This window comes from Molossus molossus, unplaced genomic scaffold (genome assembly GCF_014108415.1).
Source record: "Molossus molossus isolate mMolMol1 unplaced genomic scaffold, mMolMol1.p scaffold_m16_p_22, whole genome shotgun sequence".
Classification (NCBI taxonomy): domain Eukaryota; kingdom Metazoa; phylum Chordata; class Mammalia; order Chiroptera; family Molossidae; genus Molossus; species Molossus molossus.
The window spans coordinates 25,373,558-25,434,505 of record NW_023425358.1 but is presented as its reverse complement, the minus strand read 5'-3'; the positions used below and the strand labels follow the sequence as shown (position 1 = coordinate 25,434,505).

The window sequence follows — 60,948 nt, the reverse complement described above, 5'->3', positions numbered from 1 at the left end:
GTTTGGTGGGAGGGGTTGCCCCGGAGAAAATAGCAAAGAGCTGTGACTATGGCTTTTGCATCTATGTGGCGGGGACAGTGCGGGAGCGCAGAAGTGGGCTGGGAGCGAAGCTACTGGCCCCCCAGGTCGGGAGCACAGCAGGGTCCTGGATCGATGTTGCTAGTGGGAGGATCAGGGACTCGGGTCCTCAGGAATCCTTTGGTTCGGTGTCTCAGCTTCAGCGAGCAGCGTCCGTATGAAAGTGAAGAGCAGCCCCTTCAAGGACTCCCGAGAGAAGCTGCCACTTGGGGACTGTGATCATGGGGGGTCCGATGGTCTGGGAAGGTAGCGGGGGTCTCTTCTGGGTTTGGTTCCACACGATTGGGAGCACCTTTGCTCTCTCACCTGGATTGCGAAGGACGCATGGGGGGGGGGGTCCGAAGGCAGTGTTAGATCAGTATGTTGGACCCCACAGAGGAGCGGTGTGTTCTGGGACTCTGGTTTTTACTCAGACCCTGCCCGTGGCATGCTGCTGTCCTTGTGTTAGTTGGTGCCTGAAGAATCCTGGAGGTGGGATCAGGGATCCCAAGGTCGCCTCCTGGATCCAGTGGGGGGAGGAAAAGGGCAGAATTCCGACCTTAGGCAGTTTCTCAGGAGCCGTGTGACCCGGGGGTGGGCTCATGATGCCAGTGACCCCACCTGGTGCCGCCGATTACCTCCTGTGAGCACCGCCCACCCAGAATGCCAGAAACTTAATGCTCCAGAGACACTTCGGGGCAACCTTGCTTCCAACCTAAGTGGCCTGACGAACCTGGTGCCGCTGCTTCTCGGGTGGCGAGCAGGGGCGACGAGGACTCAGCCCAGGAGGGCAGAGCAACTGGGGCTACTTTTCTGCGACAGTCCCTTTAGCTCTTGCGTTGAGGTCCTCAGCACCCGTGTGAGGCGCCCACGTCTCCGGGACACCCATGAGCCCTCCCTTCCCCAAGGGGAACCAGAGTGGGGGGGCAGGGATGTGGGAGACAGAGGAGTGTCCCTGTGGCTGGAAGCCCCCCATCAGTGGCCTCCTCCGTCTGTAAAGGGGGCTGTGAGCAGGTGGGCTGGGCCTGGACATCTCTTCCTCTGAGGCCCTTGGTCATGCAGGAAACTCATTAAAGGCCAACAGCAGCCAAGGGGACTGCCCCCATTCTAAAGAGAGGTCAGATGGGCGGGGGTCCCCGGGGTCTCGAGTCCTCTCCTTAGCGGACGCATCATCTGGGGTAGTAGTCGTGGGGCACGCCCGTGAGGTTCCGCCCCTTCAGGGCCGCGTCCACCAGCTTGATGTAGGCGGAGATGGTCTTCTGCATGTCGGCCGTGTAGGGGTCGTACTCCAGCTTGCGGAGCCCTGAGCGCTTGAAGTTGCCGTCCTTCTGGCTCTCCACGCACAGCAGCCGGTCCTCCCTGACGGCCACGCCCAGCAGGCGGACCATCCGGCCCAGCTGCACGAACAGGTCCTGCTTCAGGTCCTCAAAGTGCACCACCAGCACCTTCTTGCCAAACTTGAGCCAGTCCAGCGTGTGAGTGGCCCACCACGGGGCGTAGTTCCTCACGAACTCGGGCCACTCTGCGGAGAGAGGAGGGGGGGCTGAGTCAGGGGGGAGGGGCTCCCAGGACGCGGTCAGAGGGCAGTGGCCTGGGTCACACCCACCACCACCACCACTCACTCCCTTCAGACCCATCTCCACACTCCCCTGACTTCTCCCGCCTCCGTGCCGCCCTGCTGCTGCAATATTCCCAGCTCCTCCTTCTCTTTGGGGATAACATGCTGAGTGTCTGTTACATGCCAGGCCCAGACTCATATATAAATGTATGTTATTCTATTCTTATCTTTTAACACATTGTTGACTGGCAATTTTATGCAGAAGTTATCTCATGGCACTGGCTATTTTTTGGTAATTGAGTATGAAAGTGAAACCATCTAAATAAACTAAATGAAATGTGTTTAATACATACTTATGTTCAGATATAATATAGCAAACATTATCATAGCCATTAATTCACTTATTCTCATAACTCAATGATGCAGACACTGTCATTTTTTTTTTTTTTTTTCATTTCAGAGAAGAGGAAACAGAAGCACAGAGAGGTTAAGTAACTGCTCAAGGTCACACAGCTAATAACCGGCAGAGTCAGGATTTGAACCCAAACAGTCTGGCTCCAAAGTCTGGGCTTTTCACTACCAAGTTATCCTGTGTAGTGACAGTTGTTCTGGGTAGTAAGTTATCCTGTGTGGTCAGAGCATCTGCTCACAGGACAGTCACAGGGCTGTTGTTCACAGCAAGTGCTGCCCTGTCCCCAGATTGGCTATCGCTGCTACTGCGATTATTCTGGTCTCAGGGACTATGTTATCTTTCCTGACTCCCCAGGCTCAGGCAGGTGCCTTGTCTGGGCTTCCCAGTCCCCTCTGTACCCTCCATGTGCATCATCTGTCTCCTCCACATGGTGGGCAGGGCATAGTTAAGTCAGATTATTACATTATCTTTACACTTTCTTACTCTGCCTTTCCTTACTTTCTATTAAAGAATCAGGTGCTGTTTCTTTTTGCTATTTGTCTGTTATCTTGCTCTGGTAAAATGACAGGATGGACTGTCACCAAAATTGGGAAGGTATGTTTGGGATAATCTGACTTGAAAGTCAGGCTACAACAGAACGTGGGAAATTCCTTGGGGAGCCTTGGAGAGGACCTCAAAAAGCCAGCCAGCCAGCCCTGGGGCTGCTGGAACTAGATAGAAGCCGTTACTTACAGAGGGGAGCCAGGGAGGGTGCTGGGGACAGAGGAAGGGATTCCAGCCTCCCATCGAAGCCCTGAAGCCAGACCCACTGCTTTTCACAGGGACAACGCCATGCACATCCTCCAGAGGGAAATGTTTATTGAACAAGCATCAGTGAATCTCCCAGGCCCGGCTGGGGGGCCCAGCTGGTTCTGAACCAAATCCTCATTCCTTGCTGGGTGGTGGATACCCATGATCTCAACTAATGCTAACGACAACCCTGAAAAGAAAGGACTCCTATTCACTTATCACCATTGAGGACACTGAGCTCAGAGAGGTGAAATGACTCGCCCAAGGTCACACAGCCAGGAAGCACCATCCGGACAAGGCCTGCCTGATTCCAAGTTTTGAACTTTCTCAGGCTCCAGCAGCCTCACCCCCACTTCCTCCCACTGCCTCACACCCAGCGGGGGCTCAATAAATAGCTGTTGAACAAAATTGAAATTCCCAGTTGCCAAGTTGCAGTGTGATAAAGGACTCCTTTTCTTTCCAGAAGACATCAGACTCTGGAGGGGCTCCTGCTCCCCCAGAATCCCCGCCGGAATACCACAAAGGCCTGGGAAATATCGACGCTGGTGATAAGGATATTTTTTTAATTCTAAAAATAGATTATTTACAACATATCTGGCTAATTGGGCCTATACTGTTATAATGGGTTGAGACCAGATGTATCTGGTGATTAAAGAAAATTTAGCATGGGCATAGTCTGTTTTCCTTTTTTTCCCCTTTTTAAAAAGAGTTTCCCCACTCCTGAGTCACCTCCTAGCACCCCTGGTGAATTAGGACAACTGCTGCTCCCATGGCAGAAGCTGGGTGGATGGGGATGGCCCTCGGTCACCCAGTGACACACAGACCCAGGTTTCTAGGCTTGGCCACTCTGACCATCACGAGCAGTTGCTGGAAGAGGGCCGCAGGGTGGTCCTCAAAGAAAAGGAAGGGGCATTCTGCATGGAGGTTGGGGTGCCCAGCTGGTATACACCTAGCCTTGGATGCAGGGGGGATGGGGATGACATGGCGTCCTTGTTGACAGCAAACCTCCCTGGGATGGGAACCTACATTCCTAAGCACCTACTGTGTGTCTGGGCGATTCCCAGGCATTATCTCATGCTGTGCCCATCAGGAGCCCGAAGAGTAGGAATTATTAGCCTCATTTCACACACAGGGAAAAGGAGGCTCAGAGGCATGAAGCCCCCTGTCCCAGGCCACACAGTGTGTACCCAAGGCAGGATTCGAACCACGTCTACCCGAGACTGAGCCTGGCTCCTGCGCCCCTAACAAACCCTTTGAGAGCTCCTGGTCTGAACAGCTCAGGCATGCTTCTCTCCAGATGTTGTCTAAACACGTGGTCAGACTGCCTGTGTTCAAAACCCAGCTCCTTCCACATTAGCTGTGTGACCTTGGGGATACTAATCAATCTCCTTGAGTCTCAGTTTACCCATCTGCAAAATGGTGACTGTGCTAGACCTGGGTCCTAGATGCTGTGCAGATGAAATGGAATGAGATTCGCCAACGCCCTGGCACAGGGCCTGGGGTATCGGAGATGCTCAATAAACGTTGGCTCCTGTTACGATTATTTGTATGTTGGTCCCCTGCATCTCTGGGGTGCCTCATGAGCCCCATCATTTTGGTCAGAGCACCCCCAACTCCCCGCCCCCAGGGCACAGACCTCTCACTAGAAGCTCCTCGTTATTTCACTGGAATGAAGAATACAAATCAAAAACAAAAGTTTTGATTAGCTCAGGATTTCCGGTAAGTGATTGCTGCCTGCAAATGGGTGATAAAGGCGCGCTGAGCCGGCACCACAGGTAACCGGCCCGGTTCCTTCCCTGCAGCTGCCGCACGTGGCGGGGCGGGGCCGGGGCTGGCCGCTTGGCTCCGCCTTCCTGTCGATGGGAGGAACTGGGGCCGGATTAACAGCTCAACGGTATTTAATTCCCCACAGAATCATTAAACACGGTCTCCGTTTCATTAAACAGATGCAGGACAATTCACCTTGTGGGATCATTTCACATAAAACTTTGCTTTGGACCCGCTCCAGGGACACTGTAAAATTAACGTTACGGAACCAGCGGGGGAGGGGTGCTGCCTTCCAGGGACCTCCACCCAGCCACGACGGGGAGGGGACACAGCCAGGGCGGGGTGGACACGCTCAGCAGCTGGGTGACCTCTGCTCTGAGGGCGGCGACGCTCACGTTCTGGGCCGAGGGCGCCGAAAGCAGAGATCCTCAAACTTTCGCATGAAGCTTCTGGTTAAAATGCAGATTCTGACTCAGGAAGCCTGGGCAGGGGGCGGGGCTGGGGCGGGGCTGGGGTGGGGGCTGTGATTTGTTTTCCTAAAAATCTCCCAGGTGAAGTCGGTGTCACTGGCCCCAGGGAACGGCCAGGACTGGAAGCAATGGTTCTGCCCCCAGCGTGAGCGCGTGGGGACACCTGGAGGGCTCCTACCACGGGGCCCTTCTCAGAGTTCTGATTCAGCAGGTCTGGGGTAGGGCCTGAGAGTCTGCATTTCTGACCAGTTCCCAAGTGACGCTGACGTGGCTGGTGCTGGGCCTGGAAGCAAGGGTCTCAAGCCCCGGTGCCAGATGCTCGCAAAGAGCCGAGGAAAGACCTGGGTGGGCTGTGGGCTTGGGCCCTCTGGGGAAGGCTCTCACCACCGCTCTTGAGGACTTGGGTCAGGCTTGGGAGGCGACACTGGGAGAAGGTCGCCCACCAGTTCCAGACTAATGTGGGGACCCCAGACCCCCAACATGAGATGTGTGTGCTGGAGCCCGCCCCCTTGAAGCCTCTCAGCTCAGCCAGTCCTGAGCATCTCTTCTCCTTGGGTTTAAAGAGGCAAGGTGACTCCCGGGAATTAAAATTGTCTGAACCCGAGACAAGGGCTAGGCCAGGAGAGGAGGACCTCTGAATGCACCAGAAGGCCAGCGACACCCCAGCTAAGAGAGTCCGGTAGCTAACGCCTGGTTGGGATCTCAGCTCAGGCTACACCAGGGGCCTCAGCCACAGGGCTTACTCCTTCTCGGGAAGGTGTTCTCACCTGTGAAACAGAACTTTACGACGATATGGCCACCTTTCTTACCTCCTCGCTGATCAGATGATTTAAATAAGATAATGAAGGCTAAGTGTCTGCTCCCCCCTGAGTTTCTCAAGAGAGCCCTCCCTTTCCACTTGGGGCAGCAGGATGCCTGGGAGGTGGAGAGATGGGTTCCAATCCAGCCATCATGTGCCCGAGTGACCTTGGTAGATCTCTGACTCTCTGGGACTCAGTTTCCCCACTTATAGAGGAAGCATCAGTGGTTGTCAGTCCTGCCAGTACACTGGAAGCAGCAGGGAGCTTTGAAAAGTGCCGATGCCAGGCTCTGCTCCGGTAAAGGCCCAGGCAGGGCCTGAGCACTGGCCCCTTCCCACCCTCCTCTGGGGGTTCCGGGCTGAGGGCCCCTGGGATCAGTGATCTCTCGGGTCCTTTCCAGCTCAGCAGGCAGAGTGTCTGTTCCCGGGACAGGCTCCTGCCATTTACATCTGCAGACTTCTCAGCCTGGCCCTGACCAGGGCCCACTTTCGATTGTTCCACAAATAAATAATTCAGAGGCCTCATTACTCCTGGGAATGAGAACAAATGTCACCACCTGTCCAGGTTTTCGCCCCCTCGCTGAGAGGGAGGACAGATGGGTGAACAGAAACCCAGGGCACAGTTGGTGGGGCAGGCCCGAGGGTTTTAATCAATGACATCAACACGGAGGGTGTGATTGGTGGACTGCGGAGGGTGTGATTGGTGGACTGCCCGTCAACAACATCCTGCCAGGCTCCCGTCCTCTCCGGGGAGGGACCAGAGCTTTGGAGCAGCTGGGAGCCAGGGGGAGGGTGGGGTGGAGAAGGAAACACCCCCACTCACCCAGACTTGAGGCTGAAACAGTGGTTCCTGGATGAACTGGGGGGTGGGGAGGCTACAGGGGCTCTAAACTGGGTGATTCCCATCCATACATATTTCATTTAAGCCATTACCAGGGATTAGCAGTGGTTGGTTAAGAGCATGGGATCTGGAGGAAGACTCCAGATCTAAACCCCAGTTCCCCTGACTTCGTGAAAAAGTTCCTTCGCCTCCCTGAACTTGGCTTGGCCCATTTATAAAATGGGTTAACTGTGGGGGGTTAAAATACTCATTGATGTAATTCTCTTTACTGGGATGGAGGTTTGGGTAATATTCGACCTGGGCTTTTGAGACCCCGTCAGGTTAAGGGTACTCAAGCTGGCAGGAGCTGGGTCAGACTTCAAAGTTCTCAGCACTCCCTGGCTGCCACCCACCCCGCACTGAGACATCCATCCACAGAGCAGCTGCCTGCTAAGAAGCATCAGAGTGGAATCCCAAACCCAGCTCACCTTAATGAAGTTTGGTGGGTAGGGGTCAATGCTGTCACTTCCCAGTTGTGACCAGGGGGCAGATCATTTAACCTGTCTGGACCTCCCATCCCAGAGTTGCCGGGCTTGTTCATTAAAGTGATCTCAGGACCGCGTAGGTAACCTCGGGGCCACTCAGCCGCGGACTGTGGTCTGCACTCAGGTCCCCTGAGTCCCACGAAAGGGCTCTTGAACCTCCTTCTCCAATCAAGTCATATTGAGGATCTCCACGTCCATAATGCATCATGGATCACAGCGGCTGAGTGGCTTACAGGGTTAGATTTTTACAGCTGCCCAGATGGGATGATCTAAGTTCAGGGAGGTAGAGAAGCTTTATCCAGGAAGTGATGGAGCTGGGATGTGACCCTGGGGTGTGTGTGTGTGTGTGTGTGGGGGGGGGGGGTTGTGCTCCACAACCCACGTCCTTAACCACTGTGCAGTCGTATCAGCCTGATTCACAGAGGGTGATGCGGGGGGACGTGGTGGGTGTGGGAAGAGCACCTCCTCCTTTATAAGCCGAGGAACTGGGGTCTCACATGTGCACCATCAAGGATGCGCTCCCCGCCCAGCCGGTGTGGCTCAGTGGTTGAGCATCATCCCATGCACCAAGTGGTCACCGGTTGGATTCCAGGTCAGGGCACATGCCCGGGTTGTGGGCCCCAGTAGGGGGGCGTGCAGGAGGCGGCCAATAGAGGTCCCTCTCTCATTGTTTCTCTCTCTGATTCCTGGCAGGAGACAGCACTGGTCCAGTGCACTGCCCTCTGCACCCCAGGGCCGCTCCCCTCCCCCCACCCCCTCCCCCAACCCCAGCAGTACCTTTGCCCTTCCAGTGCGCGTGCGCAGCGAAGCCGATGTGGCCGCCGTACTTGCGGTTGAACTCTGCCATGAGGGCCTTGTAGGGGTTCCGGATGAGCAGGATGGCCGCATCGAAGGCCTCAATCTCCTTCTGGCCGCTCTCGTGTGTCTTGATGCAGATGGTCCTCCCGCTGCGCCAGTGGTCCCGCTCACCTTTAAACCCTTCCCATGGGGGGGGGGGTGCAGGGCAGGTGAGCTGGGGAGGCAAGAAGTCCGCCCCGCCCCTTACCGGGCCCCTGGACATTCACTTCATTGACTCTATTTATTGAGCACCTACTATGTGCCAGGCACTGTGGTGGGGACAAGGGATACAATGATTTGCAAAAAGATGCATGGATTTTACTGTTTTATTTATTTTTGCTGTAGATAGTATTTCTCTCCCCCACACCATCTGCCCAGTTCTTAATCTGGGCCACAGGAACCTGATCATTGGCAGGAGGGTGAGCCAGTGAAGAGTTTGATGGGTGTAAAGTCAGCAACTCTTTAACAACGAGCTACCCCTTCTTTGGGGTCTTTACGGACTATTTTAGGGGAAATAGGACGGTTTAGGACCTAACCTGTAGCAGCCCAGCGCCCCTGGCGGCGCTTTCTGGCGTGGAATTGGTGGGGAACAGACAGCTTTTGGCCGATGGTAGCAACTGCTGGGCCGTGGACTTGGGCTGGAAGGAAGGGAGGCCGTGGCAGCCTGTCTCTGAGGCCAGGCTACTCAAACAGTGACGCGGATGAATGTAAAGTCACGGCCACGGCCACGGCCACAAGAGAGGAATACTCATGCACAGGTGCCACGAGAGGGGCCTGACAGCGACGCGCTGGAGGAGTCCTCCTGGGAGGGACCCACATCCCAGCCCGCTGTGTTGGGCATGACCACAGGACTGGCCTTGGCCGATGGGGCGAGGGTGGAAGTGGGTCTCTGCCAAAGTGTCAAGGTGCATCACGTGTTCTGTTCACTCTGTGTGCTTCTGCCATCACCGTGAGAAGGACCTCACTGTGAGAGGACATGTCTAGTAACTTGTTCAAGGTCACACAGCCAAGAAGTGGCCGTCATCTGGTTCGCAGACACATGGAGACTCAGAACCCCTCCCAGGCAAAGCTCCTGTTTCCCTGGTGCCCCCCACCCCATGCCATGCCTGGGAGAGGGCTTCACGCCCCAAGGGCATTTCGTCCAAGGTTTCCAGCAAGAAACCCAAGCATTTCTTGCCTGTGTGGTGAAGTAATGAATGTGGGCCCCGAAAGTGGGAGACACGAGGGTGCAATCCCTGATCGGCCCCCTGAAAAAGATCTGTGTGACTTCGGGCGAGTAACTTCTCCTCTCCAAGCCTCAGTTTTCATATCGTGGAAGTGGTGTCAATACCTTGCCTGCCAGGGTTACTGTGCGGGGATAAATAAAACGGAGCACCTGGCACAGCTCTGGGCACCGAGTAGGTGGCCCAGAGAACATCCATGCCAATGAAGCCACCTGAAATGCCTGGCACACGGTTGGTGCTCCACAGATGCCCGTTGGGAAACAGCCTGGGAAGCATGTTAGGACACAGTCACTGCTCAGTAAACATCCGTGAACGGAGTGAAAATAAACCAGCCACATGACAGATGTCATTGACTTAGATGTAGACAGGACACCTGACAAATCGTAGTGGGACTCAATCAATGTCCCCAAAGTGAACCTAGTTATTGGACCTCTGTGTACAGCAGGTCAATGATGTTTGTGGAGAGATACCTGCGCATAAGGAGCGTCTGCAGTGATTTAAATGGAGAAAAGGTGCCAGGCGCATGGTGGGTACTGATAACTGTCCATTATTGAACAGATGCAGGTGCGGTCCCCGGGACACGGTGCTCTGGAAATGTTTGTGGAATACACGGGAAGAGAAGGTACCAAGCACAGAGCAGGTCTGGATAAACATGCTCGGGCGAGCTGAGCAGGCACGGCGGGTGCTCATTCCCATGCCCTCCCCGTGCGCCCGGGCAGCCTCCTCACCTTTGTTGTAGAGAGAACCATCGAAGTAGTAGCTGCCGGTGTAGAAGCCGGTGGCCAGCTCGATGAGGTGGCGAGCCCACGTGTTGCCGGCCCCCGGGAAGCTGGCCAGAGCGATGAGCTGCTTGGACTTGGCTGGGAGGAACCTTCTGTCCATGCAGCGGTTGTCTGCAAAGGGCAGGGCGCGGGCAGGGGTCAGTGGAAGGGGCAGGGACAGGGACAGATGAAGCCTGGGTGTGAGTCCCCCCCCTTCTGCTTCCCAGCCGTTCCACCCAGTGCACATGATGGAACCTCTTCTGGGCCTTAGTTTCCCCATCTGTAAAAAGGGGGAAATGGGTCCTCCCTTACAGGGTTGATGTGTGGGGGTTTCATCTAGAAATTTTATAAAGGGCTTGACCTCAGGCAAGTCCCTTAAATATTCTGTTTCCTTACCTATAAAGTGGGCACAATGACTGTTCCCACCTAATAGGAGGGCTGAGGGGTTCAGTGAGAAGATGCAGGACTCTACGCTGAGTCTGGCCCAGAGAAAGTCCCAGAGAAACCCCAGGTGCCACCACTGCTACCTGCCCCGTAAGCCTGGCAGCCCCCAGAGATGGAAGAGAAGTTGACCAGTGAGTGGGGTTCCTCTAGCGAGGGAAGGAGAGAAATGGAAAGGTGACTGAGACAGAGGAGAAGACACATTTATAGATACATTTACAGAATCCTAGACTTGGAAGGGCCCTTGGAAGTCGACAATTTACAGAGAGAGAAACTGAGGCCCAGAGAGGGCAAGCGACTTGCTCGGGATCAGGCAGAGGGTGTGTTGGAGACCCAGGTCTCCTCCCAGCCCGGATGTTTACCTACTCAGTGTCACTGTCTCCATTTCAAGAAAAAAAACAAAAACCACCAAGGGGGTCCTCAGTATGAGGGATAGAAACACCCTTCGCCTGGGGCCCTCCCCTGGCGGCCCATCCAGGGTCACCAGCCCTGCCCTCTGCCCTGCCCCGTAGGGGCTGTGTGATGGGGCGCCTGCGGAGGGAGCCGCCGAAGCAAGTCGGGGTCTGCTGGAGGCCCGCTCACCTTGCACCTGCGTCTGGTACACGATGAAGTAGCTGGGCGTCCCGCAGCTCTCAAACTCCTCCGCACTGCACTTCTGGGCACAGAGCTGTTCGTCTTCCCTCTCGTGGAGGGGGAATCGCGTGGTGGGGAAGCCACAGTGGCAGGCAGTGCCCGCGAGGGCTGCCAGCGGGTACTCCTGGGTGGAGTGGGAGAGGAGGAGGAGGAGAGCCGCTCAGTCCCTGGACGGCCGGACTCTGAACGTACATGCTTCATATTCGTATCCCCGGCTCCACCCCTCCCGCAACGTGAGGGGCCCCACACTTCATTAGTGAACCCAACTTTGACCAGGTGGCCCCCTCTGTGTACCTCCTGCACTACTATATTCTTCCAGCTTTATTGAGGTGTCCCCAACCGACAAAAATAGCGTGTCTTTCAGATGTACAACGTGATGTCTTGGTATATGCATACGTGGTGAATGAATCATCACAGTCAAGCTCATTAGCATACCCACCACCGTACACGGTGCCCATGTTCTTTGTCTTCTCCCTGTACTATATGTAATTGTTTGTTTCCTTGAAGCCAACTCACCTTTGGGGACTTAAGTTTCCAAGGAAACTTGGTATCGCTCCCCCAAGTACTACTGGCGGGCAAGGACGGCTCCCCGTGTCCCTGCTACACACGTGACCCCAGACACACAACCGCGCAGCTGAACTCTCACTAGTGCTCTGCCTGCCAACACTGAGCCTGTCCGCTCCGTTTTCCCTGAACAGGGGAGATGACTTGAGGGTAGAGAGCTGTTAACGACATGTCAGCACCCAGAGGGGCTGTCTCCGGAGGCCTTGAAAGGAAACTGAAGGAGAAATGCCTTTCTCACGGTGTGCAAGCCACGCGGTCCATGCCCGGCCGGCAGACGGAAGCCCCGCGGGGGAAGGCTGTCGGGATCCGCTGTCAGCCCGAGAGGACGCGGCCCTGCGGACCCGTCTTTGTGGGCAGTGTGGCTGCTAACTGCTCGGTTTGTTCTATGGCACAGTGAAGCGGGAGCAGGGTGGCCCTGGGATTCGCAGGGCAGGGGACTGTCCTTTGTCCCCTCTGCTTCTGTGTGAGACCTACAGCTGAATTTCCTCCGGAAGCCGGTGCGGGGAGAATCTGGTAACAAACCACGGTGGCACCTACAAGGCGGGGCCGGTGAGTTCTGCCGGAGTAGGTTTGGCTTCTTTCCTAGCAGATATTAAATATGAAGTGTAGCTCCCAGCTGCGGAGCGGGGGGTCAGCGTGAGCCTCGAGGATGTCTCCGAACTGCCGAGACACACTGGAGCCTCGTGTGACACTGTGAACCTCAGACCCTCCACCCTTGGCACTGCAGCTCTGTCCCCTGCCCCCTCCGTCCCCTCGGCTTCTCTGTTGGCCCCTAAGAAGATAAGAGAGAGCTGCAAGGAGGAGCTTTGCAGAGGGGCCTTCCTGTCCGCCCACAGCCCCTCCAGTCCTGCGCAGTTTAACCGCTTGACACTTTGTTGCACTGGTTTGCCCTGTGACCTCACTGTGTCACGTGTGTTTGTCTCCCTCCCCCTCCAGCTGATCTATAGCCCTGGAGGACCCTCAGGGGCTGAGGAATGTCCGTCTGAAGGGCATGCCGTGGCAGGTCGTGGGGGGAATTCCTGCCCAAGAGAGAGAGAGCTGGACCAAATGATGGTCAAAGCTTTCATCTTGGGAACCTCACCCCGACCTTTCAGGGCCTCTTAGGAGTAGAGCAAGCACTTGGGAAATGCTTGGTGACTTGATGGCCCCTGGCTGCCCTTGAATGGCTCTGGGAAGCCTCTCTGTGCGTCTCTGGGGTTGCTCAGCAATTAAGAGCAGAGATTTGGCATCAGCCCCAGGGCTCAGTCCCAGCTCTGCCACTTGCTTGTGCAGTGAGCTTGGGCAGTGACTTCCCCTGTCTGAGCCTGGGTGTCTGCCATCTGTGAAATGGGGGTGAACATTCCCGACCCCTAGCCTTGTTGTGAGAGGTGACCTGTGCCACCCGGGGGTTGGGGGGCAGAGGGCTGAACGGAGAACCTGCCGAGTAAGCAGAGGCCTCTATGATGCTGCAGCCTCTCATCTTCCTGAGGGGGCTTCACGGGGGAGGAGCCTCTGACAGCAAGAGCGGAGCAGGAGCACTCAGAGCAGGTGGGGCATTCAGGACTTAGGGTGTGGGCAGAGCAGCCAGGGGGAGCCGCGGGCAGACCCCCAGCAATGCCAGCATCCTCAGACAGAGACCAGAGCTGTTGACTTTGCATCCCCAGCACGGAGCATGGGCCTTTTCTAAAGTAGCTTCTCATTAAATATTAGCTGAGTGAATGAATGAAATGGCAATCATGTGGTAGGGGAGGGGCGTTCTCCTTTGGACCCTCGTGTACTTAGCTCCTCTCTCTCTCTCTTAAAAAAATGCTTTCATTGACTTCAGAGAGAGGAAGGGAGAAGGAGAGAGAGAAACATCGATATGAAAGAGAAGTATCAATTGGCTGCTTCCCATGTACATCCTGACCAGGGATTGAACCTGTAACCTGGGTATATGCCCTGACCAGGAATTGAACTGGCGACCCCTTGGTGTACAGGATGATGCTCAACAAACTGAGCCATACCGGCCAGGGCACTTAGTTCATCTTGAGAAAAGAATGGAGCCCCTCAGACATCACCGCCAGTGATGTGCCTAGCTCCGTGCTGGGAGTCAGGGGTGGGGCACAGAACATTTAAGGCACAGCCCCTACTCTTGTGGAGTTCACTGTCTGGCTAGGGAGGAGGACCACACAGTCAGCCTTCAAGGGTCTCGGGCTGAGAAAGCACCCACAGATCATCCAGTCCACTGTAATCCAGTGCTCCAAGTTCTGGACACCATGCCTGCCCTGCTCAGCTTGTACACCTCCAGTGATGGAGAACTCACTCCGTCCCAAGGTGGGACTGTTCTTGCCTCTACTTTGCAATCTTCTACTCATGCTTTTAGGCCCAGTTCAAATGTCACCTTCACTCCTGAGCATTTCTCGCTATGGGAACAAACTCACTTCCTCAGAGGGAGAGAAACTGACCCTGTGCGACTCCGACCCGCCGGATCTCCATGGAACGGGCCCACCCTCCCCACGTCACGGATCACAGTCATGACCCCCTCTCCAGCCAAGCATCCCGTTCCTCCAGCCCTTCCACACGGGCCCTCCTGGAGCCCCGTCTCACCTTCTCTGTGCACAGGTCCACGCACTTGTCCACGGACATGTTTGGCATGGCGGCCGTCACGGGCAAGGCCAGGGAGAGGTTGTCGGGCCTGCGGAAGCAGCCTCGGAAGACCGCGCTGCCATCTGGAGAGCCGGGAGGAAAAGGAGCCGTCAGATCTAGGCCGGGAGAGCCTCCTTTTGGTGGAAGCACTTTTAAAGGAAAGCCCAGAGAAGGCGAGAGCCTGGCCCAAGATCACACAGAGAAGCAAAGGGAGACTAACGAGCTAGGTGACTCAGTGTGCTCCTCAACCCTGGCATCTGTCAGCTGTCCAGGCCAGAGATGTTCTTTTTCTTTTTAAAGATAATTTTTTTTTCTTTATTGATTTTAGAGAGAGAGGAAGGCAGAGAAAGAGAGATAGAAACGTCAATGAGAGAGAACATCGATTGGCCGCCTCCTGCATGCCCCCCACTGGGGATCGGGCCCACAACCTGGGTATGTGCCCTGACCGGGAATCGAACGGGTGACCTCTTGGTGCATGGGTCGACGCTCAACCACTGAGCCACACTGGCCGGGCCACTGAGATGTTGTTGCTTGGCCACACTATCCCCTTTTCTTTGTCAGCATTGCTGTGTCTTACTTCCTCATTCTCAACGATGGCAAGTCCCCGTTCAGGGAGATGGGAGATGCCAGGGAGGGTTTACATCATCTCATCAGGAGAGGCTGGCCATGGGAGGATGGACGGAAGCAAAGGGCCCAGGCCTGCCCGCCCCTCCTCCCAGCCCCAGGGTAGCCCTCTCTTTCCATCATCCACTTTAGGGGGACTTTAGGGGGAAACCCTGGGCCTCGGGAGTCTCTGCCCACCCGTGCTGAGCACCTGCCAGCTACAAAGGACTGATATATGGGAGGGACTCCCTTTATAATAACCCAATTTGGAAATATCCCAACTAGTTGACTTTAAGGAGACTTCCTTCACAGTAGTGGGTGGGCCTCATCTAATCAGGTGAAGGCCTTACGGGCAACACTGAGGTTTCTCAGAGAAGGATTTCTGCCTTGAGACTGCAGCATCCACTCCTGCCTGCCTTGCCAGCCTGCCGGTCGGCCCCACCGCTTCCACTTGGCAGTTTCCACAACCGTGTGAGCCAACTCCGTAGGTAAATACAAACGTCCCTCTCATCTTTCCCTCTGTCGTCTGTCTGTCTACCCATCTATCTAATCTCCTTCTGGTTCTGCTTCTCTGGAGAATGCTTGACTGATAAGAGTAGGATTATAGGCAATTTTTATTCCCATCTTGTAAAATGCCCCATTTTTTTCTACAGTGAATACGTATTTTTTAATGTAATAAAAGCAAAGTAAAAAAAAAAAGGCCCTATCAAATGTATGGGAAGGCTCATGAGGCCCGCTTGAAATTGGGGTGAGCTGTTCTCGAATTTGAGTTGGACGTACCTTTCGAGAAGCACGGCTTTCACACGAAACAAGGGGCGCCGGTGGACAGCGAGTCAGAGCCAGGAGCACACGCGGTGCGTGTATCGAGCACCTACTATGTGCGGTCCACTCTGCCGAGGACTTGACCCCCATCCCCTCATGGACCTTGAAAACTCTGCGAGGTCCACAGTCAGCTCTGGCTTTACCACGAGAGAAGCTGAGGACCCGCCATCGGCAAAACACTCACTGAGGGTTATTTCAGAAACAAAACGTCCACCCTTGGGGACAAGTGAAGCAAGTCGCAAAACCATATACCTCTCTCGACAACTGTGGGCGCACGTGTGTGTGCGCGTGTGAAATGTGCAGAGTACAGGATAAGGAATGACTCCCCTGGGCAGGAAGATGGTGGGAGGGGGTGCTTAGGAATGATCATTTTCACTTTCAGCTGTCAAAGGCACCCTAGTGATCATTTGTACCACCTGGCGCCTAGTAGCCTGGAGTTGTTCATTGTGGAGGCCAATCTAGCAAAGACATCTGGAATTTGGTTAAACGGTTCCTTTCCAGAACAAGCCGCGGGCTTGTTCAGCGCTATCTCCTCCACTGCCCACCCCCCCCACGTCTGGCTCCGGGCGGCTGAGAGGCAGCGGCCGTGGAGCTGGTGGCTGGAGCGGTCAGGGTGCTGCAGACTCCCCGTGTGGTCCCCCAGGCCTCAGTTTCCCCACATATAAATGGCAGGGAGTGGGGGGCTAGACCATGAAGTGAGCCTCTTCTGTACAGGATAGCTTCCACTTTCCCCCAAATGAATCCTCACACACTGAACGCTGCTTGTGCCCCACGGGGGACATGGGACAGTCTCCTGTCCCATGGCCTGGGTGCTCAGAGGGAGGCCCTGTGTGTCCACCAGTCACCCGAGGAAGACGGAACATGCTCAAGAAGGAGCCGTGCAGAGTGAGCACGGGGAGGAAGCCAGTGCAAGCGAACCTTCACTGGACAGAAAAGCTCAGCAAGATGCCGGCGCTGGTCAGCGATGAGACGCTGCCCGGCCCTCGGGAGACCAGCGGCCGCAGACACGAGCTCTGGCCCCTACTTGGCTTCTCTCCCTCCCATGCAGCATCTGTACCTCCAGATGTCCACACTGGCAGCTCCACCCTTCCTCACCCTTTGACCTTGGGCACGTGTGCTCTTCTCGCGGAGCCTCAGTGTTCTCATCTCTAAAATGGAGCCATGCACATGGGGTGGATCGATCATTCAGAGACGGACAGGAATGGGCCTCCTGGGCTGTGAGTACAGTGGAAGGGCAGGCAACGGTCTGGGACTCTGTCTCCTTGCTGGCTGCCTTCAGACTTCTCCGGAAAGGAAGGGGAGGAGTCATGACCCCCACCCTGGCATCTCCACCTGGGATTTCCTCCGGCCAGCCTGGACGTCAGGAGGCCAGACTGTATGGGTGGGGAGGAAGGAAGACTTCCTAAGCCCAGCTCTGCGGAGGTTGGTCTCCCTTTGACATTTAAGCATCTGCTAATGAGTTCCTGACCCTCCCAGCTTAGAGAGGAGTGCTGAGCTCAGTGCCCTGAATACCAAATAAGGCAGGGTTTTCGGAGGTCTTAAAGGGCCAGAGAGCGACCAGGAGCTACTGCTGTGAGTCTCCCTTTGGTCAAGGTGTGTGCTGGGGGTGGGGGTGGGGAAGGGAACAGGTTTGGGAAGTTGGTTCCAGAAGCGGTTAACCTGCTGGATGTGGGGTCTTCCTACAGTCCTGCCCATTCTGCTTTTGGGAGGAAACCTCCTGATCACAGAGGGCTTCGTTATGTTCAGCAGAAAGGCTGGATTCCCAGGGGTTGGGGAGCACGTTGAAGGCTGTTTCTCTCTGCAGGTTACTCTCTGTTATGGCTTGATCATCAGGGCACCGAGGATATGCATGGCAGTCGAGACACTTAATCCTTCTACCCTCACTTCCACCATCTGTAAAATGGGTCAGCTGGTTCTCCCCATCAGTGTGAGGGGCCCTCTCCTCTCTCCTGTCTGCAAACAGAAGAGAAGTGGCCAGCCAGATCCTTCCACCTTCTGAACACTATTCTGAGCTATGGAGGGTTTTGAAGTTCCACAGCAGTGAGAAAACTTCCTGTTTGCAGAAGCTCTGGTGCCCAGGAGAAAGGGAACTGGTTTTAAATTCAAAAAGACCTGGGTCCGCCTCTTACTTAGCTATGTCTTTGGCAGGTGTTTTTAGTCCCTGAGCCTTGGCTTCCTCATCTGTAGGTGGGAATCATCTTATCGACCTGGGATCATCTTATCTACCTTGCTGGTTGGGGTGGGAGTCCATGTGACGGCATTGACAGTGCTCGAGACCTAGCCAGGACTGTCAGTGTCTCTTCCTATTTCTTTCTCCATCGCTTGTTCACAATATATGGAGAGTGGCTGGATCCTATGCAGAAGACGCTGTCAGTGCCCCATCAATATGCCCCTGACACTCACCATCCTAGTACAGGCTGCCAGCGACCTACAGCAAACACGCAGGACTCTGCTTTCGGCCTGTGAGGAGTCAGTGTCCCTGGGAACCACCCTCAGCGGTGAGGGGAAGGAGTGGAGGACAAATCCTGCGGGTGTCTGCCCCTCCAGAGGAACACCTCTGAGGCACACTCTCCACTCCCTCCCAGGGTCTCCCGGGGGGATGAAGCTTCAGTTGCCTTTAGCAGTGACCTGCTTTGTAAAGGACCTTGAACTGGCTCCTCCCTTCCGTCTCCCTTCCCCACTCCCCTATAGGTGCATCCTGGGGTCACCTCCCAAGCAAACCAAGGTTCACATCTTTGTCTCTGGGGGAACCCAACTTACAATATCTCGGATCTTTGAGCCTGTTTTAATCCATGAGGGAAAAGTGCACAGAGGTGAGGACTGCTAGTCTGTGAACATGGTGGCCCCTGGGGTTGTGCAGTCCACAACCCATGGACAATAACAGCGACCCTGAGTAGTGTCTTCCTAATAACCAACACTTGCTACAGAATAACAATGGTTATAACATCATTTGTTTTCCGCATGTCATTAGTGCTAAGTATGTTACACATACTGTATCTCAATCAATCTTCACTGCAACCTATGAGGCAGGGGACGCTATGATCCTGCTTTGCAGGCAGAGACCCTGACATGTAACAAGACTCAATCGCTTTTCCAGGTCACACAGCTAAGGGAGGAGCAGAGTTGGGATTTGACCCCAATCTCCTCTGACGTCACATCCTAGTTTTCCATCTCTGCTGTTCTGCAGGAGGCCCACCAGTTCTAACATGCCTGAGCTCCAGAGATCCCATGCCAGCCACCTGGATTTCCCAGAAACCCTCTCAGGCCCCACTGTAGGAGTCCAAGGATCACAAAAGCCCGTGCCCCACATTCTGAAAATGTCAACTCTTCATTGCCGGGCTAGCTGTGATGGTGCATGACCTAGCAGCTTGGGGTTTTGATTAGCAAAAGGCGAGCAGAGCAAAAGTTCATCAACTCTCTTTGCTGGGGGCAGATGAAGAACAGCCTGGAACCAGCTGCAGGTACCTCTGAAATCCCGTCATCCTTTGTTCTGGGGCTTCACCCAAAAAATGAAGTCAGTATCATCAGGCATCGGCTTAACGGTGAACGTGCAAGAGTTCTCCTTGGTTTGAAAGAGGCTACCACCCCCAGGTAATCAGGCCAAGATGGCCTGCCTTAGAGATGCAGGTGAGGAGGAAGGGCAGGGACCTGGGAGCGGTTAAGGGCTCTCTATAATCAGAGAGAGACTGGGCTGCACAAAGAACCTAACTTTCTGAGAAGAATTCAAACCAGCCATTTTGGGGTACCACCAAAGGCTCCTGTGGGCTTGTGGGAATTCAAACAGCTCGAACTGGGTGCTGCCCAGAGTGAATTGAGAAGCTGTCATTTTAGGAAGATGGGGGGAGGTTACAACTATTCCATACTGGTCACTGTGCTCGGTGCGTTCTCAATTTTATCTCCCTGGGTGGTCACAGCCAACTTTAAAGGTTGGAATTGCCCCCATTTTACAGATGAGGCATTTGAGGCTCAAAGAGAATACAGGGCGTGGCCAAAGCCAACACAGGAAGTAAGTGAGAGAGGATGGAAATAACGTCTGCCCGATTTCAGAACCCACATTGCTCCCCTGGTCTTCCTGGATTCACGTCGGGGAAAATGGTAACTAATTCTCCCCATCACGAGGGAGAAGGAGAAAAAACTTCTGGTTCTCATCTCTTTGGTCTGCACTGCATAATTCATGAAGACCAGATGAATTATAAGAGTCAGGAGTCCCAGACAAATATCAAGGGCAAGGAGAGGCCTCCAGGCCTGGCATAGAAGGAGCTTGACGGTCTATCCATCAATATGGGACTTGCCATGACCATCCGAGGCTCCTCTCAGCAGAAGTGGTTAGAATGGAGTATCAGTGAGCACAACACAAGCAGTGAACAAGATGCCCCTTCTAACTTTGGAAGAGCAAAAAAAAATAAAAATAAAAATAAAAATAAATGCCGGAACTAACAATGGCACACAAAATCCACTATGTGACTTTAGGAACCATAAGTCAAGGATCTATTATTTTTTTTACAGTGATAGTGCAAGCTTCATAATACTTTCACCAAGATAGAAAAGGAAAAACAAGAGGAAAAAGGCTGAGCCCTGGGAGGGGTGGTCTGCAATCATGGGGACCAGAGGCAGCGCTCTAGGCTGGTCAGCACCACGGACAGTTGCACACGGGCCTGACAGGTCTCTGTTCAACATGGTTCTAATGAATCTTGCCACACAAATCTTGCAAGAATCTTTCAGGCAAAGAGTATTTCTTGCTACATCCTATAAAGCCATAATGTTCTCAAATCACCAGCAGGTCTCTGCCCCTGGGAGGAGAGCTACAATTGCTGACACATTTAGCAAACTGCTGTGAAAAATGTAATCCAACCAAGAAGGAAGTCCATTTCTCGGTTCTTTCGTAACAAAGCCCTGAGAGTCTGTGTCAAGGCAGAACAGGAGGGTGCCTGTGGGCATGTGGTCTGCCAACCTTTTCACTCTCTCGCTACACAGGAGCATTCCAGCGTCTCCCGATGGAAGGCAGATGCCCCCCACTCGCTTAAGTGGTGTTTGGAAGATAACAAAACCTCCTTTGAATCCTCACAATCGTTAAGAGCTCTGTGCCACTGCTCAGGGAAACACAATTACGATACAGTGTTAATACCAGCTAATGACTCTCCAAATGGAATCTGGTTTCCATCCTGCTTCCTGGAGGTAGCAGGTCATTTCTTTGACCGATGGAATACAAGCCAGTGTCATGGGCCAGTGACTTGCAAGCCTCCCCTTCTCATTTATTTGTGTAGAAATCAGATCCCAGGAATGAGAAGCCAGGGTTACCACTGTGTCAGAGCAAATAAATTGGGAACTCTGTATTTTTTAGAGTCGGGCAACAAGGCAGAGAAGAAATCAGGTGTTAGGGGAGAAAGGAGTTAAGGTAGAGCCAAGGAGTTCCCCTAAAAGAGAGGAATGGGGTCCTGAATCCAATACAAGAGCTCAGGTGCCTACAGCACTGTTGTTGAGTGAGCTCCCACTCCGGACATCAGAGAGCGGGGTTCTCAGTCCCTAAGAGGCACTGTGGCCCTGGGAAAATCATGCCTGCCCATCATTTCCTGAAATTACCTCTAGAATTTGCATACTCTATTCCCTTTGCCTAGATTTCTCTCCCAACTCTTGGCGACTTGTCTTGAGTCTGGATATTCTCCTCCAGACAAAATCCTATGTGTCTTTCAAGGCCCCAGTCAAACAGCCCTCCTCTATGAGTCTTCCCCAAGGAGGCTCAGGTTAGCCACTTCTACTCTCTGGGTCTCAGTTTCCAAAACTATAAATGGGATGTCAACAAGGAAGGTACTTCCAACATGGCAGTCAACACTTGATCTTTGCTGACCCTGCACTTTTGCTCATGGCTAGAATACATGGCTCTCCCTTCACCTAGAAATCTCCTTAGAGGAGGATTCTGCTTCAGTGTTGCTTTCTTGGCTCCTGCTGACAGAGTCCCCACAATCTCCTGTACATACCCCCCGTGGCCTTGGGTCTGTCTCTCCACTAGACACCTTAGGGGGTGCTTGCCAGCAACCACCCAGCCCTCCTACTTCTACAAGGTCAAAACATGCCCTTGTTTAGTTGTCTCTGTGTGTTGAGACTCATATTTCAGCTTATTGAAAAGTCTTTGATGATCTATGAGCATGTTGTTATAACAGGTGATCTCAGTAGTGTGTATAAGAGAGAGAGAGAAAGAGAGAGAGAGAGAGAGAGAGAGAGAGAGAGAGAGAGAGAGAGAGAGAAGGGAAGGGAAGGGAAGGGAAGGGAAGGGAAGGGAAGGGAAGGGAAGGGAAGGGAAGGGAAGGGAAGGGAAGGGAAGGGAAGGGAAGGGAAGGGAAGAGAAATGTCCAATCTAAACATTAACCAAAAGGACGCCTGGCTGATATCTGGCTAATGACACACACAGCCCAATCCTTGTTATCTGGCTCATCCTCAGCCACTAGGATGTCGTGGTGGCAGCAACTTTCCCTCTAAATACCCATGACACTAAGGCCATCTCTTCAGATGGTCAAAGCCATCATCAAAATAACAAAAATATTGGCATAAAGGATTCAGTGATGAGGATGATAAATCTGCCATCAGATTAAAACCTCATTACACGAGTGGCCAAAGCAGGAATTGGCCGTGTGGACACTCGCCACCTTGGATTTCACATGCCGCCTGTGTCCCCTGCCAGCTGGGCCTTCAGACCCACGGAGAGGTGGATGGGACATCCCTGTGCAGAAATCGGCCCCTCTGCAAACTGGCAGCACCCTCGACCCTACAGCACAGCAAAGCTTGAACGGGGTTTGAACACAGAGCATTGGAAAAACAGAACACGTTATCGAGAAAGCCAAGGATGAGTTTTTATAAACAACGGCATTTATATGGAAGGGACTTCTCTCTGCGTGCAGACAGGCATGACATTTGGCCAAGCCCACATGTGTGGGCAAGCCTACATTCTGGACGGGCCTTGTCAGCTCTGTGGGGTCTACAGCCTTTTATTTATTACAGTGTGGTCCCTGGGCCACCAGCCTAGTATCACCTCGGAGCTCCTTAAACATGCAGAACCCCACCTGGACCTGCTGAATCAGAATGTGCATTTTAACAAGATCCCTGAGGGTTCACTGGTGCATTCAAGTTTGGGAAGCGCTGGCCCCAGGGTTAGAGATGGGTGGTGGATTCCCGTGCTGGCCGCCCAGGGGTAACCAGGAGGAGCCCAGCCCTCCGTCTTTTGTCACTGCTAGTAGCTCTTTATCCAGGTCTGAAGGTCACCTTTAATTAGACTGTGTGGCCTTGGGCAGGTTTACTTAAATTCACTAGGCCTCGGTTTCCTTGCCATGACATTCGCGACGGTAATGTCCCTGCCTGGAAAGGTGGTGGGGAAGGTAAATGAGGTCAGCAGCGCAGTGGACTTAGCGTGGCGCCTGAAACGCAGCAGACTTGGATAATCAGATATTAACTGCTATTAAACATCGAGAGAGAGCACAGCAACGCAGTGTCCACAGCAGAGGGCCGGCTCCTGTCCTCTCCTGGTCACCCTCCTTCCTCCCTCAGGCCGGAAACCACAGACTTTTCCAACAGGACTGACGCACTGACGTCAAGGAATGAATTCTCTCTCTGGGAGCGTTAAAGGCATAGGCTCCGGAGTTGGTTTACATTCTCTGCTATTTATGCGACACTGCACCTGTTTCCTCATCTGTAAAATGGGAGTGGGTGAATAATAATGCCCACGCGCAGCATCAGTGTGAGAATTAGATGTACTATTTCATGAAAGGCACTTAGAAAAGGATGCATTGTTTGCTGTTGTCATTGTTACCATCACTGTCATAATCGTCAGAGACGATCTGCTTTCAGAAAATCAGAAAGGACAGGCGGAGCTCAGGACGGAGCTTGATTTAAGGAGGAAGATGGGTGCAAATGAGGGGTGGGCGGTCCAGGAGGCAGTTCAGGGTGGGAGAGAAGAAGGCAGGTGGAAACATTCCAAGGGCTCTGCGTGGGGTGCAGTGGGAGGCAAGTCTGAGGCCGGATTTGCAGCGGCCTCAGAGGGTGGCCAAGGGCATGGGAGTGATGGGGAGACATGGAAGGGGTGGGCAGACATGCAGGTAGGCCGGCCAGGGCCAGGGCCGGCTGGGCAAGGAAGGAGCCACAGAGAGGGGCGGGGCCAACTCACGTACACCTGCGGGCCGACTCCTGGGCCAGCTGCAGCCGGTAGACGGAGAGGCGGTTGGCGCCGCCGCACAGGCTGCCCCGCTCGCCCTTGCACTCCATGTCGCACTCGGCCTCGCTCACGTTGGTCGCCTGGATCTTGTGGCCACAGTAGCACTCGGCACCGAACTCCAGCCCGGCATACAGGTAGCCCCTGGGGGAGGCTGCCATCAGGCCAGGGCAGCTGCCACCACACAGACCCTGGGGACAGGGAGCCTCACCCAGCGTGGAGACCCGGGATGGGAGGGCTCTGGGGACCAGGACCCATAGGGACCACCCACCTGCCTTCATTCCCGCCTGTTTTACACCCCATATGCCTATGCACATAGACACGCCATGTCCATACTGACACCCACCTGTGTATGCCTTCAGCACATGGCACGCTTCACACACACACACAACACTCACACCTCACGTCCAGTGGTACCTCTGCCCCACTTCACTCTCTTGTGACTCCCTGCCTGAGGCTATGAGCCAACCATGCCCGCAGAGTCCAGCCCCTTTTCTCCAGGGAGCATCTCCCAGGAGTGATGCTCTGTCCCTGGGGAGGAGCTGGAGCAAGGGGAACAGGCGGGGACCCTCGCACCCCTGTGGAAGATGTCAAAACCGAAGTCGCTTATCCAGCCAAATAAAATATTCCTTCCCCAAAGACAAAAATAATCCAGGCACCACGGGTTTTCAACCTTCTTTCCCCCATAGCTGTGGAATCTTTTTCTGAAAAGGACTCTTCATGGACATCCATTCAGCACACAAGTTGCTGGCTCTGGCTCCGGGGGCAGGACAGAGGGAGGGGCCAGGACCAGCCCGCTCAGCCCTCTCGCCCACAGTGGCCTTTGGGGCTTTGTCCAGAGCATGCGGGCTCCCCAGGGAGCAGCTGGCAGGACACTGGTCGTGCAGGTGGAACCGTGAGAACCGCACCTTCGCTCTGAGCTTCAGGGGGCTGGAGAGATAAGCCCACCCAGACTCGGACCTCCACACCTCTGACCTGTTGACCCTGACTCACTGCTGTCGCCAGAGGACCTCTCAAAAATGAAGCAGATGGCTGTCCCCGTGCGGGGCGTGTGAGAAGTGTGGGGTGTGCCGAGGCCCTCTCCACTGCCTAACCCCCAGTGGCTTCCACTGCACCCAGAGACATCTAGATGACGTAGACTCACCTGGGGGACATATCTGTAAATGCCACACCTGGGCTCCATTTCCAGGGGGTCTAATTTAACTGGCCCAGGTAGGATCTGGGCAGCGAGAGCTTTTCAAGATCCCCAGGTGAGGCTTCCGGTCAAGATGATGGCGTAGGTAAATGCGGTACTCCCATCCCCCAACAACCACATCAGAAATACAACTACAGAACACCCATCGTTCAGAACTGCCTGACAGCTGGCTGAATGGAAGTCCTACAACGAAGGACATGAAGCCACATCCACACTGGTAAGAGGGGTGGAGACACGGGACAGGCTGGTCCCACACCATGTGTGGCAGATAAAAATTGGGAGAGATATCTTGGCTGCAGAGGCTCCCCTGAGAAGTGAGGGGTCCCATCCCCACACCAGGCCCCCCGCAGGGTTCTTCTTAAAGGGCCACTCATGGACTGAGACTCATTCCCTCTGAGCTCCAGGACTGGGCCACAGCGTGAAAGGCACCAGGAACGGGTCCTTCCACATGAAGTGTCCGGCATCAGGCAAGAGCTGCAGGGACAGCTTTCTCCCCGACAGAAGTGCTGGAAGAGGTGATTGTTCCTCTGATGAGCCCCTGCCCCCCTCCAGAGCTGTCAAGAGGGCACCGTATCTGGGTCCCCATCAACCTGGCTCGCACTGTGTGCCCTGCCCTGGTGATGCCCTGAGACTCCACTCCAGCAACTTTATATCCACCCAAGCTGTTTCCAGCGGCAAATCCATACAAACGGCCTGTCTTGGCTCCTGTTTCAGACTTCCCTAAAATCTCTCAAACAAGCAGCATCTGGCCTCAGTGTGCCCTGTACCTCTCACTAAGTGGTCCCAGGCCTGGCACTAGTGGCAGATACTTTGGTTCTCACTTGGCCTCTCTTGGGCACCTTGAAGCCCAGCACAAGTAGCAGCCACTGGCAGATTGCTTTGCAGTTCATACCGGCTGGCCCCAGGCAGAACACAGGCAGGGGCTGACCTTGGCCTGTACCTCCTGGGAGGCCCCAGAGCCAGGGCACCTGGTAGACAGCTTCAGATCATGTCAAAGCACCACCCAACCACCTCCACAAGTGACACACTCAAGGGGTGGACTGAGTGGGCACCAGACCTCCACTGAAGACCTGGTCCATGGGGTGGCCCCCACACAGCTGATCCTCCATGGTGGTCATTGCCAGTCCTTGCAGCGATTGGCCTGGGGGAAAATCCCTCCAATTTTAGTGCCAATAGCAATCAAGGTTCAACTACAACAGGGGAGTATACATAGCTCACATGGGGGCGAGGGGATTACCTGGAGTGCCCAGCTTGGGTGAATAGGCAGGCTGTGCCACTGGACCCTACAGGACACCTAGCACATTAGGTCACTCTACCAAACCCAGGAGACACAACAGGTATGATACATAGAAACAGACACAGGGGGGCAGCCAAAATGAGGACACACAGAAAAATATCCCAAATCAAAGAACAAAACAAAACTCCAGGAAAAGAGCTAAACAAAATGGAGACAAGCAATCTACTAGATGTAGAGTTCAAAACAGCAGTTATAAGGATGTTCAGTGAACTTGGGGGAAGATGAGATGAATTAAGGGAGAACCTCAACAGCATAAAAAAGGACCAGTCAGAAATGAAGGATGCACTAACTGAAATGAAGAATAATTTATAGGGAATCAGCAGTAGAGTAGATGAAGCCAAGAATCAAAACAGCGATTTGGAATATAAGGAGATTAAAAACACCCATTCAGAACAGCAAAGAATAAAAAAAAAAAAAAAAAAATGAGGGTAGCTCAGGGAGCCTCTGGGACAACTTCAAGCATGCCAATGTTCACATCACGGGGATACCAGAAGGAAAAGAGAGAGAGAGCAAGAAATTGAAAACCTACTTAAAAATGACAGAAAACTTCCCTAACTTGGTGAAGAAAACAGACAGACAAGTCCAGGAGGCACAAAGACTCCCAAACAAGATGAACCCAAAGAAGCCCACACCAAGACACATCATAATCAAAATGCAACAGGTTAAAGACAAAGAATCTTAAAAGCATCAAGAGAAAAGCCTTTAGTTATCTACAAGGGAGCGCCCATAAGACTGTCAGCTGATTTCTCTACAGAAACTCTGCAGGCCAGAAGGGATTGGCAAGAACTGACAACCAAAATTACCCAGCAAAGCTGTCATTTACAATTGAAAGACATATAAAGTGCTTCCAAGACAAGAAAAAGCTAAAGGAATTCATTACCACCAAACCAGTACTACATGAAATTTTAAAGGATTGAGAAGGAGGATGAGTGGGAGGAGGAGGGGAAGGGGGAGGAAGAGGAAAAAAAGATAAAAAATATGACTAATAAAACGACAATAAATACATATCTATCAACAAGTGAATCTAAAAAACAAATTAAAGGAACGAGCAGAACAGAAACTGACTCACAGCTACAGAGAACATTTTGATGGACATCTCCCAGATGGGAGGGAAGTTGGGGGGTTGGGTGAAAAAGGTGAAGGGATTAAGAAGTGCTCACTGGTAGTAACGGAATAGTTATGGGTTGTATAGTACAGCACAGGGAATATAGTCCATACTATTCTAAGAACTATGCATGGTGTCAGATGGGTACGCGATTTATTGGGATGATCACTTACCTAGTTATGTAATGTCTAATCACTGGGGTGCACACCTGAAACTAATATAATATTGTGTGCCAACTGTCATTTAAAAATTGTAAAAATGATTTTAAAAATAATAATAGTAAAAGAAAGTTCCCAGGTGATTTTAATGTGCAGCTGGGCGTGAAAGTCAGAGCAGCTGAGCTCCATCCCTCCGACTCTGCGACCCCCCTGCGCCTCCACAGCACTTCCAGCCCAGCACCCATCACTCACTGTCTCCATACCGTTTCCTCCTCTGGAATGTGGATCATAACACTCCTACCTCATCAGTCTTGTGGGGGCTAAAGAGTTAATATTTGCAAAGTTCTGAGAACAGTGCCTGGCATAGACAAGTGCTCACTAATAATTGCGATTCTATTGCCCAAGTCTGTTCATGCCCTTGTCTCCCCGACTAGCTGGGGAGCCCCCTGTGGGCTGGGCTGTGGCAGATGCATCTCTGCATCTCCAGCACCTGCAATCACAGGTGGGCAGCCAGCACATTTGCTGAGCTGAACTGAACTCCCCGAGTTGATCTGACTTGGTTTCTGAAGCTCCCCCTGGCTGTCACCTGCTCTGAGGGATCTCCCCTGACACCCCAGGCAGGCTGGGGTCTTGTCTGCATTTCCACAGGCTGCGGTTTACTCCACGGCAACCCCCGTCTCACTACACTGCCTTCTGCTTACACTCCTGTCCCTTCGTCTGGGCTGGGCGTGGACTCTGTGGGATTCACCTCTGTCTCCCCGCAGTCCGATAAATAAATTAATGAAGTGATATCATCAAGGCTCAGAGTCTTCCCCAAGACAGAGAGGGTCCTGGGCTCAGGGCTTCAACAGTGGGTACTCAGGAAGCTGAGTGCAGAAGGGACAGTGTTTCCTGACCAGGGCCAGAGGGAAGAGCCCCTTGGTCACCCACTCTGACCACGCAGCTGAGTGCTTCAGAGCTGTGACCTCCGAGCCAGCCGGCTGGAGTCTGGAGGTGAACATGTCAGCGGCTTCTTCACAAACCACCCCAGGTCAGGGGACCCGGGACACAAGGGGAGGAGCAGGTCAGCTTAGCCCACGGCCCCCGGGCAGCGATGCTGGTGCCCAGGCCTGGACCGAGGGTCCCATCCCTGCTCACCAGTCCTTTGGGGCCGCATCTACTCTTGGAAAGTCAGCTCCCTTCCCCAGGGTATGATCTAATCTAAATACCATTTTCTTCAATGAAAAAACATGGTCTATACAGGTGAGTGTTTTTCCCTGGGACAAAAACCAAGGGTTTCTCTGCTGGGAGAGCACTAAGTACCCCTGACCCCCAGGCTCCCACCTCACCTTTCCCAGGACATCTCACCAGCCTCTTGCCCACGGATTCACACCCGCATGCGCATGAACACCTGTGCCTGCATATTCACAAAGCCACCGATACTGACAGACAGCTATGTGTTGGCAACAGGCTCACAAATGTGACCAGCTTCCCCTGCATTCGGTACACTGTAAGTTCACGTCCGGGCACAGTCTCACACAGCTGCACAACCACAGCCCCCACAGACCAATTCCCGAGAAGTCCTGCTCATTTGCATGCACGTGTGTACACACACTCGCGCGCACACACGTGCACATGCACACACATGTGCACATGCACACACATGCACTTATGCACGCACACCCTCGAATCACCTTTTCCTTGTGGCCATCACTCCCTCCCACGGGAAAGGAAAGAACAGCATGGGCGGGGACCTGAGGGGTCTGCCACGAATGGGGCCTAGAACATGGGGGCCCTACCGTTCCGCACAGTTGTCCTGGCAACGGAAGACAGTCATCTTCTTGTAGTCGAAGAAGGACACACCTCGCAGGGCCCGGCTCTGGGTGTCATCCAGGTAGCAGCCAATGTACTTGGCTTTGGGGAGAGGGGAAAAGTTAGATTCAGCAGGGGTTGAAAGGTGACAGGTGTAAGCAGAGTGCCTTGGCTGTGTGGTCTTGTTGACGTTTTGATACCAACTCCTTTGTCTGAGCAGAAAAGCAGGCAAGAGAGACGGGAAGTCATGGGGATTGGTAGAACCTGGTCCCCAAGGGCAGTGGAGTCCAAAGGGTAAGGCAGAGGAGGGGACCCTTCTGTGGCCAGAGTTAAAGTCAAACCCCTGAAACTGTGAGCTTCGCGCCCCCCATCTTGTGGGGCAGAGCAGGGTCTGGCAGAGGACGGCAGCTCGTTCCCTCGTGTCCCTCAGCGCCGCCCTGCTAAGCGCGGGATTTGTCAGCCCGCTGGAGATGCGCCTCGACCTCCGTCACCTTGAATTTCTCGAGAAAGACAGAGGTGGTCTGGTATACCAAGAAAAGTCCATGTTTTAAAAGAAATAGCACCTCCCTGGTGACAGCCCTGGAGAAGCCCACGTCTCGTCACTGTGCTTGTTCAACAACGTGCATCCCTCCTGTCACAGAGGGAGTCGTGCCCTGTGACCTGGGGCACGGACGACGCTCACACCTGAGCTGGGGGAATGTCCGTGCGATGTTGGTGAGGGGTTCTCACCGGCTTCGGCTCGTAGCTCACTGGAGGACAGGGTGTCCGAGGATGCGGTGCAGGAGGGGAGGAGGGGAGGACAGGGAGCAGGAGGCAGGGGGACAAAGGACAGTGGGAAGGAGATGAGGAGGAAGAGGTAGAAGCTGGGAGGAGGGGGAGAGAAGAAGGGGGAGCAATAGTTTGGCAGCGTGAGGTCTTTGTCATAGATCAACAGGTGTGTGTGTGTGTGTGTGTGTGTGTGTGTGTGTGTGAAAGAGAGGAAGAGAGAGAGAGGGAAAAGTCTCATGTTTTGAGCACCTATCATGTGCTGTCTACTTTACTATGGGCCATGCCTAATTTTGAAAAATTCAACACTAAAACCCTTTAAAAAATTTTTTTTAAAATCCTCACCCGAGGATATTTTTTCCATTTATCTTCAAATAAAGTGGGAGGCGGAGGGAGGGAGCGAGAGAGAGAGAGAAATACATCGACTGGTTGCCTCCTTCATGACCCCAACCAGGACTGGGGACAGAACCGTAACCGAGATACGTGCCCTTAACTGGAATTGGACCCGAGACTCTTTGGTCTGCGGGCCAACGCTCTAACCGCTGAGCCAAACCAGCCAGGGCTAAAAACCTTTCTTATTAACCCATTTCACAGATGCGGAAGCTGATCCCAGTGACTGCTACGTGTCTCCCTTAGACTTGATCTTAGTTTTGGCAGACGGTGTACGTTCTGACGGGTAACCACACTCGCTGCTGCGTGTTCCTCTCCTAAGTGGAATCAGAAGCTATGTAACCTGCCCATGTTCTTCCAGCTTGTGTCTCACGGAAAAGGGAGGCTCAGGTCTGTCTTCCAGCCATCTTGCGTTTGGGGAGGTTTCACTTGCTTTGGGCCCACAGGCTTCAGGATCGCAAGCAGCCACACTGACCCCCGATGGGGAGGCGCGCTTGTGCCCCAGACATGCAGGCTGGGAGCTGGATGTACTGGGATTTGGGGCAGCCTTGCCTTACAGCGAGGTAGGTGCGTTTGGCTATCAGTGGGGAAGTGGACTGTGTTAGATGAGATTTTTAATAATCAGATTAACAGGAATGAGAGTGTAGGTCACAGGCACGTACAGCGTGGAGTGAAGGGGTGGACTGTGATGTGCTATTTGTGCTTGTAAAGCACCCCTCTTCTCAATTTTCTATCAATGGGCCTCACCCACCCTGACCATGGAAGACACTGACCTTGGCAGGGCCAGTCCTACTGTCCCTGCCACCAGCCAGTGACGCATTGCTCTGGGGAAGGACACGACTCATTCTTTGGATCCTTATCAATCAAAGCTGGGGCAGGGGTCTGTCTCCCTTGGGATATGTCTCCCTTGGGATATGACGCTGGCATTCTGTGAGCCCAGAGCCACCAGCAGCCACAGTCCCTGGCACCACAGTCATTCTGTGTAGAAGAACCAGGCTCAGGCAGACACCGCAGAGAAGAGAGAAATCCTTCATTTAAAAATCCAGCCCCTTCCATAGTTTGGTGACAAGTCCCAATACATTTTCTTTTTTAGTTTAAGTGGGTTCAAGATGGGTGTCTGCCCCTTGATTAATATGCTGATTCTTAAGCTAAGGGGCTTGGGTCTGTCCAGCTGTGAGGGTTTAAACCAAACCCATGCCCAGGCCTGTCTAATCCTTTTTTTTCCATGCACCACACTAGTCCCAGCTTGGTAGGAGGGCATCTCCATCTTCACCAGGGAGAACTTCTAGAGGGAGATTGGGGGAGGGATGGTTCCTTGGAAGAGGAGCTGGGTTTCCACTGTAGGTCCATGTGCCCCCAAACCTGGGCTTTTAAGTGCTGCTGCACCCCCTTCCAAGCCCTCCCACCAGGCCAGGAATCAGGTTGAGATGTCCCATGCAACAGGTGCTCAAAGACTTGGTGCATGGACAGAGGAGCCTCCGCTTCCTCGTCTGCCAATAGGAGGGATACAAAGATGAACAGCCCTTCATTAATTCTCTGGAGAAACCCAGGCACGTTACATACTGTGAACTCACGAACGGGCTGAGCTCTCCTGGTCAGATATGGACATTGAGGTGGCTTTTTCCCTGTCCTGAGCAAGGGCTAGTGACGCCTTCCTCACTGATGCTGCAGTACAGCCTGTGACAGTCACAACCGTCGTCCCTGACCCTGGAGTTCTACCTCCCGCTGAGCTCACCGGTGTGGTTACCACCAACCTGCATCAGTCATTTTCCCAGAGCCCCAGCTTCAAATCCTGCCATGTGGCAGAAATCCTCGGAGAGAAGGGGAGGCCAGGGAGGTAAGACAGACAAAATCACAGGCCACTTGAGGGTGGATTAATGGCCGAGTCCACACAAGCCATCAGTGCGTCTCACCAACAATGCAAATATTGCTGAGATGGCAAAGTCTCCCCAGCCGGGCTATTTATCTCAAGCCCAGAAACCAGCAAGGGGTGAGCTTGGGCATCTGGAAAAATGCCTTCCTCATGAGGTTTTTTTCTTTCCCTGACTTTTTTCTTTTGCTTCAGTTAAATCTTCCCCTCCAAGAAAATTTGCTCTCTGCAATAAAGGTAATTTGTTAAAAGGGTAGCTAACCATGACTAATTTGTATTCCTTTTATTTACTGTCTGAGTAGATTCACAAACGGGAGGCAGTAGCGTGTACTAGAACAGTTTTGGAGTCAACCAGATCTGGGTTCGGATCCTGGCACAGCAGTAGCCTTGGGCTATTTATTACTCAAGCTCCCAGAGCTACTCTTCTCCTGCTCGAAAAGTGGGAATAAAAACAGCCCGGCTGGTGTGGCTCAGTGGATTGAGCATCGTCCTGTGGACTGAGAGGTGCTGGTTCGATCCCCAGTCAGGCCACATGCCGGGGTTGCGGGCTTGATCCCCAGTGTGGGGTATGCAGGAGGCAGCCGATCGATGTTTCTGTCATCGATGTTTCTATTTCTCTCCCCTTCTCCCTTTCTCTCTATCTAAAAAAATCAATAAAAAAATATATTTTTAAAAGCGAGAATAAAAATAGAGAAGTTGCCCTGGCCAGGGTTTCTCAGTGGTTAGAGCTTTGCCTGTGCACCGAAGGGTCTCGAGTTTGATCCCTGGGCAAGGACACGTACCTGGGCTGCAGGTTCAATCTCTGGCCCCAGCTGGGGGTAGTGTAGGATGTGTCTCTGTCACCTTGATGTTTCTCTCTCTCTCCTTCCCTCCTTCCTTTCCACTCTCTCTAAAAATCAATGGGATGAGGATTAACAAAAATGAGGTGATATGGGTTGAATTGTGCCCCCCCCCACCAAAAAAAGGTTTGTTGAAGTTCTAAGTCCAGTAACTCAGAATGTGATCTTATTTGGAAACAGGGTCACTGAAGATGTAATTTATTAAGTTACGAGGTCATGTTGGAGTTGGTGGGTGCCAATCCAACCCGACGGGTGTCCTACCCACAGAGGATGACTGTCCGAAGGCACAGACGGGAGGAGAATGCCACACGGAAACAGGCAGAGACTGCAGAAGGTATGGGCTACACCAGGGACTGTCAAGGGTTGCTGGCGACCCCAGCCAGGGGAAAGGCGTGGACCAGAGCCTTCGGCGCCTCTGAGCATGCATGCCCCTGCCAACGTCTCGATTTTGGACTTCTGGCCTCCAGAACTGTGAGGTCCTAAATCTCTGCTGTTTGAAGCCACCTGGTTCGTGGTCCTTTGTTTTGCCAGCCCCAGAATGCGGGTATGGCTAAGACTGACTCTGTGAGATTAACCTATGCACTGAGCCTGGCACCTGGCCTGGCACAGAGTAGAGACTCAAGAAATAGTCATTTTCCTGCTGTGGAGTCTCTGCCATCTGGAAGGTGATCCTTCAAGATGACACTTCAGGCCCTGGCCAGGTACCTCAGTTGGTTAGAGCATCGTCCTGATACACCAAGGTTGTGGATTTGATCCCTGGTCAGGGCACGTACAAGAGTCAACCAGTGGCCCAGTTGGTGTGGCTCAGTGGTTGAGCATCGACCCATGCACCAAGAGGTTGCTGGTTTGATTCCCGGTCAGGGCACATGCTCAGGTTGTGGGCCCAATCCCCAATGCGGGGCATGCAGGAGGCGGCCAACTGATGTTCTCTCTCATCGATGTTTCTATCTCTCTCTCCTTCTCCCTTCCTCTCTCTCTAAAATCAATAAAGAAAAAAAAAGAATCAACCAGTGAATACATCAATAAGTGGAACAACAAATCAATCTCTTTCCCTCTTCCTCTCTCTCTCTCTCTCAAATCAATCAATAAAAATAAAATATATTTGAAAAATGACACTTCAGTGCTAAATTTCCCCGTGCAGGAAATGACATTTCCTGCTCATAAGGAGGCTTCACTGGGGTAGAAGGGACAGCTTTCACTTGGGTCAAGACTCAGATCTACAGACTCAGCTCAAAGATCTCCGCCTCCAGGAAGGCAGCCATGATGCACCCCCCACGACTGAACGGGATCCCTCCTTTGGGGTCCTAGCGTCCCCTGGCTCATTGCACTGTAACACTTTTCTAAACAATTTCCCAAGTACAGTCTATTACTTCTTGAAATTCAAAATAATTTATAGGCTCACTGTAGAAGACTTAACTAAAATGTATAAATGCTGTAATGGGGAAAATACATGCTTCGGAAACAAACACGAAAAGGAAAAAGACCGAAACTAATACACTAACCGTGTTGACTGTGGCCGGTGTTGGATGGTGGGACTCGGGGCCATTTTCATTTTCATCTCTCTCTTTTCCTATGCACTTTAATTTTTCTACAACCAGCATGTGTGACTTGGATAATCAGGAAAAAGTTATTTAAAAAATGATTTTTCTTGTTACTTGCCTGCCTTCCCCCAGGAGGCTGTGAATATTCCTCAGAGGAAAAAACTGCCTGAATGGTTCTGTGTTTCCACCTCTCAGGATTGTGGGGGGCACAGAGGAGGTGTGCAGTAAGCATGGAATGAATGAATGAACAGAGTTGGGATTGTACAGCTCAGAGGCTAAGAATAAGAACTTTGGACACAGACAAGAATTAGCCTGGAGTTTGCTCTGCCTCTTAGCAGCTGTGTGACATTGGGTATGTTACTTAACCTCTCTGAGCTGCTGTTTCTTCATATATGAAAGGGGCTCAAATTTCCACCTGACATGAGGCTGAAGCAGAGAGTATGAATGCAAAGTCCCTGACACAGACCACACCTTCAATATGCAGCAGAGGCTGCATCTTCAGCTGGAGGAGACGAAGTGGGTACACTGCTGTCCCTTCCAAAAATGCAGACTGATCCCCCCATGTCCTCCTTCAGGCCCAGCCCCCTCCCCTTTGTAATTTGGGGAAAACAGAAACAGCACAGACTTGGAAAATCACACCAGATTTAGCGACTGTCTCTGCTCCCGACTAGCTGTGTCCCCTGAGGCAAGTCACGCCACCTCTGCACTCTTCTGTATTCTGCAGAATTCCCAAAGCAATACTCATCGCTTGCCCCTAGTAAGTCCTTACTTCTTTCCAGACTGCGCTGAGGAGTCTCCGTGCACTGAGAAGTGAGGTGATATAGGTTCAAATACTGGTTTACCCCTCCTCCAGCTGGGTAACCTTGGGCAAGTTACTTACCCTCTCTGGCACTGAGTGTCCTCCCTGCAGAATGGAGTTAGTAACAGCGGCTACCTCACTGGGTTGCTATGGAAATTATGCGATGCAAAAAATGCAAAGGCTTAGAACAGTGCCTGACACGCAGGAGCCACCATTCATTTACCTACGTAATCGTCACCGGGGTTGTCTCCTGTTCAGAAGTTTTTCCCCAAGAGGAAACTGAGGCTGAGAGAGGGGAGGTGACCTGCCCACGGCTGCACAGTCAGCGAGCTGCAGATCTGAACCCTGACGTGACTGCTAAAGCACAGGTCTCTTTCAAGGCAGGGGGAGGCAAAGGACCTAGCAAGGTGACTGACACGCGGCAGGTGCCAGCTCCACCCACGAAGTCAGATTTCCTGCCCAGCCCAGCCCAGCCCCCTCCTCCTGCTGGGCTCTGAATCCTTTAGAGCCTCAGTCCTGCATCAGCATCACCGCATCACGTGGAGCCCTAGGCAGCCTAGAGGAAGAGCAAACGTGGTTAGCGGCAGGTCAGAGAAGCGTCTCGCTTCTATTAGCGTTAATCTAATATGTCGTCTTTCCTCTCTGAACTCTGAATAAGTTAATCAAGGACAGGCTGGGTGTACATTTTCTTAATAACGCCGCCTGATTCCAAAGACTGCCTGTAGAGAGCTCCGGCTTCTTTATTTTCTCTTCCTTCGCTCTCTTTACATTTTATAAACTATGTACGATTTCTGGGGGCTCGGGGGTTAGCAAGGTATAGAAGAAAGCTCACAAGCTTTGGAGTTAAATGAACCTTGTCTCAAACCTCAGTTCCTCCCCGGGCTACCTGTGTAACTGGGGTAAGTGACTTCTCTCTGAGCTTCAGTTTTTTCCGTCTGTGAAACAGGATGACACCAAGTCTCTAACTTTTTGAGTTGTTGTGATCATTAAGGATATGAAACACGGCCTCGCGATAGATATTAGCTATTATTGCTACAACTAATAACAGCAACTATGAAGCGGCCTATTATTATGAGCCAGGAGATGTAATAAGCATTCGACATATGTCACTGCATTCAAATAACATATGAAGAGCAAAGAGGACAGTGGCTGGCATGATGTAAGTGATCAGGAAGTGGTAATAATTGGGGCTTTCCGTTCTCATGACAAATGGAGGGGTGTTACTGTTGTTATAGGGATCAAATGTGCCAGAAGGAATTCGTATTTTGTCAGGGGACCTTGACCAGCACAGGCATTTACCATTCGTATAAAGGCCGTGATGGGGAGCAGAGAGGAGGACAGTCCATCAAGTCTGTGGGCGGGGGCGGGGACAATTTCCTGCAGGTGAGCTGAGACGCGGAGAAGCACAGTGCTAGCCCCGGCAGGTGCTCCAGGCAGGGGGTGGCCATTCATTCACTTGCCCATTCGACCATACATGCATTCCACAAGCAGGCACCGGGCACCACCTTTGTGACAGGTGCCGTGCCAGGTGCTGGCGGAACAGAAGCGACCAGGACAGGCATTACCCCTGCCTTCATGGAGCTGACAGTCTGGTTCGGGAGGCAGGTTCTAAACAAGGAAACAGACACACAAACAGGACGCCTGCAGGTGGTGATGAGTGTTGTGACAAAAATGAAACTGGCGGATGTGGTTGTGACACTCCTAGGGGAAGGCCAGATTTCACTGGGGACCTGAAGGAAGGGAGCCATGCAAAGATGTAGGGGAAGAGCATCCCAGATGGAAGGACCTGCCTATATAAGGCTCCTGAAGTAGACATGGGTTTGGCGTGTTCAATGATCGGCAAGAAGGACAGGGGGGCAAGGTGTGGTGAGGGGGGTGGGGAGTTACAAGATGAGATTAGAGAGATGGGCCATGATGGGGACTCTGGAGTTTCTCCTGAGCATGATGGGAGCATATCCTAAGGTGCAGGCTTGTGACAAACTCTGGGGCTTGCATAGTGGCAGATGAGGTTTCGAGTGGTGAGCGGAGATGGTAGTGAGAAGTCGCATCACATTGTTTCCCACCAATGTAGCTCCTCACACCTCACCTGTGTCTACAAGACGGGGTCCCTTCCCAGGGTAGACCCCCGAGAATTCCCTATCATCTCTAGGAACCTACTATGTGCTGGGCATCGTGCTAGATGTCTTCATAACCATTGTCTTATTGAACTTTCAGGAGATGTGACTGAAGCAGGTGACCGTGCTCCCCGGGATGAGTCCCCCCATTCATGCTGCTTCTCTCCACGGTGGGAGAAGGGGTTTGCCACCAGGGGAATATCAGCAGGATGTGACACGTGGCAGGGAACACCAAGGCTCAGGAGGGTTTCCTTCTGTCCTGATCGGCAGTGGAGCCTAGGAACCATCTGGCCCCGTCTCTGGAAATGTCCATTCATGTTAATCTCATGCACAGCAGGGGCTGGGCGGGGCCCTCCCCAGCAAGCTGGTCATGTGAGCAGATGTCAACAGACTCTGGGAGACAGTCCTAGAGCCACGCATTCTGCCCAGAGGGATCTGATTTGGACTCTAGCGCTGCCACTTACCAGCTGTGTGGCCTTGGGCAAGTGTCTTCACTTTTTCAGGCCTCAGTTTCCACATCTGTTAACTGGGCCTAGGCTCACACTCCTTGCTCAAGTCCATGAGGTGTAGTGAAAAATCAAATAAGCTAACACACTCACAAAGAAAAGCCCTTTTTGACTGTGAAAGGCTAAGAAAATGTGCCCAGAGTCATGCTGTCCCCCACGTCCCCTCACCAAGGGGTCCAGCAGGGTGGATTCAGAGGCAATGGGGTGGAGCAGCTACTTACTAGCTATGTAACCTTGGGCTCTTGGTGCCTCAGTTTCCTCATCTTTGAAATGGGAACAATAGCACCTTCCACAGAGAGTTGTGCTAGTAATTCAGCCCATGCTAACTGCTCGGAAGAGTACCTGACATCCAGTAAATGCTCAATAAATGCTGGCTGCTTCCACCTCAGGTGTATTTAACAAGGGCTGGAAAAGGCTGCAGGGGAGGGTCAGACTTGGACCTGTGACAGACGTGAGGGTCAAAGCCACGCTTGCCTGTTGACAAGCAGTGCGACCTTGGACAAGCTACTTAAATCTCAGCCTCCTCCTCTGAAATGAGGGTGACAGTGAAACCTGCTGGGTATCTACAGCCACAGGGGTGAGGGCTGGTTCCCCTTAGACACTGCACTCTGAGCCTGGCACACCACCATCAGCCCCCCTCCCTTCTCTGCGCCCCCGGCCAGGTGCGCCCTGCTTACCTCGCTCCTCCTCCTTCTCCCGGACAACCCGCCCCTTGAGGGCCCGGCTCCAGGCTCCGCCTCCGTAGTCGCCCAGCTTGGCTCTCTCATTCCCGTCTTTGCCCTTGAACCAGGGTCCGTACCTGCGGGCGATGCTGGCGGCGTCGCCCGCGTCTCGGAAGCCTCTGCCCAGATGCAGGTCGCCCAGGAAGGGCAGCTCTGCGCCCTCGGCCGGGGCCCCGACGGCGGCGCTGGCCTGGCTCTGGGGCACGGCGGGCTGGCCCGCGAAGCCCGCGTGGAGGAAGACCAGGCTCCCCGCCGTCAGGTAGAGCACCAGGAAGGTAAAGAAACGCACGGGTTTCCGGCGGAAGTACCGCTGGAACTTGAACCACAGCTTGGCCATGTCGGGATCATTCCGGACTGGCTGGCTGGGGCTGGGCGGCAGGGGCTCCCTTCCCCAGGCTCCCTCCGCGGAGGGCGCCGCCGAGACCGGAGCCCGAGCGCAAGGCCAGCGCTGGGCTGAGGCCGGGAGAACCGAGGACAGGGCTCTCCAGCCCTCCCGAGGTCACGCTGAGCTGCTTTGGGCCACAAAAGGCGTTCTGGGGCTCGGGACACCCGGGATTTGGTCCCATTTTCCTACATCTTGTTCTTCGCCTCGGAGAGTTCCCGAAGGACCTGGACCGCAGCAATCGGAGGAGGGCTCTGCAGGTCACCGGCAGCCACAGGGCACTGCTCACCCTTCTCGCCCGCAGGCCTGGCGGGCTGGATCGGTTCACTGAGGCCGTTTCTGGCGTCTGTCCCAGCTGGGGCCCAGCCCGGTGTGTCCACCTCGGGGAACCAGCGGCTGGTGGGCTTCCATCGGGTCAGGCATCAGGCTCAGGGCTGCCACCTGGAAAACAGCACAGCGTAAGGAGTTCCCTCGCCGAGGCCCGGGCTCCAAGGTTCCTGCACATTTTCAAGGGGCGATGCAGAGTCCAGAGAGGGGAGTAAACCGATGGCCGGAAGCACCCTGCAGTGCTGGACAGAGTCTTTTCCTTTTCCTTTAAAAGACATGGGGAATTTGGGGGCTTGAACCCTACTGGGACCTGGTCTGGGGACAAGCTTTGTCTTGGACAGCCGCAGGTCCTTATGTCCCACACTTCCTACATATGTGTCAAACACACTGATTCGTGGGCTACCTGAAGTTCAAAAAGTACACCCCGGATCCTTGCTGAACTGTCTGCTGGACCTGACCGATACTGAACCAGATGAAATTCAATCTTTTTAAATTTAATTTTTTTCCTTTATGGATTTTAGAAAAAAAGGAAGGGAGAGGGACAGAGAGAACATCAATCGGTGGCCTCCTGTATGCTCCCCCTCCCCCCCACTGGGGATTTGGCCCACAACCTGGCCATGTGCCTTGACCAGGAATCGAACCAGTGACCTCTTGGTGCATGGGCCTACGCTTAACCACTGAGTCGTACTGGCCAAGCCATTTTTTGTTTTTAAATAAAAATTTAGTGAGCAGCTACTATAGGTAGTAGGTCCTATTCTAGGTGTTGGAGAGAAAATTGTGAACAAAAAAATGTCCCTTGCCCACAGGGGTCACATTGTGGTGGGAGAGATCAAATCCACGGTCCCTCTCCTTTATCCAAGGAAGAAGAGGGAAACAGGCTTATTTAGCAACATATCCATTCATTACAGTATGCCTTGCTTTGTGCCAAGTCCTCCGCGTGTATCATCTTATGTATTCTTCCCATTTCCTATGGGAGTTAACTACTTTCCCATTTTACACACGGGGAGACCGAGGCCACACAAATGATGAGTGGTGGCATTGGGATTTGAACCGAGGATGGTCCAAATGCAAAACCACTGCCCTTGACTCTGTCCTGTCCCCCCATGGTCTGGACATCACTGGGGACTTCAGAGGCGACCCTGAAGCCGCAGCCCAGCAGTGGCTCACCCTTCGACAGCGATCCTCTGAGTGTGGTCTGAGAAGCACTGGATTCACAATCACCTGGAAGCCTACTTAGAGATTCCTGACTTCTCCAATCAGAATCTCTGGTTGAGGGGAAACCTACAGGTGTAACAAGGTGCTCTTGGGTGATGGTAATGAGCACAAAGGTTGGAGAACCACTGCTGTAAGAGTAAACATGGAGGATCCTCACCAGGAGAAAAATAGAGCGTAAATTAGAAAAGAGAAAGAAAACTCCATTAGGCTGATGTTGTTTCACTTTCACACCAGCAGGGGGCCTCATGACAATCTTGGTCCATACTTGGATTCAACTGCCAGCCAATGGGTCATCTGAATGGTAACAGTCCCTCCTAATCCAGACAGTTGCATGACAGTTTAACTATGGTTCAAGGTAGAGTCAACCAATTTTCCATATGCCTCCCCATTCATTCAGGAACTAAGTACTGAGCACCTACTATGCATTAGTTATTGTTCTGTGCACTTGAAATAGATCAGTGAACAAAACAGCCCAAGATCCATGTTCCTATGGGGTCAAATTATCTGTTCATCCAGCGATCCATCCATCTATCTATCACCCTTTAATATATTCATCAGTCCACCTACATTCATCCATTATAGTAATCTATCCACCCATCCATCATCCATTCCTTCATCCATCCATCAATCTACCTATCCCTCCAACCATCCACCATCAATCCATCCATCCATTCACTCATCCATCTGAACTGTAACAGCCTATTCATTCATCTAACTCTCCACCTGTCCATTCATCCACCCATTCTTCCATTCATTTAAAAACATGTGTTTCTTGCCTACTGTGTGTATGCTTGGGATCCAGAAATAAATAATTCAGAGTCCCTGCTTTCAGAGAATTCAGAGCCTCCCCTGGGAGAAAGCAACTTAAATAATCACCATACTAAATCACTATACCAGATAGACAGTGATAAATCCTGTAGCAGATGTATGTATAAGATATAGAACAGCAATTAATATTAATAACTCATATTTGTTGTGCACTTATTATGTGCCAGACATTGCTTGAAACACATAATACTCTGAATCCGCATAGCAGTTCAATGAGGGAGATCTGTATCGAGTTTACAGAGGAGAGGAATGAGGTTCAGAGAGGTTAAGCAACTTGTCCAGGGCCACACAGCTGGTAAGCGGCAGCTGGGGTGTTAACCCAGGACCAGTGGGTTTCACAGATTATTCCTAACCTGTGTCTAATCTGGTCTTGCATCTCTTTGGGAATCTGATGAAAATTACAGACATATGCATAGAAAACAGCGCTTGTACATAAGCTCACAGACTTGGGGTTACAATGTCAGGGGGTTTGTGGATCAGGGGGTGAGAAGTCCCGGAATGGGAGAACTCAGAAGAGTACGGATCTGAAAGTAAGGGTCTCTGAGTGGCAGGTCTCAATGGGAGTCAGTGTTTTTTCGGGTGAAGGGGCAGCAGAAGGTCACCCCAGGTAGGAGGACCAGCGCACATGGAGGGCAGGTCCCTGGGGTGGAGGGGGCAAAGGAGCTCGGGGCATGGCGGGAACGCAGTTAAGCAGTGGGCAGGGCTCAGACCATGGGGAGCCTTGAGCACCAAGCTCAAGAGTCTGGGCTGAGCTCTAAGTGTGAGTGGGGGCCCAGGGACGTTTTGCGGCCACACTGTCGCTTTATAAAGACCAGTCTCTGACCAGCTTGAGAGCCTCCCGGCAGTGGGTGGTGCCACATGGTATCCCATGTGCAAAAACACCAGGCATGTTTTTGGGTGAGAAAAGCCCAGCAGCCCTCATGGGGATGGATGTCACCAACCCTCCAGAGGCATCCAGGCAAGAGCATAGACTCCGAAGGCAGGCTAACCTGGGTTCAAATCCTGCCTCTCCCACCCACCAGCTGTGTGACTAGAGCAAGACACCTCTTCACACCAAGTGACATGCCTCATCTGTAAAGCAAACATGAGAATCCTGACACCTCACAGCCCGGCTGGTGTGGCTCAGTGGATTGAGTGTCGCCCCATGGACTGGGAGGTCCTGTCGATTCCTGGTCAGGGCACATGCCTGGGTTGCAGGCTCGATCCCCAGCAGGGGGCGTGCAGGAGGCAGCTGCTGGATGTCTCTCTCACATCGGTTCTCTCTCTCCCTTCCTCTCTCTCTAAAAAATCAATTAAAAATATTTTTAAAAATTGCAGTAAGAGTGGCACATAGTAGCTGCTCAGGAAAAGCGCCCCCCCCCCCCCCCGCCATGGGCACATATGAGCGGCCTTTGGAACCATCTGGCACAGGGCACAGCGCCACTGTGAAGGCGGCAGGGATCCCGGCCGCTGTGCTCCCCGTGGCTTTTCATCTCCCGGAGGGTGCTCCTGGGCCTACTCCGTTTTTGTTGTTCCCTTCTTATTCTTTTCTCTTTCAACACATCTTTCCTCTAAGTGGCGCCAAATGGGTTTGGAGAGGGTAATGAGCTCATCAGGGGCTGGCAGGGAACAGGAAGAGACCGAGGCTTTGGTGGCGTGGGGAGTGCAGGGGGCCCTCCCAGGAAGGGCCTGTGAGGAGGGGGCTCCTCCTGGGGAACGGGGTGCTGACTGAGCTCCTGCACCACCCTGTCAGGGCTGGGAAGTGGGGGCCCATCTGGAGGGAGAGCACGCTGGAGTCTGAGCCCCACGGGGGTGGGACCGTGTCTACTCTCTCACTGTGTTGGCTCCAGCACAGGCTGTGTTGTGGGTCTCCAAGAAACACGGGTGGAGGAGATGAATGTGAGCAATCAGGGGCCTGGCCCCCCACCAGGCCTTGAACCCACACCCATGGCTCCATGCCATGTGTCAGAAAACCCGGTGACAGCCCCAGAAACTGTCCATGCAGGACTCTCGGGGGTGACATCTTGCATTACTCAGCTCTGGGTGGTCCAGGGGCTCCGGTTCCTAGCTGAGCCAGTCTTACCTCCCCAAGGGAACCCCAAAGTCCCAAAGTCTTCTCGGCCTCTCATATCCATCCATCAATCCCTCCCCACACATGTCTCCTCTCTCTCTCTCCAGACAGAAATTCTACCCCAAAGAGAATGGGGAGACAAAGCTAACTGTCGCTTGTTGAACACCTACTATATGCTGGACACTGTTTAGAGGTTTTACAGACCCGTTCTTACAAACTCGTCCCTCCTGGCAACCATGTGGCAGGTGGGAAGGTTCTCCCCGATCCACAGATTGCGAGTCTCCGGCCTCGGCTGGCGGCTTGGGCTGGCCTTCAGCAAGCCCCTCGCCTCCGCCTCTGCGTGTTCTTCGCGTGGGGGACCAGGATCGCATCAGCACCCTCCCCCGTCTCTGGCAGCTGTGAGGCCTGGCAGGTGCCATCACCTCTCTGAGCTGCAGTTTTCTCTCCAAAAAGGGGGCGTTGACCATGGAATCTCCCTCCTGGGGTTTTGGGGGAACGTTCAGTGAGATGACCCCTCGGGCTGGGTGGAGTTGGTGCTTGCTAAGAGCTGGCTACCATCAATCACTTCATCCCTCTTCATTCTGCAGGAGACCCCTCTGAGCCTCAGTTTCCCCATCTGTTGAATGTGGCAGATGCCTCCTACCCCGCCTCCCTCCCAGGGGCCCCCTTTGCCGGAATGGTGGCATTCGGTTACTGCAGTCCGTGTTTCCAGGCGGAGGCTCAGAGTGTCTAAACACAGCCTATTTTTAGCATCGCAACGAACCTCTGGTCTTGGGCTGCCAAGAACATGACTGGCGGGCAGAGCTGCCCTGCGGGAAGGGCACACAGAAGGTGCAGGCTGCCCACCCTCCCTCCCCTGAATGGGCCACAGTGCTTCTTCCAGATTCCGGCGCAGGCAGATCTGGCTGGAAGCCCTTGAGGCTGGGCAGGGGTCCAGCCCTCCCTCCGCCGCCCCCTGAACTCTGCTTGAGGGCACAGGCTCTGGGATCAGCGGAGCCCCTGGCCATCTGAGCTGGCCCAAGAAACAGCTACTGAGAAAGCAAGTCTGTGGAGGTCTGGCTTCTTCACAGTTCTGGGTAGGAGAACCTGCTGGGGATCTCCAAGACACAGGGAGACCCAGTCAGAGGTGAAATTTTAGTCTTGGTCTAATGATTAAAATATCAGAAATTACCAGTATTTGTTGAGCATTTACTATATGACAGGCACTGTGCTGAGCATCTTATTCCCATTGACCCATTTAGTCCACACGGGAACCCTTTGAGGTAGCTAGTAATCACTCTGTGCCTCAGTTTCCCCATCCATAGCATGGAGAAATAATAATACTTGTCTCATAGGGTTGGGTGTGAGTACTAAATGAGTTAATATATATGTGTCACCAAAGCATTACCTTTTATTATAATAAATTGTAGAGAATGTATGTGGTTTTGCCTGCCCAGCACCCCTCTTTTTTCTGGTATAAGGACCCCATTTTCCTTCACAGAGGTTCCTCGTTATCAATCCCAGCTCATACGGCTTGGACGGAATGGACCCCCCTCACTAGCTGCTGCAAACCTGTCTCCTGATACACACATACAGGGATTAGTGCAGGGGGTACACGTCCCTGGGAGTGAACTTGCTGGGTCCCACTGTGAGCATCTTATGACTACCCTGAGAAATGCCGGCTTGTTTTCCAAAGCGGCCGTTGTGACCATTCCCTTCAGCAGCGGATGAGCATTCCTGTTGCTCCACACCCACATCAACACCTCACGCGGTTAGTCCTTTGCATTTCGGCTGCCGGGTAGATCTGCAAGGCATGCTGGGAGTGCCCCACCCACAGAGGCGACTTCCACGTGCTGAATAAAGTCAGCCTCCATCAGGGACTGATGGGCGTTGGTGTGTACATCCCCCAGCTCGCTCCACCTCCCATATACTACCTCCGAAGCTGTGTTTATTGAGGCTCCAGAGGCTCCCCAGAGGGGCTCGGCCTCATCACTGTCAGCGACAGCACACGCCTTCTTGCTGCCCTCCTTCCCTGTCTCCCTTCCCCACTCAGGGAGGGAAAGGGGCCAGCATGCTCTTCGCCTCCTAAGCAAACCACTTATCAATGGTATTGATTCCTAGGAAGATGCCAGGGTTTGTCCAACCTTGTCCTACGTTTAGACATGTACAATATGTCCGGGGCTCCTCCCTTATAAAAAGCAATGCGATGATTAACCTCCTGTATGTAGATCTTTGTCCTGATCCCTGGGAGGCAATGCAGGACCTTGCCACAACGATGAGATGGTGGCACGTTTATACCCATTTCACAGATGAGGAATCTAAGGCTCATAGAGATTATGTAACTCGCTCAAGCACAGCTAGCAAGAAGTGAGCATGAATTCGGGTGTAGAACTGTCTGAGCCTCGATGCCATGATGCCATGGCACACACCGAGTGGGCCACCAGGACAGCCAGCCCCCCTTACCCACTGCCTTTCTCGTTGGAATCCCGGCCTCAATGGAAAGATCCGTCCTAAGTCTGTAGACACGGAACACCATCCCTCAGACCCTTCTCCAGGTAGACGGACCCTCCCCACCGGCCCTGGGCAAGAGAAAGAAGTGATCAAATAGTCTGAGAACTATCACTGTCCGCGTCCATCTTCTGGCTTTCACCCACAGTCTTAGGAACCCCGGGGAAGAACTTTGTGCCCTGACATGGTGTGTAGACCCCTGTTGTGTTGTTTTCCCAGTGTTGGGCCAGTGTTTGCAAAGCTGCAACGGGCACTTCTATCCAGACAGACTTACTCCCTAGATCAAAACAGCGGGGTTACTGTGCCCAGGGTTCTGCATATGTGTGCGTGTGCGCACACAGGGAGACCCTGTGCCAGGCTCCGACAGGGGCTGCGCACCCTCACGCCCCTGCTAGGAAGAGTCCCCAAGACCCCACACTTCTATCTCCCTGCCCCTAGGTCGGGGATTTACCCGCCGCCACCCGGCCCTCACAGCTCGCCATCTATGTCCATTTCCGTTCATCCTTCCCAAACTCGGGAAAATAAATGAGAAGGCCAAGTGCCATTAGCTAAGTGGCCTTTAGCACCCAGCCATCTGCCATGATGTAATTAAATAAAAAATCAGAGGGAGCATATGCTGCCCATTATAAATAAATATTAAAATTTTGTTTCCCTGGGTAATGACTCCAGCGCCTCTTGCTCAAACTTTACGGCCATTGTCACTATTGCAGGGAACCGGGTGGGGCCGCAGTGAGGGGAAATGACCGCCAGGAAGAAGCATGCGAAGTGGGTCCGACCTAGTGTTGGTCATTCCTAATGTCAACCTGCCTCGGCCGCATGGTGGCTGTGATCTTCAGCAGGTGGCCTCTCTGAGAATCGGTTTCCTCACCTGCAAAACGGGACCAGTCCACCCTGCCTCATTTAGGAAGGCACGAAGGTTAGATGCGCTAACGTGTTTAAAAATAACACTGTAACACTATATGTGCTACTGTTAATTGAGCACCTACTAGGTGCCAGGCACTGTTCTAGATATTAACTTACTTAATGCTCACAACAATCCTATATGAAATGCCTCATTTGTTAGTCCCATTTCACAGAGGAGAAACTGAGGTTCAGAGAGGTTAAGTCACTGGTGCAAGGTCACACAGCTAGGCATGGTAGAGCAGAGTTTGGACCCGGGTGGTCTGGCTCCAGAGGCTACACTCTGCTAAGCCTGACATAGTAGTTTCTCAGTAGATGGTCATTCTCTGCCTCAACTCTGGCCAACTAAACAAAGCATCCCCTTCCTCCTCATGGCCATACCACTTGCCCAGACAGACTTCATCTCAATAAAAGAGAAGATTCAATGAGTTGTGATGATTGGAGACCACCCAAGGTACGTGTAGAAGAAGCATTTGGGGGGGTCTGTGTAGTGACCCCCACTCGCCTCACACAGGGGTAGGTGCCAGTGGCCATATTTGCGCCACATAAGTCTGTCCAGTGCACTGCTGGTGACCAGAGGTGGACTCAGGTATAAAACTAGTCAACCAATGCTTGCCATCCAGAAATGGGGTTGCGATTTGAAAAATCCAATCTCTACTGGTCATTTGGACTAAGAACCTGCCCCCTTAGGAGTTATCATCACGAGACCAAAAAAAGAGAGCAAAAGTTAGTCTGCGGAGAGAAGAAAAACACAGCAGATGAGCAGAGGACACAGAGACAGAGACTCCGAGGAAGCCTGGGGTCCTTGAGTCACGGAGACCAAGTGCCGGCCTTCCAGGGTTCCAGAAACCCAGTACCTTTCTAACCACGGTGCTGGCTCCACAGCCGGAACTCAGCAAGGGTGAGCTACAGCTGGTCTTCAAAGGGCACCTCTACCAAACGAAACCTGCTCTTACCACAGGATTCAACAATCACTCTGAACATTTATGTCCACACGAAAACCTGCACACGGATGTTCAGGAGAGTTTTATTTGTAATTGCCCAAACTTGGAAGCAACCGAGATGTCCTTCTGTAGGTAAGAGGGTAAATAAACTGCGGGGCAGCCAGACAAGGAGACATCGTTCATCATAAAGAAGAAATGAGCTATCAAGCCGCGAGAAGACATGCAAGAACCCGAAATGCACCTGGCCACGTGAGAGAAGCCCACCGGAGAAGGCTGCGTATGGTGTGATTCCGACTATGACATTCCAGAAAAGGCAGAACTATGGAGACAGTGAAGGATCAGTGGTCGCCAGGGGTTGGGGGGGGGCAGGGAAAGATAAATGGGGGCACAACGGGGAATTTTAGGGCAGGGAAACTATTCTGTGTGAGACTGTGATGGTGGAGACACGTCATATACATTTGTCCAAACCCACTGAGTGTACACGACCCAGGGTAAACCCACTGTGGGTTTGAGGTGACAATCATGTGTCACTGTAGGTTCATCAACTATAACAAATGGACCCTCTGGTGGGGATTGTCGACAGCTGACAGTGTGGGGAGGCTTTCTGGGGGTGGGGAGCAGGGGTCTATGGGAAACCTCTGTACTTTCTGCTCAGTGTTTCTGTGAACCTAAAACTGCTCTAAAAAGTGAAGTTTAGTCCGGCCAGTGTGGCTCAGTGTTAGAGCGTCGACCCATGCACCCAGAGGTCACCAGTTCAATTCCCAGTCAGGGCACATGCCCAGGTTGTGGGCCCGATCCCCAGTGCGGGGCATGCAGGAGGCGGCCAATCGATGTTCTCTCTCATTGATGTTTCTCTCTCTCTCTCTCCTTCTCACTTCCTCTCTCTTTAAAATCAATAAAGAAAAATAAATAAATACATAAATATAAATAAAAAGTGAAGTTTATTTTAAAAACCGAAAGGGCACTCATGTACAGGAACCCCGGGAACAGGTGTCAATGGACCGTCCAAACTCTGGGCTGGGGGGAAGGACTGATTTGCAGGAAGGGACGGGGTGGGGCGAGTGAGGAGGGCTAAAGGGGTGAAGTGACAGTTCCCTGGTCCAGCGGTTTGATGGCAGAGGCCCCAGGCGCAGGGCAGGCAGGGCAGTCCGCTGGCCTCCCCCTCAGGCAGCTGGCAGCCCTCCCCTGGGCCCGGATCACACCCTCGCAGAGGAACTAGAGAAAGACCCCAAATCCCTATCATTACGCTTCTGAAGCCATCCTGCTCCTCCAGGAGCTGCTGGTCCCGCTCAGCTCAGCGGGCGCACACTGCAGATCTTCCTCGCACGCTGATTGTCTGGGGGAGATAATGCCGACTCCGCGGGTTCTGGGCAGAATGTTTACCCACAGGGCAGGACCACAGGGGTGGCAGAGAACAGGGAGGAGGGCGGGAGAAGGCTGGGATGGGGTGGCAGGGAGGCGAAGGGAGCAGAGTGAACAGGCCTGCTGACTCACATGCATTCGGAAGCATTATCCAGTGGCCTTTCTGCTTTGGTCGTGTGTGTGTGTGTGTATTTGTGTGTGTGTGTGTCTGTGTGTGTGTGTCTGTGTGTGTGTCTCTGTGTGTGTCTGTGTCTGTGTGTGTCTATGTGTGTGTGTCTGTGTATGTGTCTGTGTGTGTGTCTATGTGTGTGTGTCTGTGTGTGTATGTCTATGTGTGTGTGTGTCTGTGTGTGTGTGTCTCTGTGTGTGTGTCTGTGTGTCTGTGTCTGTGTGTGTGTCTATGTGTGTGTGTCTATTTGTGTGTATGTCTATGTGTGTGTGTGTCTCTGTGTGTGTGTCTGTGTGTGTGTGTGTGTCTGTGCGTGTGTGTGTCTGTGCATGTGCGCTGGATGACCACGTAAAACGCATTTCTCACTGTAGGTCCATCACAGTCATTTGAAAACCCCGGTGACGGGGAATAGTACAGCAGGGAGAGCTGCTCCTGGTGGTGGAAGGACCGGCCGAGAAGGCCTCTCAGCCGAGACCTGAGAAGATGAGGAGGAGGCATCCGTGGGAAGGTCTGGGGCGAGAGTGTCCTAAACAGAGAGGACACAATGCAGACTGGAGGTGGGAGGGGCCTGGGGGGCCGGGTCCGCCCGAAAAGGACAGGACCTGGGGAGTGGGAGGGGGAGGGCCCCACCCTGCGGGCCCGTGGATTCTGCGCAGGGCTCTTTCCTACCATCTCAACAATGAGGTGGAGGAAGAGGCCACTCAGGACCCTTCCTGTCCCAGGGGGTGATGGCTGAGCTGGGGTTAGAAGTGTCTGTTGGCTCTAGAGTGAATTTCTGGGTGGGGCTGGGGGGAAACATCTGGCAGGAAGGACAGGCTCAGGGCTCAGCCTGGTGCCGCGAAGGATGCGGGGCTGGGAGATGCGGTGAGCTCATACGTCACGTCACTATCGGGGGCTGGCCGGCTAGGGCCCTGGCCAATCTGGCCTGCAGCCTGTGTCTGGAGCCCTAGAGCTAAGAGTGGCTGTCATGTTTCTAAAGGGTTGTGACGAGGGGAAGGTGTGGCAGCACGCTAGCCTTGATCTCCAGAGCAACGAGCCGAGGTGGAGGTCCCACAGGAAGGGCTTGGGGTCCCTGAGCAGGCTGCCCTGTCCATCCTCAAAGGCCGCCCTCTGGTCTCTCAGCTCTCTTGCAGGTGGCACAGAGCTCGAAGGAAGCCTGGAGATCCATTACCTAGCAACACCGCCTCCTTTTACAGAAAGGGAAACTGAGGCGCAGAGAAACTCAAGTGAGATAACCCCCATCCATGTGCGATGCCACACACACACCAGGACTCCATAGGTGTTCAGTAAGTGTTTGCTGTTGCTATTGTCATTACCGTTATTACACCACAGAATCACGGTCTGACACTTTACAGACCGAGGAACCTGGGGCTCAGAGGGGTTGAGAGAGTGGCCCAGGGCCACACAGCCAGACCAGGGCTGAGCTCGGTCCAGGACCCGGCCTGCTGCCCTGTAGGTTTCCTCTTCCCAGTGCACACGCCTCTCCCTGCCAGCCCCCGCCACCCCCACCCCACCCCCAGCGACTGCCACGTGCTGGCTCCACCCTGGCCCTGGCAGATGAAGAATCTAATTTAGGAACAGTGACAGTTCCCATTAGCGACTCTTCCCCAGAGAGGAATTTTCCACCCGGAGTTTCCCCAGCAAGAGCTGCTGTCCCCTCCCTCAAATCATCCAGGCCCCATCTTTCTGCCCATGCCATGTGTGTTTTTATTTTATTTATGTATGTATTTACTGTGTGTGTGTGTGTGTGTGTGTGTGTGTGTGTGTGTGGTCTCTGCACAAGTTCAAGTTCTCTTCCCTCACAGAGCCCAGCGTCCTTGGAGAGGCCACTGACCTCTGCAGCTGGCTCAGAGCAGGACTAAGAGGGAGGCCCCTCCACACTCCCCAGGCCAGCTTCCTCATTGACAGATGGAGAAACTGAGGCCCAGAGGGAAGGTGGAGAGATTCCCCTGGTCACGCAGTGACGCCACCCAGACCCAGGCCTCCGGCGCTCCAGCCGTAAGCCTTGGCACCCTCCCCGAGAAGGAAGGATCATGGGTAAACGACTATCGCACACCTGCTGCCCGCCAGGCCTTCCCACTGACGCCCTGCCCTTCTCCCCGGGGCTCTACTTGGCAGGCTGGTTGAATTCCCACGGTACAGATGAGGCAGTCAAGGTGGGAAGGTCAGTCAACTTGCCAGGACTCGAACCCAGGTCTGTCTGATTCCAGAACCTTGATCATAGCCTGTAGGTGACATTACCTCCTGCTACAGCGCCATCCTCTGACGAGTGGGGTGATTCGAGGTCCTCCACCCCCAGGGAATATTTTCCAGGGAGACTGTTCAGCGAACCAGAGCCCCTCAGCTGGGAATGAGGGAACTGGACCCCTTCTAGAAGGCACAGGGGTCCCCAAACCCCTGTAGGATCTTCACCATGTCCTTCAGTAGCCTCAGGAGTTCTGCTGGCATCCAACAGAGTGTCCCCTCCCACGGCAGCGGACACTGCAGAAACTGATCGATGCTTGGCCCCTTGGCTCGCCTCGGGACACCATGGAGAGGGTGGCATGGGACCACACTCACACGCGCGCGCGCACACACACACACACGTTTAGTGTGGCAGGTGCAGCGAGAGCAGGAGCTTTTTGTTCTGACCAAACATGGCCAAAGAATAACCCAGTACATGTCTTCAGGAATCTACACCAGGGTTCCTCAGTCTCAGGACCACTGACATTCTGACCTGGATACATCGTCGTTGGCAGTGAGATGGGGTGGGGGTGGCGTCCTGTGCACCCTAAGATGTTAAAGCAGCACCCCCGGCTTCTGCCCACGGATGCCAGTAACGTCTCTCCAGTCCTGACCATGAAGATATCTCTGGACTTCGTTCCAGACCTTGCCCGTACAGACACACAGAAGAGTGGACCAAACACCTCTCTCAGACCCACCTGACCCCAGAGTTACCAAGTCTTAGCCTCTGACTCTGGAGCTCAATTCTGGATTTAACCCGGAGCTGGAGCATGAGATTCTACAGTAAGATCCCATGCTGGCCCCCAGCCTCCGGAGGCTGTGCTGGGACACCAGGGTCGGTCTCAGAGGCGGCCAGTTCTCTGATTCTGAAATTCTGTTCCAAGCTCCTGAGAGGTCATCTCCTCCGGTGCCAAGGTTGAATTCTCCCTGGGATACAGCCACACCTAGCTGCCTTCCAGTGACCAGGATAAAAGATGTGCCCATGGATTACATATTTCAAGTCATCTCTAAACTGCTCGGCACTCACAGAACACCAAGGGTCCCTGGCCAGGAGCACACCTCCCTTCGGCAGAGAAAGCCAGTGGGGTGGAGCCGCACCAAGGTACACAGGACGCTGCCTGTTGTTGGGTAGGCTCAGGGTGATTTCTTTTCATTTTGCCTATCAGCATTTTCATTTTCTTTTCAAAAAAATTTATCTTAGAGAGAGGAAGGAAGAAGGGGAGAGAGAGAGAAACATCGATGTGAGAGAGGATTAAACCCGCAACCTGGCTATGTGCCCTGGCCCGGAAATGAACCAGTCATCTTAGGATGGAACCCGCAACCTGGCTATGTACCCTGACCCGGAATCAAACCAGTCACCTTAGGATCGAACCCGCAACCTGGCTATGTGCCCTGGCCCGGAATTGAACCGTCACCCTTTTGGTGTATGGGGCGATGCTCTAACCACTTGGGCTACACCGGCCACGGCTGTGTTTTTTCTTCCCCCTGTTTCTGCGGTTTAAAGAGAGGGGCCAAGAGCATGAGTTTTGACGCCAAAGAGACTTGAGTTGGCACCTTGGCTTCACCACTCACTAGCACCGAGAACGTAAGGAAGCCACTCCCGGTCTCCAGGCCCCGGGTCCCTCGTCCCTCAAACGGGAGGAGAATGACGGCTGCCTGGGGTGTGGGAGGCTAGCACGAGTAAAGTGTGCAAAGTGCTTGGCACGGGGCCAGGCACGCTTCCGGGCCGCGACGCAATCACAACGGTTCTCAGCTTCACGTCTGAGTCAATGCGAGCAGCCGCGGCCCGGCCGAAGGCACGCGGGTTCTGGACGGAGCTGGAGTCCTCTGAGCCCTGGTTCAGCTCCGTCACCTCCTAACTCAGATCTCGGGAGGGCACGCCCCCTCTCTGAGCCCCCGTGTTCCCACCTTGTAAAATGGGCACGCCGCTGCCATTTCTCAAGGCCCCCCTGGGCAGCTGGCACCAGCAGGTGTACCTCAGTATTATCCCCCAGCCAGAGGGGCTGGCAGGCACAGAGAAGGGGGGACTGGGGCCCGCAGAAGTTAGAACTGGAGGCGGCCCCTTAGCTCTCAACTTACTTGTCATTCTTGTGAAAGGAGGCCTCACCAGCCCCAACATTAATAGGCCCTTGCTGTCACGGTGACTTTAAATTTAGAGGAACACCCCCCACACAAACACACATCCACCCACACATCCCCAGGAATAAACCTGGCGGGGTGGGAGGGAGGAAGATCTGTCTTCTTATGCACCAGGAGGGGGAGGGAGCCGGCTGGGCGCCGGAGACTGTGGCAGGCGGGGCGGGGGCAGGGCAGCGGTGTGCACAGGACCCTCCAGAGTCACTTGGACGCTCAGCTGGGAACGGGCTGGCCTCACCGGCAAGGCGGGCACAATAAAGGCATGGACTAAGTGGCCGCTAGGGTGCATGGGTATGAATCCAGTGCCCCCGAGGGCAGGTTGGGTGTTCTGGGTGAAGTCTGCAGCTCTCTGAGCTGGGGTTTCGTCATCTGTGGACGTGGGGTCCTCTTCACGGCCCCACAGGGCCCTGCCCTTGACTGACTGCTCTGCCATCCCTCTCTTAACTCTTCATAGTTTTTACACAAGGGGCACGTGCAGGGCACTGGGCCCCGCACATTATGCGCGGGTCCTGGGTGTCGTGAGGCTCGAAGGGGGCTCCTGACTGAATGGCCCAGCTCCCCGCAGGGCAACCTATGGAGTCACGAGCCTGATCTCCCACTTCCCTCCCTCTTCCCACCCCCCTCTTCAAGCTCCATCTATGCTGTGTGGCCCGGGGCAAGTGGATCACCCTCTCTGTGTCTCTAGTTTCTCTTTCGTAAAACACAAAACCAAAAATGAGTTCAACATTTCTTCTGGCTCCTACTTACTGCTCTCCCTTCGTTTAAACTACAGTTCATTCACTCACTCACTCACTCACTCACTCACTCACTCGTTCAACGGGCATTCAGTAGCACCAGCCACCTGCCAAGCCTGGCCTGCATCAGGGGATGTATCCATGAGGCGAGTGTTTCCTGCACACACTTCACAGATGCATCATCTCTGGACAAAATCTCTCTTTCCTCACCTCAAACGACCTCTGCTCCGACCCATAGGAGCCCAGGATTCTCCCCTCAACTCCAGCCTGGGGGAGCAGCTTGCTTTTGTCTCTTCATTCAACCAGCGTTTATTGAGCACCTATCGTATGTCAGGTGCTGTGGATACACCTCTGAAGATGTGGCCTCTGCCACCGGGAAAATGACAACCTTATTTTGTTAACTTTTAAAATCTTGGGGTCTGTGTAGATTTTCAGCACTAACAATGATAGTTGCACCAGCTTCCAGACTGAGAAATGCCTTCATTAGGTGAGCACTATTCTCCCAACTCTGCAGATGAGAAACTGAGGCTCAGAGAGGTCAAGGAGTCACTCAAGGTCACACGGCTTACAAGACTTTAACCCAGAGCTCTGTGGCTCCGACAGGCTTTTTGGCGACACCACTAGCTCTTTGTGTAGAAGCTTATCTCCCCCGAGGGAAATGTGTTGCTAGGGGTTGGGGACTTGGCTTTGAGTTTCCTCCTCTCCGTAGCTCGATCACAGCTTGGGACATGGCATCTTCCAGCAAGTTCTGTTTGAGTGTCTGGAGCACACCGTTCCTGAAGGAATCCCGGGTGCAAATGCCAGCCCCATCCGACAAAGGTGGGGGCCCTTTTCTGTGCCCCTTGCACAGCGAGATGGTCCCCAAGTCTCCCGAATCAAAGAGAGGAAAACATTCAAGGCCGGGGAAAGCCGCTGGCCACGAGCCACTTGAGAGTGAAGCTTCAGGTCCCAGCTGAGATCTGAGGTGGCCTTTGATCTGGATTCAGTCCGGCAACTCGGCGCTGCCCTGTGATCCTCCGGGAGGGTGCACAGTCGGAGTTCTCAGACTGGAGCCTGCGTGGGGAGCCTCTGGAAGGGCTGGGCCCTGCCCCCGGAGTTTCTGATTCAGCAGGTCTGGGGTGGGGCCTGAAAACGTGCATTTCTAACGAGCTCTTGCTGCTGCTGGACCAGGGACCAGACTTTGAAAACAACCTGTGTAGGTAATTAGAGCAGCCCACATGGAAATGATTGGCGGAGGCTGGGAGAAATCAGGACGTGAGCCTCCGGAAGGCAGCAGAGCCTCTGGGGCCCAGCAGACCTCGATTTAAATCCCAACCCCACGTCGAAACCCACGAGACACTGGGTGCGTTTCTGAGGCTGAATTTCCACATGGTAAGTGGCCAGAAATCCCTCAGAGGTTGTGGTGAGGGTTAAATGGGTGCTGCTTTATCATACTAATACTCGGAGAGTGCTTCTAGGTGCCGTGAGGGGTTGATCATGTCTCCTCCAAATTTATACGTTGAAGTCCTACCCCTGGTACATCAGGATGTGACCTTATTTGGAGATTTTCTACGGAGGGAATCAAGTTAAAAGGAGGTCATGAAGGTGGGCGCTAATGCAACATGACGTGTCCTTATGGAAGGGGAAATTTGTGTGTAGACAGGTGCAGAGGGAGGAGGATGTGCAGACACCCGGAGAAGATGGCCCCCCACAAACCGGGGAGAAGCCCTGGAGCAGCCCCATCCCTCCCAGCCCTCAGGAGGAACCAGCTCTCCCAACACCTTAATGTGGGATCTCCAGCCTCCAGAACTGTGAGACAATAGCTTTCTGTTGTTTAAGCACCAGCCGGTGGGACTTTGTTACGGCAGCCGTAAGAGGTGCTCTGTGGAACACACCTTAGACTTCTCTCTTGCACGTGTGTGTGTGTCTGTGTGTGTAACGAGGGAATGTACATACAGCCTGGTAAAATTGCATGCATCGTAAGCACAGATTCACACACTCTTACATATGTACACACTCATGCGACCCCATCCAGATCCAGACTGAACATTCCCTGTGGGTTAGGCAGCTAGATACGAATGAAGGAGGGGAGCAGAGGGAATGGGGCGGGGAGGACCTGCTTCACGAGGAAGCTGCGGCTGCACACACTTCCCAGGGCATCCTCCGCCCTCAGGACCTGACCTACAAAGCGGGCAGGAAGGACTGTCAGTGGTCATGACCGATAGAGGAATAAAACAACAGGGGAGAGTTTTCTGCTGGGCGCACGGACAGTAGGAACCATGATGGTGACCAGAAGGGGGGTGTCTAGCCTGGGAAAGGAGCAGATTGGATAAGGGACACAGAACCCCGCAAGGTCTGGGACATGGATTCGCTAGCAGGAGGATCTGGCGTTAGCCCGAGAAAGAGTGGGAAGTTCACTGGTTAGTTTGAAGAAGTGCCTGGTCCTTCCCAAGCCAGAGAGAATATGACCCAAGCTTCACAAAGAGCTCTCGCTCTCTCTGCCTTGCCCAGTGACACGCACTCGCCGTTCCATTGCGTGCTCGCTCTCCATTGCAGCCACCTGCGGCCCGTGGGGCGGCCCGCGTGGGCCTGGGCACAGCGCCAGCCGGAGCGCAGCTGGGAACAGACGAAGCTGTCCAGATGTTGGCAGAGTCGTGGACTGAACCGAAGGCACGAAATGTTTGGACCTGATGAACACAAGGCTGAACTTTTTTCATGGCAGGATGGACGGAGATGGGACCAGGGACAGCCTTGCATTTTAACTACAATAAATCTTGCCACAGTCTCCCACGCATGGGTCCATGGAATGCTTTCCTTGCAACCCCATGAAAGGACACCTTCACCCACAGAGGCTCTCCTGTGCTCCCCAGACAATCCCCCCTCTCCAGGGACAACTTCTATTTCCATGGATTTGTTTTACATACTCTTTTTTTATTTTTTATCCTCACCCGAGGACATTTTTTCATTTTTTGTTCAGATAGAGTAGGAGGGAGAGAGAGAGAAACATCGATGTGAGAGAGGGACACATCGAGTGGCTGCCACCCACATGACCCAACCAGGGCCGGGGACAAACTGCAACCGAGGTACGTGCCCTTAGCAGGAACCGAACATGGGTCTCTCTGGACCACAGGCCGACGCTCTAACCACTGAGCCAAACCGGCCAGGGCTGTTTTACACACTCTTAAGCCTCATAAATGACTGAACAATGTGGGAATATGGAACAGAGAAAGCTGGCCGTTACATTAATTTAATTTATTGTTTTATTCCTCACCCGAGGATATTTTTCTACTTATTATCAGATAGAGTGGGAGGGAGGGAGAGAGAGAAAGAAACATCGATGTGATAGAGCCACATCTACTGGTTGCTAGCCGCATGACCCCACCAGGGCCGAGGACAAACCGCATCCGAGGTACATGTCCTTGACCAGAATCAAACCTATGACTCATTGGTCAGTGGGCTGACACTCTAACCGCGGAGCCAAACAGGCCAGGGCTAGCTTGTTACATTTAAACTCACTTAACCCTGATTAAAAAAAGAAATCCTGCCCTGGCTGGGTGGTTCAGTTGGTTGAAGCATCATCCCATACACCAAATTTTGTGGGTTCGATTCCTGATCAGGGCACATACGTAGGTTGCGGGTTCAATCCCCAGTAGGGGTGCATATGGGAGGCAACCAATTGATGTTTCTTTCCCACATCCATGTGTCCCTCTTTCTGTTTCTCTCTCCCTAAAATCATTAAGAACCTATGCTCCAGTGAGGAGTAAAAAAAAGTCCTGAAAAAGGCACTATGGTTATCTCCATTGGAAAGATGAGGAGTCAGAGGCCCAGAAAGGTTCAGTGACTTGACCAAGGTCACACAGCTAGGACACAGGTAGCAGAGCCAGGATGTGCAAGTCGTCGGGCTCCACTCACTGTACTTACTGCTTTGATAAGACCCAGTAAGCGTTCAGGAAATAGAATCGCAGTGCCTTCTATCAAGTAATAAGCTGAAACTCTGGGCCAGGTGCACTGTATTATTTGTACACTACACAGTATTACCAGTATTATGAAGGAGAAAACTGAGGCTCAGAGCAGGTGAGACACATGTCCAAGGTCACAGGACTGGTGAATGGCTGCTTGCAGAGTTTATGCTCTTAACCACTGACTTCATCTGCTGAATGGCAGCCCCAGGACCACAGAACTCGACTGTCTGTACTTTCGATAAACCACATGGAGATACTACAGCACACCTGCTAGAATGGCTCAAATATATAATCCGACAATACCAAGTGCTAGAGAGGACACAGAGCAACTGAAACTCTCAGACATCGATGGTGGAGATGCCGAAGGGCACACAGCCGCTGGGAAAGTTGTGTGACATCCACTTGTTATAAAGCGAAACATCCACTTGCCATACAACCCAGCAGCCCCACAAAAACCTCCCACAAAAAAACCCCACGTGTATGCAGATGATTATAGCTGCATTTTTTGGTAATTGCCCCAAAGGAATCCACCCAAATGTCCTTCAAGGGTGGACCGACTGTTGCAGCTACACAGTGGAGTACTATGCAGCCATAAAAAGGAATGGATTAGTGTTATTTACAACTGCACTGATGACTCTTAAAGCTATGAGACTGAGTGGAAGAAGCCAGACTCAAAAGGCTATATCACTCCATTTATATGACGTTCTAGAAAAGGCCACAGGAACACGGATTAGTGGTTGCCAGGGGCTAGGATAGGGCCTGGAGGGATTTTTGAGGCTGATGGAACTGTTGTATATCTCAATTCTGGTGGTGGTTACATGGCTGAATACATTTGTTAAGGTTAGTGGAACTATACACCACAATGGGTGAATTTCACTACAGGTAATTTATAGTTAAAACATTTTCTTTTTAAACCCACTATTTTTTCTTGCTATATTGGGTGAACCCCGAAGGAAGGGATGCTTCCAGGAGAATCAACACTTGCTCCCTTCTCACCCCGGGCCCCTAATGTGCTCACCTGGGGGGAAAGGGTGGCTCATTCTGGGCAGGGACAGCTCCCAGGAGCACCTGGGTTCCCACGGGACCCCCATCTCATTGTCTGCTCTGTTCCAAGAGTTATTTTTGCTCAGAGAGGTTCCAGCCACAGGGTACTTTCTCCACGGGCAGCCGCCACCCCCTGTTGTGTTTACATAAACACACATTTGCACTGGGTTTTGTTTTACATTTGCCTCAGCTGCTCGGATTCTATTAAACCAGGAGCCTGATGATCTGCCGGGAAGCAGCCAGTGGGAGGGGGCAGGCTAAGCGGGTGATGCAGGCTGTGGTTCCTCCCAGTCCTTTGGAGCCCTGGGGTCTCTGGGCAGAGACCACAAAAGTGCTCTCTGCACTCCTTTCTCAACCTCGGCTCTACTGACTTGGGGCTGGATGATTCATCGTTGGGGGTGGCTGTCCACTGCATTGCAGGTGGTTGAGAAGCATCCTGGCTCCTGCCTACCAGCACCTGTCCACCAGTCGTGACCGTCAACAATGTCTCTAGACATTGCCCAAAGTCTCCAGGGAGCAAAATCGCCCGGGGCAAGAACCACAGGCACACACACACAAAGATGCACACACGGAAGCTCAGCTCAGTGTCCCTCTGCCTCCAGGACCCCCCCAAGGACACAGCTGATTCCATCTTCTTCTCTGCTGTATCCCAGACTCCCTGTATCCCAGAATGCCTGGACATTCACACAGCAGAGGTCAAAGACATCTTGTGCTATGAGCAAAGCTCGGCAGCAGAGTGACGCCAATGGTCACTGGCTGCCTTGGTTTGGGGGACACTGTCTAGCAATCAGACTCTGGCCACCACGTGTGGTTTTGTATTATATATTGGGCTAGTTCCATATCACATCACCCAGTGCCCGCATCAAGGTCCCTATGTTCCAGGTGCGGAAACTGAGGCACTCAACCAGTGGGTGGTGGAGCTGGGATCTGAATGTAGACATGTCTGCCGCCACAGCCCAGTCTCTTAATGAGCATGCTCTACTCAAGACAGCTGCCTAATGGAAGAACAAATTCTCTCCCTAAACAAACTCGACAAGGGGTCCTCTGAACTCTTCTTCACGTGGGCCTCTCTGCATTGTCCCGGTTTAGCAAGAATCCTGCTAAGCTGGTTTAGCCGGAATCACCATCCTCTCTAGCTGATCACCCTCAATATCTCATTGGGCTTCTCATTCTCCACCATCCTCCAGGTGATGCCTGATCACCTGGCCTGCC

The 60,948-nt window shown here is 53.2% G+C and overlaps 1 protein-coding gene across 1 annotated transcript; it reads right to left on the bottom strand.

Annotated features, from left to right (window-relative positions):
• Nucleotides 1-1,033: 1,033 nt before the first annotated feature.
• WSCD2 (WSC domain containing 2) lies at nucleotides 1,034-39,394 on the bottom strand. The gene is made up of 8 exons (XM_036276968.1): nucleotides 38,950-39,394; nucleotides 29,436-29,550; nucleotides 23,862-24,046; nucleotides 14,242-14,363; nucleotides 11,062-11,236; nucleotides 10,006-10,170; nucleotides 7,995-8,195; nucleotides 1,034-1,579 (listed from the first exon to the last, which is right to left on the bottom strand). The coding sequence occupies exons 1-8, from the start codon at nucleotides 39,329-39,331 to the stop codon at nucleotides 1,227-1,229; spliced, it is 1,698 nt and encodes a 565-aa protein (XP_036132861.1). The 5' UTR covers nucleotides 39,332-39,394; the 3' UTR covers nucleotides 1,034-1,226.
• Between the last annotated feature and the right edge of the window lie 21,554 nt (nucleotides 39,395-60,948).

Excerpts from the sequence above, each read along its gene's own strand:
- WSCD2 (XM_036276968.1), bottom strand. The coding sequence starts at position 39,331 with ATGGCCAAGCTGTGGTTCAAGTTCCAGCGGTACTTCCGCCGGAAACCC. Across the intron at positions 11,237-14,241 it reads TGGACCTGTGCACAGAGAAG|GAGTACCCGCTGGCAGCCCT; the intron begins GTGAGACGGGGC and ends CACTCCACCCAG. Across the intron at positions 1,580-7,994 it reads CGCGCACTGGAAGGGCAAAG|AGTGGCCCGAGTTCGTGAGG; the intron begins GTACTGCTGGGG and ends CTCTCTCCGCAG.